The sequence below is a fragment of the Cinclus cinclus genome, chromosome 12 (genome assembly GCF_963662255.1).
Source record: "Cinclus cinclus chromosome 12, bCinCin1.1, whole genome shotgun sequence".
Taxonomy (NCBI): Eukaryota; Metazoa; Chordata; class Aves; order Passeriformes; family Cinclidae; genus Cinclus; species Cinclus cinclus.
This window is the reverse complement of record NC_085057.1, coordinates 4542727-4609710: the sequence shown is the minus strand read 5'-3', so window position 1 is coordinate 4609710 and position 66984 is coordinate 4542727. Positions and strand designations below refer to the sequence as shown.

At 43.3% G+C, this 66984-nt stretch overlaps 2 protein-coding genes across 3 annotated transcripts; one reads left to right on the top strand and one right to left on the bottom strand.

Moving 5' to 3' along the window:
• Positions 1–3332: 3332 nt before the first annotated feature.
• On the bottom strand, positions 3333–9996 carry LOC134048869 (2-epi-5-epi-valiolone synthase-like). The gene is made up of 5 exons (XM_062500923.1): positions 9824–9996; positions 6912–7545; positions 5041–5274; positions 4121–4373; positions 3333–3472 (listed from the first exon to the last, which is right to left on the bottom strand). The coding sequence occupies exons 1-5, from the start codon at positions 9994–9996 to the stop codon at positions 3333–3335; spliced, it is 1434 nt and encodes a 477-aa protein (XP_062356907.1).
• A 2459-nt stretch (positions 9997–12455) lies between these two features.
• On the top strand, positions 12456–46186 carry LOC134048696 (D-threitol dehydrogenase-like). Of its 2 annotated transcripts, XM_062500620.1 has the most exons (11): positions 12456–12555; positions 16192–16351; positions 18016–18111; positions 19105–19337; positions 26600–26836; positions 27448–27525; positions 28727–28943; positions 33635–33843; positions 34340–34412; positions 39478–39595; positions 45595–46186. In XM_062500620.1, the coding sequence occupies exons 3-11, from the start codon at positions 18105–18107 to the stop codon at positions 45788–45790; spliced, it is 1368 nt and encodes a 455-aa protein (XP_062356604.1). In that variant the 5' UTR covers positions 12456–12555; positions 16192–16351; positions 18016–18104; the 3' UTR covers positions 45791–46186. The 2 variants fall into 2 exon arrangements, with proteins under 2 accessions (XP_062356604.1, XP_062356605.1); XM_062500621.1 differs by lacking the exons at positions 12456–12555; positions 16192–16351; positions 45595–46186 and adding an exon at positions 41400–41534 and having other exon boundaries at positions 17707–18111.
• Positions 46187–66984: the final 20798 nt, after the last annotated feature.

Genomic DNA, 66984 nt, shown 5'->3' with positions numbered 1-66984 from the left:
AATCTTTTAATGTCTTCAAGACCTTTGGTGTGATTCTCATTTTACACTGAGTACACTGAATGCTACTGTTCACTGGGCATGAGTGATTGCTGCTTAGAGACTCGATGCATTCCAGAATCACAGAATCACAGACTGGTTTGGGTTGGGACTTCATTAATATTTCTCTTCTTTTTTCACTGCCATTTATAGAGCAGGTTGTTGCAAAAGAAATTACTTCAGCACTTGTAAATAATAAAATAATTTCTTATTCTCTGACCACTAAAGTAATTTTGTTCAAACAAATCCATAAGGAACTTACACTTCAAGGATCCAGCTGGGACTTTCTGCTTTTCTCTTTGGAGTAATGCATCATAAGAGAATAAGCTGAGATCTTAGGTCTAATATAATAGCTCTGTTTGAAAAAGCAGGAACTAAATCAAACCTGAATAAATGGAAAATAATTAAATTCATGCTAGACATTAAAAAAAATACTCCTCAAACAATGAGGGGTATTTTAAAAAGTCACTGTTTTATTAATAATACTTTCCACCCCTTTCCCTTGATCTTTTGATGACAAGCCTGGCAGAGGCACTTTTTATCAGACACTAAAGCAATTTTGCTGCTGTCATGTGCCTTTCTTGATACACACATATTAGTCACGCAGCCGTTTTATGTTCTTTAGCATATTTTAATATATAATTAAAAATGTGCCTGTCTGCTACCAAGCAACCAAGCGTCAGGGGCTGATTGTGTTCTGTCACCCACAGCAGAAGGGTGGGTAAAAAAATAATAATAATCATGTGTTCACTTTTCAGTCCTAATTGTGCTTCAGCTCCTTGGATGTGTTGTCACAGACACAACCACTGGCTTCTGAAGCTGAGGCAAAGTCTGCATGGGGGAATGGCTGGCAGGTGACCCACAGCCAGGTCGTTGTCACCAGTAATACATTGGTCCTGGGTCCTGGGCTTTTAATGTGCATGTGTGGTTTTGTGACTCTTTTTAGTTCAGTTCACCTCAACCCTGCTAAGCTGCACCTTGGCTTTCCCTGGAAATGGAGTGCCAAAGGCCTTTGGGCTCCTGAGAGTCCCTGGATATTTAAAGTAAGCAACTCAAGTTGATGTTTGTATTGTTCCTCCTCCATAGAGGTGGATGGGAGTAGGGCACTGTGCTGCAGGACATTGATGTGGGCAGGTGATAACCTAGAAATGAAAGAAGCACAGGATTATCTGGTGTGAAAAATGGCACACACAGCTGCTGGAGAGGAGGAGGACCATTTGTGAGTGTGCCCAGGTGATCACTGTAAGCACAACATTAAATGGCTCTCAGCACCTTTGCCCTTCAGACAGCTGTCCCTGGGGCTGTCATACTCCCAAAAAGTTGGGGTCACTGAATGTTTCAGGTTGGAAGAAACCACAGTGGGTCATCTGGTCCAACCTCCCTGCTCGTCAGGGTCATCCCAGAGCACAGGATTGTGTCCAGACAGTTCTGGAATATCCCCAGTGAGGGAGACTCCATACCCTCTCTGGACAATCTCTTCCAGTGCACAGTCACTGCACAGCAAAAAAGTTCTTCCTCAAGCCCAGGTGGAACTTTCTGTGCATCAGTTTTGCCTGTGTCCTCTTGTCCTGTTGCTGGGCACCACTGAGCAGAGCCTGGTCCATCCTTTGGGTCCTTCCTTCAGACACTCATGGGCCCTCAGCTGCTCTTCTGTTGCTCTGTCCCTGTCAGCTCTAGCAAAGCTGGTGGTGCTGGTGGATCCTGAGAGAAGCAGAGATGCTCTCCCCACACAGTGACTGCTGTCAGAACCCCACTGAATGAGCCTGTGTAGATGATCTGGAAAAAGGAGTCAAGTTCACTGACACCCTCAGCCCCGGGCTTATTTAACTCCAGGAATTATGGGTTTATTTCTAAGAAGTTGTGGCTCTGAGGATGTGCTCTAAAGCTCTTTGGTAAGATGGTACCATCTGTGTGAAGCCCTGTCCTGAAATGGAGGGATGAACTGCTCTGGAGAAGGCTGAACAGGGCTTTCCGTGTAGTTTTAAGCACCTCTTCTCCAGGCTCAAGAGGAAAGGGGATTTATTATGTCAGCTCTATGCCATACTTCTCCAGTCTCTGTCTCTCAAGCACATGCAAAGGTAGTCAGGCACACACACACTGTGGGCAGCAATGCAATCGTTAGTTCAACAATCTTTCAATTTTAGTAGCTTTTATTACTTTAGCAAAACAGAAGCCAGCACATCAGCACAAACTGGTGTGGGAAAAAAAAAACACCAGGGGAAAAAACAAATAATGTTGCAAGTAATTCAAAGGCTGTTTGTGGATTGCAATTCCTTTGATTGGACCTCCAGGGAGAAGGATGCCATTACTTTTATGTTTTTCACCATCAGCATCCATTATATAATCTGCTCTGAGTCTGCCAGGATCCTGAGACATGATGCTGAGGCTGCTTGAAGATGATCAACTTGCTTGGAATCCTCTAATTTCTCTTATTTTTCCCCAGCTGGCTTTATCTAACCCAGAAAGGCTGAGATGGGAAAGGAGTCAGGTACGAGGAGCCCTGTGGCAGTTGTGGGGACTCCAGGGGGTTCTTCAGTATTGCCCACCTTTGTTCCTAGGCAGCAGTGCTGCAAATTGTGCCCTGTTTGTCACACCGGTGGCTTGCAGAAGTTACAAAGTGGAACCACCACAAACATTTGGGCAGCAAGAGGAGGCTTTGCCAGCATGTCCCAAGTATCTTTGTCCAAAGACAAAGGGTTGCCATACTGCTCCGAGACAGCCCCCACGTGCTTCACAGCAGTGATATTTACTGATCTGTGGCTTGTGATGGTGCCTCTAATTAGTGTGTCATTCCCTTACACTGGGTGCAAAGGCTGGCAGATGAACTTCTTTGTTTTGCACTTTTGAATGAGAGAAAACAAGAACAGCAAGAAGAAAAGAATGACCAGTGAAGGCAGTAAGCTGCTTGAAATATTTTATATAGCATAGAAATTTTGCATGGTGCCATACCATGGTTGTGAATCATCTACACCTCCTCGTGTCAGGGGTCCAAGCATAAGCAGTAGTGGGAAACCAGTGGCAAGGGCCATGGCAGTTAGCAGCTTGGATTAACTAAATAAATGAAAAATCCTGCTCACTTTTCCAGAAAGAAGGCTGTTTGCTATGAAATACTTTACAGGCACTCGGTGGTTTCACATCTTCAGCAATAATGGATTCCCTTTCAAACAAAGCAATTGAAAAAAGGTAAATCACGTCAGATGCCAATAATGTGCTTGTTCCATGCAGCTCTGGGGTGGATGCAGTTTCATGGGTGCTTCTGGATTTATCTTGTTCAGAACTCAGTTCTGCCCCCTACCTTACAGTGGCAAACAGTTCAGGCCTGGGGCAGGACCATCACCTTGGGCTTGCAGCTCTTCCTCCAGCACTGTCTGGCAGTCCTTGACCCACAGCTTGTATGCTCTTTCCAGGGTCTCTTCACTAGTGTCATTGAATATGTCTGGAAAATAAGAGTTGTAGTTAATTTGACATCCATTGGAGCTTTTCCTGCCTGTACACGCTGACTGACTGTGGCAGAGTCACTCCAGTTTGTGAGAGCCTTTTGTCCTGTGTGGAGAGACTGAGCTTCATGGAAATGGTGTGAAGAGGAAAGAGATGCAGAGATCACAACCTGGTCACATGCATTGCTTCTGTGTTAGGGGTTGGTTGGCTTTTATTTTAAAATCTTTAAAATCTTTTAAATCTTATGAGTATTTCATCCCAGAAACTGAACAGATATTATTTAGTTTACAAGTGTTCCAGGCACAGTGAAAAACTAAATTCCTTTTGCCAAGGACTATTTAACAAATCTTTTCAAGTATAGTAGAGCAATTGTTTTTCTCTTTTCCCCTTGCAGGTTTGTCTTCCAGAGCACTGCATTTTCCTTTGCAAGGTCAATTGATTAGTCGCAGTGCAATTAATTAGAGACCTCAGTCCTTAACGCTATTCTGGGGCTTGTACACAGGAGGGATCCTGTCTCTCAATGGGTCTACTGAGATGTGAAAAAGAGCACAAGAAGTGCACAGCTGCAACCACAGAGAACATTTCCCAGGCTGTCACTGCCGACCAATGCCCCCTCGGGGGGTTCCCTGGGGTCCCTTGGTGGTACCTGCCACGCCGAGGCCAGTGGGCAGGGGCATCCGTGGCTGTCCCCCGCTGTGCTTGAGGCGTTCCTGGAGGGCTCTCTGGATGAGATCCCAGCTGCAGCCACTGTGCCAGACTGGCAGCTCCAGGCCCCGCATGCACTGCAGGATCTGCTCCTTCTCCTCGGCATCCAGGAGCCCGCGCACGTGAGCCACGTACGTCATGAACGCCATGTCGATGTTCACGGCTTCCCCGTGCATCAGCGATGGCAAAACGCTCTGCAACACAGCAAAGGTGGGTGGCACAAAAGGTTTGGGGTAGCAAATAGGAAACAAATGGGGTTTATTTCTGAAAGCGTCCCTGAAAACTGGCATTTGACTCACTGCGGTTGCTGGATGTTGGCATCTTGTGATTTATGGGTTGCTAGGATGATCCGTTTTACACGTGATTAATCGCAGCTAAAATCTCCCGTAGGGATCTAGGATCTAATTCTCCTCCTATCTAAATCACTGATAGAGCGCCATGAGATGGAGGGATGAGCTCTGAATATTGGATAGGTTGTAGGTGTCCCTTCTCATTCCTCAGTGGCAATTTCTCCCCAGCAGTATGGTCTATGCCCTCCATGCCTTTGTGCTGTTACAGTTCATGTTGGTGATTTGTAGTAGCTTCACTGGAATTTGGTTTTCTTTGAGCTTCAGTAAGTGCCCAGTAAGAAGGAACAACTGGAGTGAGGTCTGAATTGGAAATGGGTGGGAGCATGGAGGGGAAACAGGGCAGGAGAAGGAGTCCCTTTGACACGGCTGGTGTGCTGGGTGATCTGGGGTAGCATGTGCAAATCTGGAGTTTATCTCAGCTCCTTTTCACAAGGTTTTCATGCAGCCTATTGGGGTTTTTTTAATGTTCTATCTTTGAAGTGGATATTGTAATATAAGGTCTGTCACTCACCATTTCCAGCTCTGGGCTAATAAGGTGGCCAAAATCAACCAGTCTGTCCAGGTCATCCTCCCAGAGGTTGGGAGCCAGCTCTTCCAGCATGGTTTCAATGGCAATCCTGGTAGTCTGCAGTGCAGCATCCCTGTGGTCAGCAAAGCCATTGCAAGACTGGAATTTGGTGTCCAGTAGGTATTTACCATGGTTCTTGAGCAGGTCAAAGAGCCCTTTGTGTTTCATGAGGGCCATCTGGGACAAAGAAGAGATAATTAAGGTTTATTGTCTGATCTTTGTATGTGTTGTTGGAAACTTGAGTGTTTCGGTAGATCGGACTGCAATAATGTTATACACTAGCAAAGAAACACCTGCACATGTGGTGCATGGACAAGTTGTGCCTCTGTAACCTGAAAAGATGTTTCTGTAGGCATAGTTCCTGCTTAGCACAAATGTATTTAGGGTGAATTCAGCAGGTCTCTAGGGAATGTGACCCAGTGGTGTGTCACACATTGTCAGCTGTGCTGAGTGAAGGTGTGCACAAAAGACAGTGTGGAAATGCCCAGTGGGACTCTGGTAAAATGGCAGAGATGATGGGAGCTCTGGTTCCCCTGCTGCTGTGCAGCTCTGCCCATGTGAGGGGGGTTTGCTGTGTGCTCCCATAGCCCAACAAGTGGTTTGTAATGAGCTTTGGTTATTTGTGTGCCTGGAAGGAAACTCAGGACTGGATGGTGACCATCCCCAGGACAGGGACTGGGTGGTGGCAAATCCCAGGACAACTAATCTCATCCTTGGGATTGCTCTTTGGGCAATGGAAGGAGGGGAAACACTGCAGTATAGGGAATATGAGGGTTTCGAAGTGATATCCTTGTTAGAAGAACAGATTTTTCCCCTCTCTGACTCAGGCATTTGCCCCACCCTTGCAATGGGGAATGGTGACCTGAGGATTTCACAGTGCCTGCCAGAAACCTCCACATATCCTGGGGATTTCTCACTGTGCAAGCACTGAAAATTGCTGTTGATGAACTCATCTCTAATACACTTTAATAGCTTAAACTCTGCTTTATCAAAAGTTTCCAAAGCTCTCCAGACATAAAGCCATTTACTGTGCACTTTCCAGGTAATTTTAGAAGTAGAATTTGCCTCGGAGGAGATTGATTGACCACACTCGACATACCCACTGAGGTAGGTGCAAATGATCTTGCAGATTATTAATCCCCATCATAATGAGCCTCAGATTCTCTGCCAGGAGTTCATTACAGAGTGCTATGGATCAACCTCAGTGGAAAGATGAAGCTTTTCTTTCCTGTTTTTGCTGTGTCTCCTGTGAGTTTTTGCTGTGTCTGTCCATGAGTTTTGGAGTTTCCTCTGCAGGGTTAGCACTGGACACTGAGTGTAAGGGATGTCCTAACAAATTTAGCAGCTGTAAAAAATAGATGTAGACTCAATGAGAGTTAAATGCACCCTTGATGACTCACCTTGATTCCTCTAAGTTGTTTATGCAGTGCCATGGATGCTTCTAGGCATTTTACTTTTCAATACTTAAAAAGGGCAAGAAAGATGAGGACAGACTTTATAGTAGGGCCTGTTGTGACAGGACAAGGGATAGTAGTTTAAAGTGAAAGAAGATAGATTCAGGCTTATTGTGAGGAAGAAATTTTTTACAACAGGGGTAGTGAAACCCTGAAATGGGTTTTCCAGAGAACTGGTAGATGTCCCACTCCTGGAAATATTCAAGAATATGTTGCATGGAGCTTTAAACTACCATATCTAGTGAAAGATGTCCCTGCTTATCACAGGGGGATTGGATTTGGTAACCTCCAAAGCTCCCGTCCAACCCAAACCATTGTATGACTTCAGGTTTGAAAAACTGCAGTTGCAAAAGCTCGTACCTTTAAAATTTCCCCAAGGCCGTTGGAGATGTGTCGCCGAGGGATGCTCTGGATGAAGGATCTGTCCAGAAAACTCGCCACGGGAGGGGTGTAGCCCCCGAGCTTGTTCTTACACTGCAGAAAGTTCACCCCATTCTTTGCCCCCACACTGGCATCCACGTAGGAGAGGAGGGTGGTGGGGACCCGAATGTAAGGGGTGCGTCTTCGATAGAGCGACGCGGCGAGGCCGACGATGTCCAGGCACACGCCCCCACCGATGGCGATGATGGGCTCCGTCCGCCGGTCCAGGCTGAAGTTCTGGACCTCGTGCAAGATGTTCAACACCAAGTCCATGGATTTTGTTTCTTCGGTGGTCGGCAGGGAGAGGATTTTGTGCTGGACATTGTTCTCTTCAAAGTATTCTCTGACTTTGGAGCCATAAAGTTTGTCGACGACTTCGTCGATGACGATAAAGCGCCGCAGTTTCCTCTTGCTGGCGGTGGCGAACTCAATTTGCTGGGGGTCAGTGATGTGACCCCAGAGCAGAGTAGTGTTAGAGGGTTCCAGAATGTTGTATGTTTCTACCACTTTGTAGCAAAAATAGATGGGAGCTTCAATTATCCAGGAAATCCCACCTTCGGAGATGCACTCACCTCTGGCAAGGATCAGAAAACATGGTTTGAAATCACTGTATTCCTAGTTTGACCTTTGAATGTCTGAACTAGTTTAAGGATGTAGCTGGGAGATGAAGAACGTGGAGTCTCCTGCCCATGCACTGCAGAAATGTGGGACTGTGAGGGTGGGACACCACCCTGGGTGTCAGGGCTCAGCAGTTTTATTCATGGAGAAGCTCTCCAAGGTCTTAGTGAACAGTTAAATGTCTGAATTCCTACATAGCATTAAAAAGACACAGTCCAGAAGGGCTGGGACATGTTTTTCATGCTAGAAATTGAAAACCCATAAAGAATGAGCCTACCCAATCATTTCAGCTTCCAAAAAAGGGAGTGGGGTATAAAAGAGGTTGCCAAAAAATTTCCATATTTATGGAGGAAGCATCCTCTGGTGGTGTATCTGGGTGATAGGAGTTAATTTATACCTGTCTGTCTATAAACAACCACACATCTCCATTTAGACCAATGTTTCTACAATGCTTTAGTTGAACTAGTGGATCTCTATTGAAATAGGTGTGATAGAAATAGTAAGTACTCCTGGAAAGGAAAAGAAAATGATTTGGGGGTTGGGAAACATTTGCATACTGGGGTTTTCAAGGGTAAGTAAAAGCCAAAATTATTTATCTATCTAAAACCAGTGAAAAACACAACCCTTCAACCCCTTCCTTCTGTGGGATGGCCAAACCAGGGAAAAAAACAAGTTGGGAATCAAAAAGGGGGAGGTGGGGGGGGAAGACAGGCAGAAGGAAATAGTAAAATGTAGTTTATATAAGACTGTTTTTTGAGCTGCATTTCAGTAAAAAAACAGTTTCTGTGATATTCATTGGATAATCAGATTTCCCTACATTCCAAATTTCTTTTCACATGCCTGAACATTCATTTAGAGGTCGAAATAGATGCTTCTCTGCTTTCTTTACCAAATTGCCTCAAAGTTTTAAACTTCACAGCTGTTAAAGAAAACCAGTGAGGATTTATACCTTCCGAAAAATTTCTTCTAGGCTTTTCAAATGTGGTATCAGAAAAAGCATTGTTGTGTACATTGTAATGCACCATCTTATAGCAGTACTTGACTCCATGTGCGTTCATCCCTGGTGTGTGACCCTTCTAAGAGACAGGGTGGTTTGGAATATTATTTGGTGGAATCAGCTTTGGGTGTGGGATGGTATAACTGCAACCCATTGCAACCCCTCTGTATGAAAATCACAGTGAACTTGGGGCTGAATATGCCCTTGTGGGAGCATATGTCAGCTGAGGACTTTTCTGGGTGTTCTTGGGCCCTGGGTTAATCCTTCTATTGACTGAGGTCCAGCAGGCTGTTTTTGGGTCTGCCAAAGTCCTGCTCTACTTGCTGCAGCTCTGCCTGGGTGATGCTCGTGGTCCCTGCCAGCACTGGTGAAGGTCCCTCTGACCTGGCTGAGAAAAAAGTTTGACTTGTGCCATTAAAATCTCAATATGACAAAGGCTGGAAGACTCCTGACATGCAGAAGAGAGCTGTATTTAAAAAGATCTGTATCATGAATGGAGCTCCATGTGCACGTGAAAAGGAGTATGCTGTAATTAAAAGATAATTAACTGGAGAGATGTTCTATTAGCAAAGAGCTAGATGTATCCCTGGGGGAATTTTTTGTCTCTGCTCAGTCTGAAGCAACATTAGGTGACTTCTGCAGTTTGAGGGATGAGTTATGGGGCTTGCAGCTATCAGTGACAGTTCATTTTTCCCACCTACCCATTTAATTTGTCCGTGACCACCTCTATAAACCCATCTGTCTCCCATGCCTGAGTGTGAGATTTTGCACACACAGATTACAGTTTCACAGATGTGGAGAGAAAGAGCCTAAGTTCAGCACACAGATGTCCCTGTGTGAGCTTTTCAGAGGTTTAAACAAAATTCCTGTCTACAAAAATAGAGGCTGTTGATACAATTCTCTCTGTAATTCTGAGCTGTGTCAAGGAGCACTGCAACCACCTGTGCTGCCACACTGAACGTGTTCCCAAGGACATGTCCACAGATTTGTACACAGGTCAGGCTGGATGGGGCTTGGAGAACCCTGGTCTAGTGGACGGTGCCCCTCCCCATCACAGGGGTTTGGAATAGATGACCTTCAAAGATCCCTTCCAGTCTGAACTATTCTGTAATTCTGTAATTAATTCTGTCATTGTGGGTTGAAGCTGCCATGGCACCCAAGATGGCTTTTCCATCCCACCAAGAAGCTCGACCAAGTTTGGCCAGCCAGAGCAACACAGGCTCCTTCCTATACTCACATTTTTGCCTCAGAGTGAGTGATTTCATCCTCATTGTTGGAAAGGTCTTCTCCTTTCTTGATGCGACTCCATGTGCTCTTGACTCGCACCAGTTGGAAATCTGTCTGCTTGGGCTCCTGGGCCATGGTGGCTTCTGGGACTGCTGGAGCACATGCCTCTTCTGTCACCAGCATGCTTCCAGAAGGTGAAATCTCCCTGTCCAGAGATCTCCCATCACTGGGTGCCTTTGAAGTGCTTTTTAAAGGCTTCAGGGTGACCAGGCACTGGGAGGGGAGGTCTTGTCTCCATGTGAGAGACTAATTACAAAACTGAGATTATCTAATCTGGGATGCACGTTAGAGGTGGCAGGAATGTTAGAAGACACGTGCGAATACCAGGATGGGGTTGTGTAATCAGCTAGTTTTATAATGCTTAAAATGTACAATAGGAGTGCATACATTAACTTCCAACATGATGCCCTACAGCAAAATTAAAGTTATGAAAGGCAGTTTGTGTGATTCTTCACATCATTCAGGAACCACCTTTGCTGAGTAGAGCCTCTGATCTGGCTGCAGCTTTAAGCTGCTTTTATGGGATGAGACAGGAGCAGAAGCATGGGGATCAATACCAGATGGCTAAATCTCTTTTGAGCTCACATTCCTGGGATCTTCTTGAACTGAGGAACAAAACTCTATATATAGTATATGTTTTAGCTTTTAGGGTGGGTTTAAAAAAAAAATCAGAATTATCTCCTGGGCTGTATGGGGCATGAGCTGGGTTTTGATCCCCATGTGACTGGGGGATGCACAGTTCACTTTTCCATGTGATCATCCAGCTGGGGCTTTTGGAGGGCCCCAGGCTCAGGTTGCCACACGAAGTATTCCCTTGGCATAGAGCTCTGTGTGCTCAGCACAGGAAGATATTCCTTTGATTTCACCAGCAGTGCCTGAAGGCACAAACCTGTCTTTGCCACCTTCTCAGCTCTGTTTCTGAAAGCTGTCCTTGTTCAGAAACAAAGATCAAGAAGACCAAAATCAGATGTAAAAGCAGAGGCAGGAAAATATGGGTCTTAAAGAACCCATTAGACCTGTGTCATGGCTTTGAAGGCTTCTTTGCAGCCAAAATCACTTTGAAACCTTCATCTATCTCAAAATTAATATTGAGAAAGAGCTGCAAGAAAAATCTCCAAAGCCATGTAGCCCTGCTCCAGGAAGTGTCTAATTCCTGACTCCAGTCCTCACTGCTGGCTTCTTCTCCAGATGGCTAAGTGCTTTTTAAAGAGGACAGGCTGTTAACCCCATTTTGTAGAAGAAGAAAATACAGTCCCAGAAATGAAACAACTTGCCCAAAGTCACCTCAAAGCTAGTGTTTGTGGATGAGATGGCACACTAAATCTCATAGCTTGTTTATCAAATACTCGTCTGAAATTTTAACTCCCAATCTAAATACAATTTTTATTGCCTTCTGCAGGAACTCATTTCTAATGCAGTTTGTTGTTTACTAAATCATAAAATAGGATAATCTTAGGCACATGAGGAGGTCTGGTTTTTTTAATCTTGTTTATTTGTTTTAATTCATAACAGCACAGTCAGCATTGAGACTTTTATTTGCTTTTCTTTTACTCTTTCATAGTGTGCATTTCTTTATTTTCTATTTATACTTCCCTGTTCTATTCTGGGGACCCTGAAAGATCTTCTGTTACATTTGAGAAGTTGACAAATTAACTTTCCACAGTCCAGCTGCTTGCCAGCACCAATGACTGCCATGTCCCTGTACCTTCCATCCTGCAGAGGGGCTGCCAAGAGTCCTGTGTGAGCTCCCCCAGCCTGTTCACCTCCCCTGCCCAGCCCTGGGCTGTCTCTGCACACTTTGCAGGTATACTGAGTCAGTCCTTGAGTGAATGAGCCCAGGGTGATACATCCCAGAGGTGACAGATGCTGTTCTGCTTGTGGGGGAGTCCACATTTCCTCATTACCTTCAGTTTGTGTTTCATCAGAATGAAAAGGATATGGCCAGCCCACCTCAGCTCCATCATAAGCTCTTTAAGGGCTTTAATTTCTCACCAGCCCTTTCTGCCCAACCCTGTCACAGGCACCTCAGGCTTTGGGACACCTTGGATGCTCCCACTGCTTGCTCCTGATGCCTCCCTCAGCCAGTCCATTCCTGGGACCCTTTCTTGGGATGCAGATCAACTGGTACCCAAGTGACACAGCCTGTGCAGAGACCTGGCCCCCAGAGCAGGGGTTACTCCAATGTTCGGCTGTGTGGGGTGGTGTGGTGGGACCTTGTGGCTAAAGGCCACTTGTAGATAATCTGGGGTTCAGAGACCTTGAACATTTTTGGCCGCAGACCTGGTGGTTTAGCTGGGGCATGTCTGTGATATGTAACTAGAAGATTATGAAACTGCCAGCTACTTCCTTGAGAGCTAGCAGCTTCCCAAGGTCAGGATGTGAACTTACTCTTACATAAAACAAAGTCACTGAAAGTCGGCTCTTTTGTTGTGCTTTTTTTTGTGTCAGATGCTGTTGGATCTCACTTGCTGCCTGTGCTCTGGGTGGGACAGGTGGGTGCAGCCCCAGCCCGGGGCCATCCTCCCCACGCAGCCTCTCCCGTTCTGCCCTGGTGATTGAGGGAGGAGACTTTGTCTCCTCATCGGGCACCCAAGCATGGACCTCCTGCTCTGCAGAGCCAGCAAACCCACCACAGTATCCTCTGAGGCCAGGGGACAAGAAGGAACATGCATAACCCTTCAGGTAAACTCCCTGTGAGGGGTGGGGAGCTCCAGGAGAGTGGTGTGACAGGAGGGGACATAGCGTGATGCCCTGGTCCTGGGTCCCCACCTTCCCCATGGAAGATGGGACCTGCAGGCTCTGTGGCTTGGCAGCAAGGAGCAGAGGGTGGGTTTGTCAGGGAAAGGAGGGAGCTGAGCACAGGAGTTGGGTTTGCAGGAACCTGGAGTGGGGGGAGTGGGACAATCCCAGGAGAAAGGAATGGTGAGGTGGTGGATGCTTGCTATGTTAGGAAAGTTTTGGCTGTGACTAATTTCGGATAGATTGTGATGATTGTTTTAGGAATAATTTCTCTTCCTAATGGAGAACTGGGGAGATTCAGCTTTTCAACTTATTTTCTAGCAGTAGAACCTGTAGAAAATGCATCAGCTAGTGTATATTTTCCTAGCTTTCCCCTGAAGTTCAGTCAGAGTTTAGATCCCTGGTTCCTGCTATGAGCAGCAGTGTCTCCTCTCTGGTGCTTCCTCCCACTCTTTCTCCTAGTGCTCCCCATCCATCCCAAAGTTGCTACCTGTCCCCAGGCTATCACTGCTGCAGGCTCTGGCACTGTGGATGCTGAGGCTAAGGCTGAGCAGGCTGAGCTCTGCTCAGGACCCTCTGCAATGTTTGGTGGCCATGCCCTGGGGTTTTGGCCACACTGCCCACCCACCCCTGTTCCCACACGGGCCATGATGTGCTGGGACATGTATTTACACACTGAGGCAAAGAGGTGAGGGTTGAGATAAGCTGTTGTCAATGCTCGAGGTCCCTTGGTGAATATGATGGCTGGAACTGTTTGGGATGATTTTAGCAGGTTGGATTTGCAGTTCCTGCCAAAGTGTTTGGCACAGGAGCACCAAGGAGTCTGGCAGCAAAGTGTTCAGGTGGATCAGGTTCAGTGCTCTGCCCTGGCTGGGCAGGGGCGCTCTTTTGGAAGACATTGCTGGGGCTGCAAAACAGATCTATGAGCCTGGAAGGTGAAATGAGGATAGCCCTAAACCAGGAACCAAAGATTTGGTCTTTTCTGTCTCATGTCTCTGCTTTGCTTTTGCCAAATCCAGACTGTCTTCTTATCTCTGTGCCTTCCTCAGGTTCGACCCCTGCAAACAATAAAGTGTCCTCCTCTTTTCCCCACCTAAAAAGTGCCATCTGAGCACAAACTGCAAGTTTAATTGTGATTCTGGCCAGCAGGTCCCTCCATGGCACTGCACTGCCTGTCTGCTCAGGGGACACTGATGTCCTACACGTACAACCTTGCAATCCTGACTCCTGACTTTGGTGTGAATCAAAAGTTCCTGATTTCAGACAGAGTAGAAGCTGCAATTTATTATTCATCTTAGTTGTGAAACAGGGTGGCTGTGCTACCAGCAACTGCCCAGGAAGATGCTGGGAGCCATTCTGCTGTCAACAATGGCCTATTTTAAGAATTGCTACCTTATCTTTCTTCATGAAGCTGCTGGAAACTTAAAGCAGCCTTTTCCTGCTCTTTCATGATAGGGCTATTTTCAGCATTTTCTTCCTCTGAGTGAGCTGTTTTTCTCTTCTCCCATTGATGATAATGCACAACTAGATGGGAAATGGAAAGAGGTGTCTGTACATACATAGAGCAATAGGGACACAATCAGGAAATCCAATTTAGTGCTTAATATAGTCCAGAAATTCTATTGGGATTGTGTAAAACTATGGACTGAAATGAAGCACTTTTTCTTGGAATAACCTTGAAAAAAATAGTTATGTAAAGTTTAATTCACCTTAGTGCTCAGAGCATTGGGCCGGGCAGCCAGCCCTGAGCTCTGCTCTGACTTGTCCGGTGCTTGCATAAATGAGGGCAATTCTGACCTCTGCTGTTGGCCCAAAGCATCACCAGGCTGCAAAAAATGCAGCACTCCCTGCAAAGGTTGTGTAATCTTGAATGGAGGGTTGCCCCTGGCATGCCCTGCCTGCTCCCTCTCCCCGCAGCACCTCTTGGCTCTCACATCTGGTGTTATAACACAGGTTACAAAACAGCTGCACTTAAGTCTTGTTTCCTGCCCTTTGTGTGACAGGCAATCCCTGTTACTTATCCAGAAGCATAACATGATGATTACTAAAAGCCGACATGCATTATAAACATGTTTTTACCCCTAAATTAGCAAAAAAAGCCTCTGAGTGCTTGGCAGGGAGGATGAGCAGATCCCAGCCTCCAGCACTCTCCGGATGTGCAGTGGAAATACCGGGATGCTCCCTCATGTGGTGGTGAAAATGCTACAAGAAGAGTGTGTGTGCTCTTCACTCGAAGTGCAGCTGGGCTGAGGTCAGCAAACCAGCATGGTTTGGGAAAGGGGTGGTTATTCCTGCAATTGAAATTATTTATAAAACTTCTGGAAGAGATAAAAGCTGCCTCTGATGGTTAGAGTTTGGGATGAGATGTAAATCATGGCATCATATCACAGAATCACTGACTGGGCTGGTTTGAAAAGATCTTAAAGCCAATCTCATCTCATTCCCCTGCCATGGGCAGGGACACCTCCCACTGTCCCAGACTGCTCCAAGCCCTGTCCAACCTGGCCTTGGCACTTTCAGGGATCCAGGGGCAGCCACAGTTTCTCTGGGCAGCCTGTGCCAGGGTCTCATCACCCTCTCAGAGCAAAATTTCTTTCTAATAGCTGATCTTAACCTACCCCCTTTCTATCTGTAGCCATTCCTCCTTGTCCTGTCACTACATGCCTTGTAAATGGTCTCTCTTTATCCTTCTCATAGCTCCCTTCAGGTGCTGGAAAGCCACAGAAATAAGAGATGTCTTCTTTCCACTCACTCCACGTAGTTCTCTGCAGCTTTTCTATCACAGGCAATGAAACCCTGCCAGGGGCAATCTGCTCCACCCCAGTTACACTCACAGCCTCTTGGCCTGTGTCTCACGGGTGTTTTCATAACCCAGCACGTGCTCTTACAGTCGAGGAGTGGGGCAGTTTCTCTGAACCATGCCTCACCCTCTGGGGCCATGGCTCGCTGTCATTATGGATTGCTGCCATAAGGGTTTTCTGGGATCTCAGGGCAGGTTCAATGCCATGGGCAGCATTGCTTTGGCCCCACAACAAGATGTTCTGGGTCTTGGAGGTGTTTCCACAGCGTTTGAATGCTGACGTGTTGTGTGGTGCATAGCAGTCTCCCTGGCACAGACACAGCTGGGGCACACTTGTGCATCCCACTGACACACTGATCCTCCTTTTTACAAAGCTTCACCCACTGCCTGCATCTCCTGCCTGCTTTGGCATGAGCAGTTTTGGAAGCGTTCTGTTTCCTCCAAGGAAAATCATACCTGGAGGGGCAGGGCTTGTATGAAGTTGTTTGGTGTTTGATGTTTGTCTTGGAGCTTTAAAAGCAAAATTTTTGTGTTTAAAGCATTCTTCTTCTTGATCAGCTCTGAGGGGTAAAAGGGAGAATGCATGCAGCAAAAAAATCTACTAGAAATATAAGATTTTTTCAGCTTGAAAAGGTTTTCATGATTGTTTTTAAAGCCTTTCAAAACCCTCTATCTTTTATTTAAAAAAAAGGCACACTTGTGTTTATGTACTTTAAACTCCACTTCCACTGATTGCGCAGTTACGAAATCATTATTCTTCCCTTTAATTTCCATTTCAGGAACTCTGGCTGGGCACATTGCTGAGAACCTTCTCAAAGCCAAAGAATTAGCCCTCAATGACTCTCGTGTACCTGAACAGCTCAGAAATTACTTACAAAAAGCTCTTGATGTTGCTCTTGGGCTAGACCCTTACCTGGATGCAATGGCAGCTCCCAAGAGGTACAAATTCTCCTTTGTAACCTTGTGCTTTGGTCTGTGATTGGATGAGAGTGTTGTTAGATTTCTGTCCAAAACATTCCAGGAACATGGGGGACAGCAGCAGGAAGTGGGATGAGATTTAAGTGCGCCCAAACAAAGTGTGCATGGATGTGTGTGTGAGCCCACAGCCTAGAAGAAAGGAGGTGAGAACAAAACATTTTAAATTTTTGAAGATATTCTCCCAACTGACTGTTGAACTATGACAGTGTCTGAGCTGGAGCATATCCTGGGAAATGCCAACCTCCATACAGTGCTTGCTGGAAGGCTCGAAGAGTGAGCCTCTGGATCTAGCTGGTGCTGGGAGAAATAAAGAGTGAGGAAAACCTGCACCTCTGGATCCACCCTCTAATAACAGCCTTTATATGTGGCTTTTATCTCCAAGCACTCAACAAACATTAATTAATCTGCTAACCAAATTACTCTGGTAACTAAACTAATTAATTAAACTAATTTAAGGTATCATTAATTCAGAAGTCCAACTGATACCCTCATTATTCTTTTTTGAGCTACCGTATATTACCCAGCCATGTGGGGTCTGCTAAACAATTCCCATTTATCAGTGTACATTTTGATACGTGGAAAAAACCAGTTCTGTCTAAATTGACAATGTATAAACTGTTCCAGGCTGTGGATTGTGGGAACACTGAGCATTCACTCTGTTGCTGAAATAATAGCTGATAGTTGTTTGACTTACACTTGCTGTAGGATAATAGCTATACATTATCTTATTAAAGTTGTTAAAGCATTTGTGAGGGGCAGAAAGGAGGTTATATGAAATGTTCTACTCTTTAAGTCTTGGATTATCTGGCTGTGGCTGACACGGGTTATGAATTCTTTCTCATTTTACTGAGGAGTGGAGCAGAGGGAGCTGGAGGAAAAAAACCCACTGAAATGGCTCTAAATTCTGACCTGAAGAATGATCACCATCCATTTCTGGTGGTTACTTTCTTCAGATAGGGTAATCTAACCTGTCTGGAGGCTATGGACTTCTTCCAGTCCTCTATTGCCTTCCCTGTGTAATAGGTAACATCTCACTTCATCCGGAGACATTGTCACAGGCCTGACTTCTGTGAAATAGCATCTGGAGGCACCCTGCTTTTCTGAGCACTTTGTGAGGAAAAGGGGTTTTTTTCATGTCCTATAAAAAAATTTAGATTTTATATCTTTCCCCCTATTCTGCAAAGAAACCTAATTTTTGGCTGGAACAAAAATAATCATTGTAGAACTGAACAAAACCTGGCCAGGGTAAGTGGAGTAATTCATTCCAAACCAGCAGATATGTAGAGACCTGTCTGGGACCAGCTGAAAATGGGAAAGGTGTGGGGTTGAACAGTGGGGAATTCTTTCCTTTAGTCCCATGGCCGCTTCTTCCCATGCCCCTATGGCTGGGGTGGCTGCCAGCACGGAGATGTGCTTATTGCCAAAGTAGCTTCTCTTAGGACTGGAATTTAGGATACTTGTGATGCCTCTGGGCTAATTTTTCATGGTCATGCACAGATAGAGCTTTCCCAGGCATTCCCTCTTGGCTGCTGCTTTTTATGCCGGCTGCTCAGATTTTGGTTGCTATCATAATATTGAAATGTCTTTTTTTCTTTCTTTCTTTTTTTCTTTTTTTTCCCCTGCAGAAAAACTTCACCTGAGCACATCCCAGGGGATGCTGAAGGAGCTGAAAGTAGAGTCAGGCTGCAGGAAGCAAGTGCCTCTGGCTCACTGAATGGCAAGTTGGTAAAATTGCACCAGATTGGTGTAAAGGTTGTCACTGAAGTTGAAGTTATTATCCTCTACTTTGTCTTGAGTAAGGGGGGGATGAATGCCATGGAAATGCTCAGAAAATGTGGGAAATTACTTATAAAGAAAGAGATGAGCATCCTGTGGGCTTTGACCCTCCTCTGGCACGAGTTTTCCTGTACCCTGCCTCCTGTGCCCTTGGATTCACTCACACATGCCTTAATTCACAGTGCGAGCCCCATCCCTCAGTGAGCAGCAAGGAGATCATCACCCTTCCTGGAAGGGAAAGGGATGGAAAACATTGCTTCTGGTTTGGGTTTGGGATGTCTGATAGGGGTTTATGTGCTTTTTGTGGTGGAGGTGGCTGTGGCCAAGCACTGTACCTTTACAAGGAGCAATACCCAGGCTTGTATCCTCTTATAAAGCCTATTACACTAAATCTATTCCCAGATTCATTCTTGCCAGATGTTCCCATTTTTGGAGTAATATATCATCCCAGCGAAGTACTTTTATAATCTATTACACTAATACATTGTTCGAAGGACACCACTGATGATAAATTTCTTAAATGATGGTGCTGTCTAGGGATAATGACTCTAAGAGCAAATGCAAGGTAATGTAGTGATTTTTTTTTTCTTTTTAATGCTGGATTCCAGAAAGAATATGGAGCCATCTCAAAGCCATTTTCATATGGGGAGAATGTTAAAATATGCAATATTTCATGCACTATTTAACAAGCACTTGAACAATAGCAGCATTGATGATAAAGGTTCTACATTTAAAATCAGTCCTTTTATTCTGTTGTCTTTTAGCTGCATTTTAGATGAAATTTTGTCAGATTCTGTTGTTAAACCCTTATTTGAGAGTGTTTTAAGATTAGGGTTTTTTTAATGATCGCTTAAAAGGCACATCTAATTTTCATTGTGAACAAAGTATGGTCTTTCTCATGGTTTTATTTTCAAATTTTCATTCTTGTCTTTCCACAGGCCAAATTTTAAGGATGTTTGTCCATATGATCAGAGCCAGGAGGATTTTATTAATTGGCAATCCTAAAGGTTACAGTATCCCTGCTATTGCAAAGGAATTGCCGGGCAATGGTAAAATCTTTTTTTGTGCAGAAGTGCCTTATCTTGGAGTGAACAGCCAGGAAGAATTTGATTATTTCTCAGATGGCAAAAAGATAAGCATGAGAGTGGGACCAGTGGCAGACACCTTGAAGGTAAAGTCAGCTGGAAAGGGAGTTTGGGAATTCTAGTGAAGAGCACATTAAAGATTTTCAGGCAGGTCCTATTTCCTGCCCACACGATGCTGGATGGTGGCTCTGGTTTGCTCACAAATGTGTGAACACACTCTTGCACTGTGGTTATTTCTTATTTCCATTTATGATGGGGCAGCTCTGTCACACAAGACAGTTTTCATCCCTTTTAATCAAATCCTGCAGCTTTTTGATCAAAGGAATCACAGGCTCTCAATGTAGGTCAATAGGCTTCAATGGCAGTTTAACTCAACATGGGTTAGCTTTGTTTTGGATCCCTAATTCCAAGAATAATAAACAGGAAGAGTGTATCTGTACCCTGCTGAGCCAGCTTTTGAGGACAGCTTGGTCTCAATGCTCACAAGAGCTGGGAAACTCCTGGAGAAGTTTGTAATTCTGCCAAAACCTCTCACTGTTATTACCCACAGTAAACTCTTAGATGACTTAGACCCCACTTTCTCACTTCCAGAGCAATGTGATAAGCCTCAGACAAATAATGCCTTAGCTGAACTTGTTTCAGTCTGACTGGTGACTTTGTCCCAGGAAAGAGAAATCTTATGATTTCTGGTAGCTGACATTTAATTCCAGTTTATGGATCTCCAGGACATTGCTGCAGGTCCAGCATGAGACAGGTGGTGCCTATGCCAGGTTCATTAAAAAGCCTTTCTATTATTAATACAAATAAATTTGATCTGATTTCATTTTCAATCAGGATGTGTCAGTGTGAGCTTGGTTGTAACTTTATTTGCATTAGCAGGTGCCATATTTATTTCTAAAATAAAATGGCCAGGAGCTTTCTGACCTCTGGTTTTCATGACCTCCAAGTTTGATAAGAAAGAAACAAAGAGCTTTGCAAGTATATGAAAAAACGAAATGTTACAGATCACCTGCAATGTGCAGCATTTAAAATCCCAGCTCCCTGCAGTGAGTGTGAAATTAATTGAATTGCTGTTGCTCTCTAGTGCCCATTCTGTGCAACTGACTTACTGTGACTGAATTAAAATATCTAGAGGCAGGCAGAGTACATGCTGTGTAGAGATTAAAGAAGGGAGCAAAGACATGAAAATTAAATCCTTAAAACAGAATGTTGCAATTGATTTTATATCCTCCAATTGCAACATGAAGGCACGTCCTGACCCCAGTTCTCCAGGTGCTCAGAACTTCAAATACCTCTTGGAGCTGTTGGGAACAGAGATGCTTGTGTTTGGCAGGAGAGATCCCAGCATGGGGACACCTTTCTGTGCAGGATTTCTGCACTGGGCTCTGAACTTTCACTATTCAGTGTGGCAGGCGTTTTGTCATCAGTATCAGGACAACCAGCATTGTCCTGCAGGTTTAATGCACAACGGCTGTAAATGCTGAAGCAATGAATTTGGTGGGCTCTCTGGTGCATTTGCATTTTGGGCTTCTTGAGGTTTGCCCAGTTGGAGAGTGGCAGCTGTGTGGGATGCCTGGGTATGTGGAAGAGGCTCATCCTGTGGACAGCACACTGCCTTTTCCCTCCCGGATGACCAGTGTAGGTTGGAGACCAAGCAGGATTTCTTTGCTGCCTTGTGGGTAGCTGAAAGGCAGGAGCACAAGGCAATCACAGCCAGGAGATGGGTGAGGGATGGCACAGCAGGGATCTCACAGCTCGGCTTCACAGAAGAAGCGGAGAACATTTCTGTCCCTCGTGGCCTGTGGGGAGGCTGGTCTAGAGCAGAGCTGGCTAACATTTGTTGAAGAGTACAGTGAGGTTTAGAAGAGCTGGAACAAGCTCTGGCAAGGATTGTCCTTGTTGCCTACAGTGTCTGCAGCCCTAGGTGTCATTCTTGTCCCTTTGTAGAAACTCAAGGGCAGAGATGGTCACCAACCAATTGCCCTTTGGAGGTGTCTGATGCAGCTTTCGTGTTTGGTGGTGATGGCTGAATCTCATGTCTAAGCCCAGAACAGCAGGGAAGTATTTCTGCTCCTCTGCTGCTCCTCAAATTTTTGCAGTAATACAACTCCTGGAAACAGGATTTTCCTCACTGTTCTGACCCTTTCAAAGCAAGAAAATATCATATTATCTATAGATTAACCACCTGTCAGGGAATTCCTTCTCTGCTGCCTGAAGCTATGATTCAGCATATCCAAACTGTGAGAAGGAGTGTGATCTGTCCCTTCTGGTGTAAAACTAGTCTACCCAGGAGTTGCATCCCAGCCTCAGGTATCATCTAGGTGCTGCAGGATGTGTCCAGTGCTGCATCCACAACTGCTTCTGCCCTTTACAAGGAAGCTGTAGATCTTGCAGCAGTTGCCATAAGGATACAACACATCTGTGCCAGTGCACCTCAGACAGTGGGGCCATTATGCCCCCCCTGTAGCTTTTCTTTCACCTAAATCTATGGCTCATCAGGGCTGGGAGTGAGTGGAGAGCAGTGCAAAGGCAGCACACCAGTCCGTGGCAGTACCTTGGCCAGGCTCTCTGAAGCCTCTTGATGCTCCCTGGTGTTATCACACAGCACTGGTGAGGTTTCCCTCTCTCTTGTCCCAGATCACAGCCAGGAAAAAACATCTGGGATTTTGACCTGTCAAGGGATGCTAAGTGTCAGAGAGGAGCCAAATAGCTCCGAAGATCTCAAATACAGGGTAGGGTTCACTTGATACCTGAGGGCATGATGATAAAATTCCACCTTCCCAGCACATGAGGGAAAGACACTGCATGGGTGAGGTACCCATCAGAGCACACAGCTCACATAGACCGCAACACAACCCTCTGTGCACAAGGGCCTCAGGAATTTTACGTAGTATTTTAAAATGTGGACCGAGGGGAAGCCTTTCTTCAGGTTCAGTCTCAGGTACAGGTGTCTTCAGTGGGCATTAGCTACCTATTCAACCTGTCCTGGGCCAGTGTTTAAAAATATTTCCCAACAAATCTTTCCTTAAGTCTGAACTCTGTTGAGCCGTGTCTGGATAATGTGCCTTGCCATGGACAAGCAGGCTCTGCTGCCAGCAAGAGCCTGATCCTGCACCAAGAGCTTCCTTCAAGTCCCAGTGGACTTTTGATGAACTATGGATGCAGGATTGAGTCTGGAGAGAATGCAAACTATCAGGAAATTATTCACATCCATTATTTTGATCCCTCCGTTTTAAAATTGAAAATGCAACACAAAAATAACACAGTGTTTGCAGCTGATTCTACTGATTGCAGGGCATTGCGGAAGCATGTCAGGGTTTGCTTTCTTCTTTTTTCCCTCCTGTTAGCAGACAGAATAGGTGAAGAGGTTGAGCTGCAGATCTCATTTCTCCTGTTTTGCTGCTTGTGAAGTCTGCCAACAGAATCCACCTTGACAAAGTCAAGGACTCTGCGTTTAATGTTGAACTGAGTGAATAAATTATGCATGAAATTGTGTCGGAGTCTCTAGTGTGCTCTAGAATTGCTCCTTTTGATATGAAAGGTTAATTCAGAAAGGAGTCCAAAATAGCTGGAAATTGTGGGGATAAGTGGATAGTATTCACTGTTGTGAGCTGTTATTACTAGAAATTGCATTCCCTCTCTGGCTTCCCAAGAGATTTTGCTTTGCCGGTGAATATAAACTGTACTCAATAGAATAGCATTTAGGAGTAACAAGAGTGTATGTCCACACACAGTAAAATATTCTAATGGTGTTTTAAAAGGAAACTGTACTTTTTCATGTATTCTGTGCACCCCAAGGATGGATTGCTATTACATTTAGGTCAAGAACAAGGCACAGGGAAAGTAATAAGTTTTGAGTACATCTTTATTACAAATATGCTGACTGTATGATCCATATCAAAGGAAATGGGCAGTCATTTTTTTTCTGATTGAGTTTGTATGTGCCTTATGAGAGTGTTGTCTCCGATGAGGACTCCAGTCAGGTTTTTCTGAGCTTTGGCAGAAGATTCATTCATGTTCTTATTCAGGATGTCTTCTCCCTGGTCTTTTGCTGTATCCATCAGGAGCACTGCTGTGCCCTTTCTCATGGTCACTTTTGGTACATCTCCTCAATGGAACGCAGTGTTGCACTTTTTTTCTTTCTTTTCTTTTCTTTTTTTTTTTTAATTCAAGAGGAAGTTAATGACTCACTGTAAGCAAAAGCATTAGTTTTAGCCAAGTTTGCTCTGAATTAAAACTCTTCTTGCCATCTGTTACCATCTATGATGACTCTGTAGCAATGAGCAGGGATTGCACTGTAAATACTCAGGAAATTAGTTTCAGCAGGATATTTTGCAGGCAGATTATTTCCTTCTGGATCTCAGCTTTCCTCACAGTTGGAGGCATTTGGGCTCTGCCCCTCCAAGCAAAGGACAATGGCATCTCCAGAGTGCTGTGAGGTCCCAGATAGGGCCTGGCCCAGTTTGTGCTGGGAGGGCCAGGGTGGTCAATCCCTCATTTTAAACTTTCTCATCCATACTGAATGCATGGAGTTGTCCTCTGCACCCCTCATTCCAGGGTTTGGCTCTGCAGTTAGAGCAGATCTTTTGTTTTCTGGCTGTTTTTGTTCAGCAGTGGGTGCTGGCAGTGAGGAAACCCTCTCCAGTGTGGTGCCCTGGCCATGGTGACCACCTGCCTGGGTGACCTGTGTTTTGCTAGCCAAGGGGCTCCAGGAAACAGGGCACTCTCTCTCCTCTCCTCTCCTCTCCTCTCCTCTCCTCTCCTCTCCTCTCCTCTCCTCTCCTCTCCTCTCCTCTCCTCTCCTCTCCTCTCCTCTCCTCTCCTCTCCTCTCCTCTCCTCTCCTCTCCTCTCCTCTCCTCTCCTCTCCTCTCCTCTCCTCTCCTCTCCTCTCCTCTCCTCTCCTCTCCTCTCCTCTCCTCTCCTCTCCTCTCCTCTCCTCTCCTCATATCCTGCTCTGTGGAGGCTGCTCTTGAGATAAGGGTGGTTGAAGGAATGGATTTCTCTTATAGCCCTGGAGCTGTTCCTAGCTAAATATGGAAAACCCAGCAGCAATTTTGAAGCTGTGGAAACAAGAAGCTCAAAGGATAGCAGGTCCAAGGACAAACTCAGGCTATTCCTTCCATGTGTCAGGCACTGGGCACCTGGATGCCCAAGTGACCTTTCTGGTTATCCATTCAGGACTCAGTGAAGTGGCATGAAGAGGCACTGAGGTACTAAGAGGCACTTCACTGAGGCAGTGAAGAGAAATGCCTTAGAAACCATGGCCTGGCACACCCAGGCAGTGCAAGGACAAGCCAGGTGTGCACTGGCTACACATCCAACCCTGGCACCCTCCTGGGATGGATGCTGTGGTGTTAAAAGGTGGTTTATCTCTATCAGAAGACAGGTAAGAAAGATAAGCTGTCAGCAGGTAGGTGGTAGAGAGAGGGCTGAATGAGAAGTCCAGCTAATATCCAGAGAGCTGCACAACTCCATATGGACCTAATGAAGCCAATGCATAAAAGTGAGATTCTTTTTCATTAGGGAGCCATCCCATGGAGCAGGAGTAACATATGTTCAGTGATGGCCACATCTGTTTCTGAATGTCTGCCCCCCACCTCCTCCACCCAGGAAGGTTACAAGTCAGAAAGTAGTGATAAGTCATGATAATTACTTGAATTTGACTTTGGCTCTTCTCCCTGAGGAATGAGACCTCTAATCTCTCTTCATGATGGGCTCCTCCACCCAGCTTTCATCTTCTGACCCTTCCTGAAGTATCAACATTGGACAGACTGACTGAGGTGCAGCCTGCCATACGATTCTCTTTCACAGTAGCAAAAATGTTCCTTCTGCTTTCCACCAATGTGGCTCAAGAGGGAACCAGAGCAAGATATTCTTGCTGGTCATGAGATGAAAAAATGAATCCCAGGAATCCAGATGTCCCAGTTTCTACTACAATTGTAATAAGACAGTATATATTTGGCCTTAAGGTCTTCTTTCATTATAGTGTAATGTGTCCTAAATGTGGACTCAGGAATGCTATAGGCACAGTTTCTGTGCTATCAAGCATTCACAGTTAAATGTGACTATCCAAGCTTAATTCCCTCACTGCTAACAAGCTCACAATGACACCAGTTTGCACAAGAGAGGAGTTCAGAGCTTCAGTGATCTGTTTCCTCTGTTTCCTTGTCTGATCCACACACTCCCTGCCTCAGAAAGGCTCCTGAAATCTCTCTTTGGGAGCCATTAACCTTACTCCCAAACCCAAACCAGTTTTTCACATCCTGTTACCATTGTTGATGCTTTTGCTGGCACATCCCAAGGGATGGCTCATCACTCATTGTACACAATGTCTCTAAACACAAAAGGGAAATCTGGATGCAAGGAGTGCCATCAAAAGTCATGGTGGAGACAGTGAGTTCTGGAAAGCAGAACCATTTCTATTTTCCCTTGAAATGCAAAGACTTGAAAGCATTTCTGCTCTCTGAGATAGGTGGATGAGCTGTTGTTTCATTGCAACGCACACAGATGCAGTTAAATAGTCCCAGATGGAATCTGAAATATTCCATAGCAGCCTCTTGGGCAGCGAGTGCATTAACTGCCACAGGAGAAGGCTGTAAAGGCTCCCATCTGGTCATCCATCAACACTTTTATACATTATCATCAGCAGCCTGCTTGGAGGGAAGGTGTGCCACATTTCTGAAAATCCAATTAGATGATAGCAGCCAGTTCTCTTTTATCCTCTCTGTTGCTGAGCCATCCAAAGCATTTTTTTAGATTAAAGAAACATCATTTTCCTTCACAGGGGTTGTGCTGCTTTATCTCTATCGTGACCTGTTCTTTCACATGCTTTATAATTCTATTATTAATTGGGATTTCAACCCTTTTCCTGATACTGAAGTGGGACAAACTAGTTTGCAGTTCCCAGATCTGCCTTATGCCTCCTTTTTCCCCCAGACTGAAATAATTGCCACTCTTCAATTTGTTGATACTTGCTCTTTTGAGAAGAGAGAACTTATTGCAGCACCTCAGTGGCAGGGTTTGATGCCAGTCTTACCCTGACGGATCAATTTACTTTGACTCAAGGTATGCAGGTGTTTCAACTGTGACTCTCAACACCATAAGATGGGATGAGCCGTCCTCTTTTATACCCTGATTTTCCTTGGGAAATTCAGAGATTCACTGCTGAAGAATTGTTTGCAAATCACAGAAAACTCCCAAGATCTCCAGAAGTAGTTCTAGCAGTGTTACCTTAAAAGAGCAAGTTTCTGTCTGGTTTGGGGTTTTTATAAAGGATGAATTAATGGCAACATGCTAAACTTTCAAGTAAATAAATAGTGTTTTCTCCAATGTAATTTTTTTCCCCAGGCATTACATGCTGAGGACGAGCACTTTGATATAGTCTTTATTGATGCTGATCAAAGGAATGCTGTTCAGTACTACAGCTTTGTCATGGATAACCACTTGCTGAGCATGGATGCAGTGATCTGTGTAGAGAATACACTCATGAAAGGACAAGTCTACCTGGAGAATGTATCAGATGAAAATGTACTAGCTGTCAGAAAATTAAATTCAGTGATTAATTCAGATCCTCGTGTTGAGCAGGTTAGTGGAATGCCATTGGTTAAGGTGCCCACAGTGCTGTATCTATGGATTTTGCCAAGTATTCTTTAAAATGCTTCTTTTGTTGTTGCCATTATCCAAAGGACCTAAAATAAACTCAGATTTTATTATAATTCACCTCACTTGAGCTCTAGGTATGAGTTTCTATATTCAGGAGTGCTCCCTACTCTGTCTACATCTTATAGAGTGTTAAAAGCAAGATAAAAGGAGAGCACTTAAGAGTGAATAATCAGCTCTACAGCACAGCTAAAGAATCACCACTCTGCTTTAAAGGCTCTGGGGGCTGTAGGGCATCACCAGCACAATGAGAGTCAGCAAAGAGAATAAAAAGAAGTAATAGAATGCACAAACAATATGTTGTGATTTTAGAGCCTGGAGAGACAAGATTGTATTTTTTCCCCTGGCATTTGTGTAAGCTATGAGTTTGTAAGAGGAATGTGAGCAAATACAGATGCCTGACATGTTTGTGTTGTTCAGCTAAAGAACGGGAGTAGGGGAAAAACTACTGTGGCCTGAGGATTATTCTTCATCAGTGGAATTTGGGTGACAGAAAGCCAGGTACAAAGTAGATGAGAACTGTGTTGTATTTGCAGGTGATTTTGCCTGTGCAGAGTGGACTGAGCCTCATTCGAAGGAGCCCTGTGCCTCTAGATACAGTGGTTGAATCCAAGGTGGGTATTTCCTCTCTGTGAACATTTCTGGGAAAATTTTGACACGGCCAAGGACAAAGACAAAATAATTTTCAGGGGTTTGGTGACAAGAACCCAAACACGTGGTACTGTGATCATGGACTTTGCAGTTTAGAGCTTGGCACTTTTTAGCCTCACTAGTCCAGGGATGCACTAAAGCTGATAAATGCTGATTCCTTGCAAAGTCTTTCAGACCAGCTGGTCGTGTGATGAATCTCTACAGTGACTGGTGTACTGCTCACCAGGTGTCACTACCTGGTGCTCTCCCATCCTTCCCATGCAGAGGAGTGTGGGAAGATGGAGCTGAGGACCAGCTGTAATGAACCAAAGCAACATTTCTGAAGTAGTTAATTTTTTTGTTCAAAGGCAGAACAGGATGTTCTCCTGTGCTCTCTGAGCTGGATATTTTCAAGGCCTTACATTTTGCTTGTCCTAAGGAAAAAAAATGGTGCTTTTATCTTCCTCTGTTTTATGTAGTGGGCATCATCCAGCTGTAATGAAATTCCCATCTGGGTTCATAATGGTCTACCTCAGCAAACCCAGTCCCAAACATCCTGGTTGTTTTGCAGTTTCTGAGCACTCCCAAAGCTACACCCACTGGCAATTCCTGGCATTTCAAACTCAATATTTTAAACATCTTGTATTTTGCATTTTGATTCCAGTCAGGGGGAAATGATGTATGGCAGCTGATCAGATGACAGCTTGGTTTAAGTTATTGGCTGATATCTTTATTTGCGCACCAGCCTTTTGAAGATATTTTGATTGCACTCTACTTGACCCAAATCCTGCCTTTGGAACCTTGTTCTTAGACTCTTAGCTGAGCCTGAGGGCAGAATTGGGCCCTGGGGATGAAATAACTGGAAGGCTTAATCAATCAAGTTCTAAGAGTTTGAACCCAAGCCAGGCTAGGAAATGCCATACCCTACTCTCCTGAAAGTGGAATGGTTGTAACATCATCCCAAAGCACAGCCCCTCTGCTCCTTAGTTCTCTGTTTGAGATTCATACGTGTATGGATGAGGGAGCTTTCTGGCTGGAATTCGTGATACTTTTTGTATTAATTAATGGGCCAAGAAGACATGGATCCATGCTCATGCTTCCACCTCGTTCTCACCAGCAGAGTCCTGCACAGGTGTCAGTGAGCTCTGGCCCTTACTGTGCAATGTGTTTATGCTCTTGTTTCAGACAGAAGTGGTGAAGGATGATGTCTTCTGGGGCTGCAACCAGCAGCGCATCCTGGAGCGGCTGCGTCTGGATGGCAGGGTGGCCTATGTCACAGGAGGAGGGCAGGGAATTGGCAGAGCCTTTGCCCATGCTCTGGGGGAAGCTGGGGCTAAAGTAGCTGTGGTGGATCTGGTCCTTGCCAAGGCAGAAATGGTGGCGTGTGAGCTCAGCCTCAAAGGTAAGCACTGAGCATGATGGGCACTGTAATGGGTGGCTTTCCTTCTTCAAACCTGACGCTGCTCTGTATGCAATTCCCTCCAGTCCAGCCCTGGTGGGGAATTGGTTAGAGTAAGGGATTTTCACAAAGCTTCTCCTGTCTTGTCAGAGTTGTCCTAGTAGTCACTGATACCAAATGTGAGAGTTATTTATCGATATAAACTCTACTAGACAGGCAAAGTGATCCAAACAAAATTTCTTGCTAAAATTTTATGGCTAAAAATCCATGGCTAAAATCCATGGCTGACAGGAACAGAGAGGGGTCAGCTCATAGAAGTGAGATCTGTATAACCAGCACAGTACAGAGATGGTGATGCCCAAAGTAAATAATTCAGAACCTCAGGCTTCACTATGGGTGAAGGAAAGATGCAGCCTACAGATTCACCTACCCCTTCTTCCAGACCTTATGTCTATACCATGAGCCAAAACACCAAAATAAGGTAGTTGTATTGTCAGTCTGAATCTCTCTTTGTGCCCTTTAAATTGAAGACAAGCCATTTTTCAAGCCCTCTTTCAAACATGTATGCAAGGTCAGATATGGGAACAAAATACTAACAGACATAATAAGTAAAATCTCAAATAACAGGTAAAATCCTCTATGAGCCACTCCTGTTTTAGCAGTAAAAACAGAAAATGTAACATAAAATTGAATTTCCCCCTAGAGCTGTGCTAAACTGCAATTGTAAAGGGGAAAAAGAAAACTGGAAATATAATTTTAGTGATAAGAGAGGAAGTATTACTCATTTTATAATTCCTTCTGTGAGATTGCACCTGAGCTTTCTTCAAAGTTCAGTACTTCATTGTCTCTAAAGACGGCCATTTACGCAGTAAATTTTCACATTCCCACGTGGATAAGGTCACCAGTATTTGTTTCCATTCTGACTTCTGCAAGGGATTGGGCCATTAGAAACCATATTCTCCAGCAAACCAGCCCCTGCAGATGTATTTGTGTCACCCAGACTCAGGAAGAGACAAGGAATGGTGTCATTCTAGTTTGGATACTGTCCTGAGACTCCCCAGAGAACATTTAAAATAAAACATCCCTGTCTGCACAACCCCAGCTCCTCTAAGCAGGAGACACTTCACATGGAGTGCCAGTGCAATGGTTAAAGCTCTGATCCCAAGTAATGACCTAGAAGAAAGTGTCCAGCTCCTATTACAAATTCTTGAGTCATCCAGCCCCTCCTTCCCTGAAGCTTTTCATTCTCTTGTGCACCAGAGCCATACGGTTTTGGCACAAAGTTTCTGTGCCCTACACCTTAACTCTCATTTTGGACATTTTTTTCCCCTGTGACATCCTGCATATCAAGCAGAGCTATTCGGATAGAAATGGGCTACTTGATAGAGCCATGAGACTTTGGATGTCAACAGCCTATTGGAAAATGAACTTAACTCCTCTCCAGGGCATTTTCAGTAGGAGTTTGATCATTTACCCTTCAATGGCTGCCCTACATCTCTGCTCCTTCAGCAGCGGGCTGCCAGCCTGGAGGAGGTGGGGGGTTGTTCCAAAATACAGTCAGAGAGGTCATGAGGCATAGCAAATATTATTGCAGTCTAAAGTAAAGAAAATCTCACTTCTCACTCTTTACACATCTTTATCCTTTGAGGTCAAATATTATCTATCAATTTGACCAGTGCAGCTGGTCAGGGCACATCTCTTCCATCTCATGATGGGTTTTGAGGTTTCGAATTTATTGTCGTTCCCTGTTGGAACAACCCCCAAACTTTGTAAAGCTTTTGTGAAAGGGAATTATATCCAAATGCCAGTTTTTGGAAAGGATCTGAAAAGGTCAGGTTTTCAATCTCTTTCTCTCCAGAGGTAACTAGAGATTCTAGCCTGGACCTCAGAAGCTTTCCCTTGAAAACTTTTTGTTGAAATCAATGTTTCTATGAAACATTTTGGCTTCAAAGAAGTATCATGCTCTGTTGGAAATAAATTTTGACAAAAAGGTTCAGCTAGCTTTACTCTCAAAATATTCACATGAGTAAATTGAAGCAATCATAACATTAATACATATTTTTCCTGCTGTAATAAGGACAAAGGGGCTGTGATTTTTTTTCCCCTCCTCTGTGGCTGTAGATCTCTAACTCAAAGTTGGAAGCTCAGTGCCCCAAGTCATTCCCATACTGATACTTTTTCAAAACATTTTGCTTAGCTTGCTTAGAGCTGCTCTGCTTCTTATATCAAGGAGTCCTTTCCTGCCTTTTGGGATGGTGCCATCATTTCATGATGAGTTTTAAACACCAGAACGCCTGTGATCTCAGTTTTAGCTTTGTTAGACAGCTCGGGTGTACGTCCCTTGGCTGCAGGGCTCTTTGTTTTTAGATCCTGTGTGAATACCTTTTTCAACAGTTACTAATGGATCCTGACTGAAGAACCAAAAATGATGAAACATAACCAAAAAATCCTAAGGGTTACCTTCCACTACACACACCTCTGTCTTCAGGGGAAGTCACTGCCTGTACCCTAAGGGAAGAATTAGTCTGATGGGATTTTTAAAATGTGCATTTTCACTGTAAACTATGCAAATGCCTTGTGCAATGTCACTCCTGATCTCCTTGTCTATAATGCAACATGTTACTTCCATTTATAGCGAGAGACCAGAGATGAAGCCCGTGGCAGGGGGACGTGTGTGTGCACCTGCAGAAGGACACCTCAGCTTATCCAGCACAGTGATTGTCTCCAGCACGGAGCCCCTGGGCTCCTCTCCTGCCATTCTCATCACAAACCTGCCTCCATGAGCCCCACAAAGCTGAGCTGAGTGCTGTGGAGAGGCACTGGCCCCACCTTGCACCCAGCCTCTGGTTGTGTCTGTAGATTGGAAGCAGTTTTTCCATAGTTTGTTTTATTTATTATTTTTAACAGGTGGTTTGGGGACAGTGAAGAGACAGCAAGTGGTTTCCTCCCCCTCTCAGAGTGCAGGAATATCAGCTGAATTGATTAAGGTTGAGTGTGGGACTCTGGTTTGAAGTGAACGTGGTTTCACTGCTTCTTCACTAGGCACTCACATGTGGCACCTTTTGTCTCATTTTTATAAACTGACCTATAAGATGAAGCTCTAAATGGGGTGAGAATTGGAGGGCAGCTGAAGAGTCTTTCTGTTACCATTAGTAACACACTTGCACCCATTTTGTCTGTAAATTGAAAAAGAAAGATTGCAGCAAGTCCCTGTGTGTTACATGTCTTGATAACAATTAGGACGAGCGACAGGGGCTGTCTGGCTATTCTTACTCTTTCAGCATATTTAGCATAAAACCTGTGATAAAATGAGAGGTCTTGTTTTGTGGCAGAGCATGCATCCACTTTTTAGTTGTCTGTATTTTTTCTCTGCCGTGGAAATCAAGAGAATGGTGTCATCACTGAAGGGGACAGGAGCTCCCATGCCCTGGGACCCCAGAGCAGCATCACCTCGGACTGTGCACTCTGACAGCTCCTGAAGGCACTGGAGATGAGGAGGAGCTTTGCCATGCAAAAGCCTCTTTCCTGCCATTTTCTTCACACACACCACTGGGCAATTCCTGCTTTGTCTTGTTGTCCTGGGAGCCTCCATCTCAACTTCATCTTGGGAGAGTCTCCTCCTGAAATAGGCTTAATCCCTTCTTTTAAATGTTTCACCAGAATGATCTAAAAGAGGGACCAGTGTGGAACAAATTTGTTATTTATACAGAAGAAAAATATATTGCTTTAATAGCTGCGACTTCCTACCCAGGCTGGTGATCATGGTCCAACCCCAGTGTCTGCCTTCCTCCTTCCTTAATTAAGACTCATTTCACCACAGCCCTTACTGATGTAGCCTTGTTTGGCTTTGAGGATGGGTATAATCCCACTGGCATCAGGTGCCTCAGCAGGCTTCTTCTGTTGTTTAACCATAAGGGTATTTAAAGATGACTTTTATAATAAACTAAAAGAAGTTATTTACAGATCAGCAATGATGCAGAAGTCAATGGCTGGATTATTTTAAGGAAGAAAAGCAAAATTTCTGCATGTTTCAATTTTGGTAAACCATTTTGCAATGTTTGCATTACTCTGACAGTGTGATTTGCAATAAAAAAGGCACTGTGACTCAAGGCACTGTGCACCTGCAGGTATTCCCACCTTGGCTCCCACTTAAAACTGGTTTTCTCTCTGGATGCTGTAGTTCATCCAGAGAGCAGTCTGGGACAAATTAATTCGATTTCTGTAGCATCTTGGGGGGGACGTGGTATTAGAAAAGCCTCAGTAGAACGGCCGGGAGCAGGGGAAGCTGCAGTTGAGGGTTTGGACAGAAGATGGTGCAGTGTTCCAAGCTTCGTCCTGCCAGAGTGGCAGCCTTCACTCCCACACCTGCCCTCCGGCTTGGTCTCCAGCAACTTTATAATGGTATTGCAGCAACAAACACATGTTTTGCTGCTCTTTGTGGAGCAATGAATTATGGTGGAATATATATATATATATATATATATATATATAAACTATATCTAAATATTACATATTTATATTTATATTTACATTTATATTTATATTTATATTTATATTTATATTTATATTTATATTTATATCACACAGACATATATACATATATGTATATATGAATTAAAAATAATCATAAAATAGAATATTTTTTTCTCTCTATGAATTCCTGTGCTGACTCCATCACTCTTATTTCAACACAGGCATTAAAAGCCTTGCCCTGGCAGCAGATGTAAGCAAGCCTGAGGATGTGCAAAGGATGGTGGATGCAATTGTGGCTCGCTGGGGCACAGTCCACATTGCATGCAACAATGCAGGAATCAATCTGAACTCTGCAAGTGAAGAGACTACCCTGGAGGAATGGGACAAAACTTTTAATGTTAATTTGCGAGGATTGTTCTTGTGCTGCCAAGTAAGTGTGAAATACTGCACTGGTTAGTTTTGCAAATGGGTATTAATATTCTAAGAGTTTACTTTATCTCAAAATATTTATGCTTTATTAATAATTATCACAATAAAATTGGTCCTAGTTTTGGTATAGTTTAGGAGAGATTTGCTTTATATCAATTACAGATTTTGGTCAATACATTCAAAAGCAGCTGGTACTTGTTAAAGAACAGCCAAAAGTTTTTTGAAGGGTGGTTATTTGAAAACCAGAAGGCTTGGAGTGGGCAATTCCCAACATTAGTGATTTATTTTTAAAAAAATATTACCAACAGTGGAGAGGTGTGAAATGGCAATGGGATTTTTTCCTGCATCAGCCATTTTTATACCAAGTTTTTATATCAGGTGCTTAAAAAAAGAAGTGTTAGCACATCAACTCTTCTGAAAAGACTAATTTATTATCATGTCATTATTAGCACAATCACAGAAAGGGTCACTGGTCTTTCCTTTAATTTCTGTCACAGGCTGCAGGCCGCATTATGCTGAATCAAGGATATGGGAAGATAATTAACACAGCATCTATGGCAAGTTTAATAGGTGAGTGATGAGAGCTAACAGTTGTGCTTCAGAATCCATATTTTAATTACTACCGATGCTATTTGAATCAATTAAACCTGTATTGGGAAGGAGTAAATCACTGACATTTCATATTAGAGGAAATGTACTACAAAATTTTTATTGATATCATTTTTCAACATTTATCTGTCCTCAATGTTTTAGGGCACTTATTGCTTTTTATAGAAAAGGCGGAGTCACCTTCTCTGACTCTGGAGCACGGATACCACAGGAGAGGTGCTGTTCCCTCCATGTTCCAGGCAAACTCCTTGGCATGTAGGAAGCTGAGCCCACAAGATGCTTACAAGCCACCCGAAGGATTTTTTGCCAATATTTGCCCTGGTACCCGTGGGTTTTGTAACATTCTCATTGCCAACAGGTGCCTGCACCAACTCTGCTGAATCAGCAGTGTCATCAAAAGGGCCAATAAACCATTGTAACATATGGAATGAAATCCCTACTGCTGAGCTAATCTGGAAGGCTGCTGAGCTGAAGCCCATGTAACAAAAATTGATCAATTACACAAATTAAGCATAGCCCTTTAGGAATTTATTTTATTGGTCTGGACATCTGTTGCAGTATTGTCCAAATCCAAAAATCAAATGGTGCCTTGGGTTGCCAAGTTAGGCAAGAAAATCTAGTAGCTATAAAAGTACAACTGAAAACCCCTGTATTAATATCATGTCCATCTGCTGAATGTTACATAAATATGCAGTCTTTTTATTTTCCTTTGGAATAACGTTTATTTTTACTGTGCCCAGTTTGACATTCTATGTCATTCTATTCAGTTTATTGCATAGTAACTTTAAATGGTTCTTCAAAAATCCATTTATAATGTTGTTGTTAATATTTTTTTCAAGTGTCTTTACCAGCTGTTTTACTTATGCTTAAACACAGGCACTATCCCTCCATCCCAGCTTTGTAAAGTTATTAAACTCCCCAAGAAAAGTAGTTCTGAAAAGAGTGTGAGGCTTTAAATTTTAAAAACCTCCGGCTTTCCTGCTCTGCTCTGAGCAGTTGGGCTCTGGTCTGTGCTTGGGCTGCCACCATCCACATCATTGTCACAAAGCAAAATTTCCTGGGATGTCGTCCATCCTGGAAAAAGTTAGGAAGCTCTGGGAATTGGCACAAACTGGGGATCTGCTGGTTTGGCACACAGCTCCCAGCCTTGCTGCAGCCCAGCAGTGGTCTGCTCTGCTTAAGGAGAGGCATTTTCCAACTTTTCCATCGGAGCTTGGCACAGCTCTGCTGAGCTGGGTGGTGATGCCATTCCCACACAGCATCAATCCCAACCCCAGCTTGGGGCTGCACCTCCTTGGCTGGTGAGCCAAGGCCAGAGCTCCACCTGGGGATCACATTTGGAGGCAGTACCTGTCCTGAAACAGGAAGGAACACTGGAAAGCAGCCCTGAGAGAAGCCTGGAAGGGTCATCCCAAGATGCATTTAAATGTCAGTGAAAGTTAATGCATGCTAGGCCAGAAGTTAAGAGATGGAGATATGTGTTTACCTTCTGAACCTGTTTGAATCTTGGCATTGAAAAAATCTAGTAGTTATGAAACTACGACTGAAAACCACGATGTTCATATCATGTCCATCTGCTGAATGTTAAATAAATATGTTGGTTGGTTGGTTATTTAAGTACGTTGGCCAACTGGCATAGTATGAAATGTTTCTAGAAATAGTTAGGGGATATTTTTTTTGTTGTTGTTGTAGGTTGAGTCCTTCCTCAGAGATACAGGAAAATGAGGAGACACTTAGCAGGATAGGGAGGTTTTTGTTTGTGATTCTTCCAGATACATTGCTCAGAATCAGCTTTAATTAATCGGAGATAAGCTGCATACATTTTGCATATGTGCATTTTGATTCTGGTGTTCCAATGGAATTATTCCAGGCGTACGCTCCAGCAGTGGCAGCTCAGTGGTTCACACAGGTGTAACTCAGAGCTGTAATTTTTACAGTGAATATCTTTAGTGGGAAGTGGTCTGCTCTGCTCTGCTCTCTGTGTGCACCTCTCATTAACATTGTGTGGCTGCTTCAAGGTCAGGCTGGGCGCCTGATGCACCAAACAAAGGTGCAACACCAGAGTGTCAGGTTGTTGTGGAATAATCCCACAGCCCTTCCCTCCCTCCCCCCAAGGATTAGAGAGAGAATCTAGGAAGAGAGGTAAAACTTGTGGATTGAGATAAAGACAATTTATTAGGACAGAAAAGGAGAGGCAAATAATAAGGAAAAAAGTACATAAAAAACAAGTGGTGCACAGTGCAGTTTCTCACCACCTACTGACCAATGCCCAGTCAGTGTACCCAGCCAACTCACCCCAGTTTTGTTTTTCAGCACAATGCCATGTGATTTGAAATATCCCTCTGGCCAGGTAGAGTCACCTGTCCCGGCTGTGACCCCTCCCAGTTTCTTTTGCCTCCAGCCTCCTCACTAGCAGGGCAGCATGAGGCCCTGAAAAGTCCTTGATTTAGAGTGAGACCCATTCAGCAACTAAACCATCATTGTGTTAACATTATTCCTGTCCTAAATCCAAAACACGGCGCTGTATCAGCTCCTGGGGGAAAAAGAAAAAAAAAGAACTATCCCAGCCAAAGTCAGAACAAAGGTGTTTAAAACATAATGCAGCTAATGTTGGCAGAATTTTTATCTGCTTTCTCCTATCTGTCTTGAATAGGAGTGTGTCCTTGCTTTCTGGAAGCCTTAGCAACGCAGATTTTTGGGTGACACTGCTGGAGGCATAGCTTTGTTCACAAACCCCATTTTGTATGAGTTTGGAGGGTTACAGATTTGCTCTTCTCTGTTAGAGATCATTTTAGGTAAGGGAAAAGGAGGTGGCATGGGGTGCTTAGCTGCAGAAATCCCATCCAGTGCTAGAGATTCACAGCACCTGTTGGCTTCTCCTTGAGTTCTTCCACTTGAGAAGGGCTGAGTGTCTCAGCAGGGGAAAATTTCATGCTCCTATTTACCTTCTTTAGATATTCTTATAAAGACAAAAGTCCATGGAAAGACTTCAGATAACTGTGTCTCATCACCCACCTCAAGTCAGAAGCTGATTCTTGTGGCTTGCAGCAACTTGGTCTCACCCACATGCATTGTAGGTGCAGAGCCAGTGCCAGAACTCCTCTCCTCTTAGCAAGTGATCACCAAAATGATTTATCACAGACAGACATGTTTGGAAAGTTTAGCAAAGAACTGCTTTTGGGAGGTTACAAGGTTAACTACCAAAGTTGTATGTAACTTGGAGCTGATGCATGGCAATTAATCAAGAAATTACGTACCACATCTTTTTGAGAGCCCCCATGGCGCGCTGCGTCAGGGGGCAACAGGGACACGTTGAGGGCAAAGCAGTTCTGCTGGTCAAAATGCAAATTATTTCACACTGAACAAAAAAGAGCGCAGAATAAATGCTGGCAGAGGATGGCCATGGTATCAAAAGCTCCCTTTAGCAAGGAAAAGGCCTCTGAATTCTGAGCAAACCTGCAGCATGTGAAGAACAAAACCCCTCTAATTGTTGCTCCCATCGTGTGTACGTGCTTTAAATCTATTCACAAACATCTCTGTTCAATGCAAATGTCCTTGATCACTAATTTGCAGCAGGGCTTTTTGGCTCTTTCAGAGTTTAGGTAACTCAGTTATCACCTTCTTTCCACCCTTTACATTGACATATTCAAACCCAAGTCAATAAAATCAGTAGTGGGTGTGTTGGGATGCCATGAGTGGGAGTGATACAGAACTGATGCATCAGCTTAATTTATTGAGAATAGTTTAATGCCAGCCTACCAGTGCTGCTGGTGTGCTTTTATCAAAATGCTGGGAGTTGGGGTTTGGCTGCTGAACCTTGCACGAAACCAGTGATTCCCTTTCTTCCAGGGTCCAGTGTTACCCAACCCCACAGGCTGGAATTATCTGTCTTTGTGACTACTGACATTTGCCCCGATTTTCCCTTCTCTCCCTCCATCAGAGTCAGCAGCTCAGTGAAGCTCTGCGCTGATAGAGAGCTAATTACGGATGGATGCTTTGCACTGGATTTGTTTAATGAAGTCCTAGTGACAGCCAGAGAAGTCCAAGGAGAGATACTTTGTGGGTGTAAATCTCAACACCTGGACCGACTTGGATTGAATCCCATGGGTTTAAAGCACTTTACACCCACTGGGGATTTGTCCTTAAGTAGCTTTCACTGAGCTGGAGAGGGGCAGAGCCACCGAGCACACGGCACTAACAAGCTTGAACATTGTAATTAGCAAGCTGATCATTTTCTGTCTCTGACTGACATGTGACATCTCTGAAACATTTTCAAGAGCTTCAGGTTTTGAAAGTGGTGGGTGTTCTGAATTTTTGGGATGCACCTGTGTTCACATCCACACAAACATTAGTTAGATAATGTGTTTGCCTCAGACTATGGATAATTTAAAAATTAGGGAGAATAATTTGTTCTAAGAAGCTATATATAATATGTTATGTAAAATCTGTTATGCACTTATATTCTATCATATAATGTCATATCAAATAATTTGCTATTACATCCAGCTATCACATATTATCTACCACATATAATATTATAAATAATAATTTATTACATAGCATAGAAGATATAATGTATATTAGACATATTATTAATTATATCATATTTTGTTATTATATGATAATATATTTTATTAGTATTACAGTGTAAAAGTATGTAAAACATACCTATGTCTATAATATATGAATATGCATGTGTGTATATGATTATTTATCTTTCTTCAGAGCAGTGAAATATTGCATGTGTTGAATACATTGGTTTTGTCTTTGCCCAAATATGGTATCTTTAAATGTCTTTGTTTTTATTTTCAGCATTGTTTTCCAGTAGCCCATCTGCTGAGACAAAATTGTTAGATGGCAAAATACATATTTAGGGGTTTGTGTTTCCTGAATTCCTGCTGCTCCCTGCCTGGTACCTAGGAAAAGGGCAAATAGTTCATCTCTATACAGGGAGTTGTTTGTGTAGTGCCTAAGCTATTTTGATTTGGGAAGAATAAATAATTTTCTTCTTCTGAATCCCTTGTAGTCCCTCACCCACAGAAGCAGTTGGCGTACAACGCTTCCAAAGCCGGGGTCGTAAAATTAACACAGACATTGGGAACCGAGTGGATTGACAGAGGAGTAAAAGTCAACTGCATTTCCCCGTAAGTAAAATGTAGTCTCATTTTGAAACTACAGAGGGAATGAAATGTTCTACAAAGCTCGAATGAAACTATCTCAGCAAATAAAATTTCTAATTAGCAGGTGGATTGCATCCCTTTTTATGTTGTCTTTTCCTTAACAAAGGTTTAAATACTTTGGACCAAGCTTGCTCTGTTGCTGTGTATACCCAGGGATTTAAGGAGCGGTTTTAGCATTTGATAATAGGTTTTCCACTAATGTGAAGGGTAGTTTTTAGCATTTCCCTTCCAGATGAAATATTTCCTTAGTCTGTCCAAGCCTTCTGTGGGTAAAGAAAGGGTTTTTGACACTTAACAGACAATACTTCTTTTCCCTTTCTACTTGAGACAAATATAGAGGCACTTTAAAAACTACATTTTATTGCTGTTATTGAGTTACTGTTCAACTCCGACAGTCACAGGAGGCCAGGTGTAGTTTTGTAAATATATATATATATATATATATATTTATTACAACTTACATTTTCCTTATTTTTGGAGACTTCAAGCTCTATATTTTAGGGTATTTATTCACAAAGAAAAGTTTACCTACCAGATCCCCTTTGTCTCTCCCTGTTTCTCACACACATGCCCAGCCAGTCATTTTATTAAACAATTAGCAGTGCATGATAGTGCTGAGCAGAAACCCAAGTGGATAGCGTTAATTGGAAGCGGTCAAATCCTGGAGACCATTGAAGTCAATCAGAGTAACTAAAAAGGGCAGGATTTTAACCCAGGAGTTAAATTGTAATAATGAAGATAATAACGTAGATCAAATTAGGGAAAACAAATTATATATTTTAATCCACAAAGTGGAGGGGGGAAGAAAAATCACAGAGCTTAATGGTAAGTGCCTCTGTTTTTACCGCCGGTCTGCTCTCCCCTTGCTTGTGCTAGCTGTCTTCCTTATGATTATTTATTACTAATTATACCAGTGTCTCCAGCTGTCGCTCTAAGTGATCCACAGATTCTTTCAACAGCATCTTACTTCCTAATGGGATTTTCCCCATGCCCATGCTAGCAGCACTGTAATGGTGTTCCCACAACTAGCACTAGTGAATTTACACTGGCTTTTGGGAGCTGAGAGATGAAGGGAATTAGGGAAGCTCAGCAGGACTTGGCAGGAATTGTGTCTGAAAACATACGGGTAATCGGCACCAACAGAGGTGGGATAGTTGTGCCACATTCACAGCAATTACGGATGAGAAGGCTCTTACAGAAGGAATTACCTGTTTCCTGTGGGCTTACATAAATTTTAAAAGTAGGCACCAAATGATCAAAACTTATTCTTTTGTACAACTTGGAAGCAAGCACTCACTTCTAGAGAAGTTACGTTTCTGGAGAATTTTGCCAGAGCATGGAGGAAAAATAGACAGCATCTCTTCCTACTTTCCAAGGTAACACAGGGTTGCATGTTGGTCATCTCTACCTGTCTTTAGCTCTGAGCTCAAAATCCTGCAACAGGAAGGGTGACATCTTGCCTTATTGGAGGAGTAGCCAGGAAGGACGCATGAAGAACAAATACTTTGCTGTCTTTGAGGTCCCCTGTTGTGGACAGAGCAGTTTTCCCTAATGCAGGTGGGAACCTGGACTGAGCTGCTTTGAAGACCAGCAGAACTTCCCTCACAGCTCTGGCTGTGCCCCTCATGATGGGATTTCCCAGGGACCTCTGGGCAGGAGGAAGAAGCCTGCTGCAGTTCATGGAGCTCAGATCCCTTATCACATGAGCAGAAGCCACATCTGCTTCTGAGAGAATAACTATTCACGTTTATGTTTCTGTCTGTGTGAGATGTGAACCTGCATTTCAGTGCACGTTTGGACCCATCCTCAGAACTGTGGACCCCACTATTGTCACTGTCTCTTGATGTGACTCACCGAGGACCAGGGACACCTTCAACCCACTTGATCTGAGTACCCAGCACCAGCAGGAGCAGCAGTGTCATCTTATAACAGGATGGGATTTTAAGGAGTCTGAGGGGAACAGATGGGTGTGCTGGTACCCAAGATCAGCTCTGGATAAGTAAAATATCTGTGTCCTTAACTACTTTGTCCCTCCCAGTCGTGGTTGCATTAAAGCTTTAAGGCACTCTCAGTGTGCCTCTCTCTGAAGCTCCAAATGCTCTAGTCTGGCCTTAAACATTATTTCACCATGCAAACCTTTTGGCCTTTCCCCCCTCTTCCTATCTGGTCACTTTTTATCAACTTAATTTCTTAATGAGTGCATAAAACTTATGCAGAGCAATGCATAAAAGTTAGCAATGCATAAAATGTTATGACAGAGTCCTTAGGATGATTTATTGCATTTATAAAATTGAACATGCAGGCTTCTCTTGCTGGCCAGGCAAACCTGATGCCCAGGGAGAGAAGGTAGCTGAGATTCCCTGGATGCTTTGGCTGACTGATTCTGTTGCTATTGTGGAACCTGTGCTCAGTCCTTGCATCACCGTCCAGTGCCATCACCTCATAACCTTCTGCATAACACATACCAAAAAAAAAAATGAAGAAGGTCCTGTAGTCTTCCTGCAATGGATGTGGGGGTTGAACTGCAGAAAGTACCTGGGTGTAAATAGGGACCTTTACAGAGCATTGACTGGTGGCTGATGCCTGGCTGCCCACAGGGTTTAGTCTCTTTGTTAGTCCCAGGACATGGAAATGTGTTTGGTGTGATGGAAGAGGGAATTCTGGAAGCTGTCTGGTTTTTGGCATGTGCAGCATTAGAACACATCATTCTTGCAGCCATTACACTGAATCAATATCAAATTTTTTGGCTAATTACTGCTTTCTTCTTGATTAGCAAGACATGACGCGCCATTATGTGATGAACTTTGGGATGGGCAGCTGGAAGTTCATAGTAAGGTTAACTTGCAGCCAGGCCAGAAGCCCTGGGGGATGAACCATGTTCCCCACTGATGGGCTGCAGGGATTTGGGTTTGAACTGATGCCCAAAGAGCCTTTGGGTGCCCTTCAACCTGCCCTGCTTCTCTGAAGGCAGCCACCCTGTGCTGCACGAGGCTTGTAGCCCCAGAAAGCAGGCAGGGCAGGATCACTGCAGGTTTGGGGAACAGCCCGTAAGGAGAGGCAGAGCTGGCAGGAGAAGGAGCACCCCAGCATCACCTGAAGGCATCCCAATTAAGCAGCATTACTATCCCCATTAAGCAGCAGTCGTTGCTGGTAAGTATCTTTGGACTTAAATCTTAATTCCTTGGGAGATGTCCCAATTAAGTGGATCTTGTGATTAAACACTTCCTGATTAAGTGGAGTGTACTTAACTCATTCAAATTAATAACTCATCTGAAAGAAATCAAGTTACACACAGATGGAATCTTTTTTTGCTCTCATTTGGGGATTGAGTGCACGTAACAATTCCAGTTAAGTATCTGGTAAGTGATATTTTTCCTAATGTGTCTCTCAAAATGGAAATGTTTTAGGCAATTGTTTTTTTCTCCTTTTTTTTTCTTGCATTCTTATTTTTTCTCCCTCATGTCTCAAATTGTCCTGTGTATCAATAATGAAATATTGATGCTCATATCTAACATTAAGAAACCAGCAGTTTGATATTACATTGACATGCAACAGAAAGTACTGATAGGCTCAGCACTGCATACGAGATGAGGTAGGGAATTAATGCATTGGCAGTTGTCTTCGCTGGAACTGGTTGGGAGCCAACTAAAATCTGCCTAAAAGGGTTCGACAACGTTAAATTGCCCAACTTGGCACCAAAGCTTTCCCAGAAGATGTGTAGTATCAATGACATGCCTAATATTTATAGTGCCATCAGTATGTGTGTTTGCAACTTTTAAGTTTTGCGCTCTCTTTTTTTCTCATTTCTATAACAAAAATTTGTAGTGAAGTTTGGTTACACATCTAAATTTTTGCTACATGGAGTGAACCTAAAGAAAGGTCCAGCAAGAGGCACAGCGCAGTGATTTGCAGACTGCAGTGATCAGACCAAAGATCATTTTTCTGAACAGATTGAAAAACGTCCTCTTTTTAGCAAAATCTGTTCTGCTGGAGGACTGTGTGTTTTATTCCCTAATCTGCATTCCCTCGGGGTTAAAACATAACTGTAAATGAAAAAAATAAGAAAATCATATGGATCTTATTCTGGTCTCTGATAGTGTAAAGCCAGAATGGTGGTGATGGTTTTGTAAGCGCAGCGAGAGGCACGTAAGGGAGAGGAGTTCAAGACATTTAATGTCTGCTGCTCAGAGCATGTTTCTCTCTGAAGAAAACCAGTTCTTGAGGAGTTTGGGAAGGCAAGGAGGGAGACCAGGGGCTGTGCTTGAAAGAAATAAGTAAACCATTCTCAGTCCTATACTGGAATGTGTTTGACTTTGTTACATTGCCAGAACTTAAGTGAGCTGCATCGCTCAGTGTTTCTGGACTGCTCTGCTCTTTATTGACAATTACAATAAAATATAAAGATGATATTTAAATCCAGCCTGATTAGTGAGAACAGAAATGTTTGGGGGAAAATCTGAATTAGTTCCACTTCATAACAGAGTAAATAGTGGATTTCAGCCTTCATTTAAAACAAAAGGTAAATCTCATACCCAGAATCCAGTCTGTCTCAAAAAATTATTTCCTTGGAAGTCTAAATGGGGATGCCGATGAAGTTTCAGAACAAAACGGGTATTTTTATACTTTGTTCATTTCATATTTATCACTAGCTTGTTTGCTAATTTTCATTTGCAAGAGGCAATTCTTCCAGCTAACTGGCTGCCTCAATGGGCCACTGATTTCTTTGAAGTGACAGTCTGTAAATATGCATAAAAAAGAGATGCAATTAGCGTGTGTGTGGTTCAGTGCAGCCTGATTTCATTGGCAAGTTTACCCACAGTGTTGATAAGCTACATTATCTAGAAAATTGGCCGCTGAAAAACAGCACCTCTGATTGCCAGCAAAGGTTCCAGATAACAGGGTGCTGAAGAGAAATATAATTGAGGTTGAATATGTTAACCAAGGTGTCACATGCTCCTTAGAAGCGCTAATTTATCAGCATGTTGGAATTTTTATTAACATTTGGAATGCATTTCTACCACACTAATGAAGTGGAATTGGCAGTTCAGGTTTTAGTTATTGTCATTTCTGAGAAGTTAAATGTAATTTCTCGTTAGACACAGTTATGTAAATATATTTGTTCAGGGGCTGAAAAAATTATACATTTCACAAAATACAAATATGTTGTTAAGGAGGAGTATGACAAATCAGTTGCAGTTAAAGTCACAAAAGCCAGCCAAATCTTCGCCCTGCATTGTTGCTTCCTGCAGCATCATTTTTGGGGCACCTGAAAAAAACCCAAACTTAGCAGAGTTTTAGTAAATAGTGGAGTCAGTCATTAATGCAAAAGAGGCAAGACAGGTAAATCAGTGGGATTTGTTTGGTGTGGGTTTAAGGGGGATCACAGCGGGTGTGTTGTGCTTATCTCTGCCTCTCCTTTTTCTGTGTGGAAAGGGTCTGGTACCCAGAAGGGTGCTGGCTTTTGTTCCCGTCGTTTGACATATGGGGAGTTGGTCTCTTTTCAGTTTCTGGGCTGTACACAAGCATGCTGTGTGACATTAGTTGTAGAGTGATGAGAAATTTGTGGAAGGACAACAGTTCCTAAGAGCTGCAACAGACCCAATTCAAGGAACTTTCATTTCCAGTGTGCTTGTGTTCTAGAAAAAAAAAAATAAACTGGTGATCACGGGTAACCTAAAAGTAAGGGGGTTGTGCTATTATCTATGAAGATTGTGGGGGTGTATTTGTACTTGAAAGGAAACCACTGAGCTGCCCATCAGCAGCAAAAGGTGATGATAGGAAAGGACTGCTGTGGAAATTTGCACCATGACTTTCAGCAAGGTCAGGGTAGGCCAGATGTGCTCTTCTCCTTCGTGCTATTGCCCCACTTTCCCTCTGAACTAACACGTCAAACACCTCTAGGTGCTGCCTTTCCTTCTGGGCAGGACTCATTGCTAAACCCTTGGTCTGTGTGCTCACTGCAGGGGCATCGTGGACACACCGCTGATCCGCTCGCAGGAGCTGCGGCCGCTGGTGCGGCGCTGGCTGGCCACCATTCCAGCTGGGAGGCTGGCCCAGCCCACTGACCTGCAGGCTGCTGTTGTCTACCTGGCCTCCGAAGCCTCGGACTACATGACGGGCCACAACCTGGTCATCGAGGGTGGCCAGAGCCTGTGGTGAGAGTCCTGAAGTCTCCCCTCTCGTGAGCTTTGGAAAGTGCGTATTAGAGTCAAGCCTGGTCCCAGCTTTGGCTTGTGTGACGACGTGGCCAGCTAATACAACATTATTGTTGTCTTCTTTTGGGTGTTAATTTGGAGACTGGTATATTGCATAGGAAATATAAGGCAAGAAAAAGAGCGATCTTTCTATTTTCTAGTATTTTCGTGTTTTTCACTGCGTAGTCACATTTCTGTTAAATTAGTATTTAATGATATAAAAGTACATTTACTGCAGTGAGATTTGGCTATTATTTAAGTTTAACAGGGGGCATTTTTAAAGCAATCAATATTAGCTGGTCCGTGTAGTTTATTGTTCTTAAGCAATTTTTTTGTATTCAAGTTGTTCCAGTGACATCTGTGAGTGGTGAAAAAACAGTTGGATGTAGTGTTAAAAAAAATAAATTAGTTCATTACATTTGAACCTGAGTGTTGCCATTTTATATTTACTGGTGCTCTTTAGTTTTTGACAGTGTTTTTATACAAACACCCACATAAATGCCCCTGAAAGAACAGTGCTGCACTTAATAGAGATTCATGGTTGGTAATTATAATAGCTCTAATCCAAACCCATTGAGGTAAGTAGGGACTGCTCATATACTTTAAGTTAAATGTGTGTTTAAGTGTTGATACAACTGCGTCTTTGTTTTCCATGACAGAGAGAAGTAAGTAAAGGTTGTCTTCCAAATATTTTTTTCCCTCTTGTAAAATTCTGAAGACAACTCTAGGGTGTAAACCAAGGCCAGCTCAAGTGATATTGATAAAGTTCTGTTGGCTGAAGAGCTCATTTTGGTGATAGCATTGGGTTCATTGCTTATAGGCAGTAAAATGTGGCACTATAACCCCATGGTTCTGATATCGCTCTGGATAAAGACAGGATTCTATCCTGAGGGCCCTTAAGCATAACCTAAGTAGAATTTACGGGAAGAAATTCACTTGCAAATCCTCAGGTCATTTGTTTTGCATTTGGCAGCTCTTTGTTGCCATAACATAAATAATTGTGGATGGATGTCATTACTTTGATTAAGTGCTACAAGCCCATGCATTGGCTGGCCATTATTGTGGAGAATTGCTGTAATGGCTTCAGACTTGACATTCACTGCTACGTTGTAAGGTATGCGCCTCGCTGACGTACTATCATCGTTATCGTGGATAAAGTGCAAGAAGATACTTGTCTTCATTAAATTTTCTATTAGACCATTGATAATTAATACATATCTCATGTTTCATCTTGAGTCGTTTTTCTGGGGAGTGTTGCCGTTAAGCGACTCAGGGCTAGAGATTTTTGGCTTGAAATCCTTGCCTTGTGTGCATGATCTAATTTATTGACAATGCTCTGCAAACTCACAGGCTTAAGTAGAGCTTGATTTTGGATAAATCTTCAAGAAAAACAATTAAGGATTTAAATGTTTTATTATTTTTCTGGGCTCACAAAACCTTTTCTCTCTTAGCTCCCACACTTGCATCATTTTGTGTCATGCTCTGGAGGGCTCGACGGAGTTCTCACATCCCTCTAGCTGGCTTTTCACCCAGAGGTTGATGTGCAAACATTGGTGAACTCATCAGGAGCTCTTCCAAGGGATCCTAGAGGGGCTTGTATACTATCGCTCAGACTGCTGGTGAACAGTTTGTTGCAGCTTCTACCGAAAGTGTAAAATAATGAACTTTAGTTAATTTGAAACATGAACTGCAGCTGGCACTGGAATTATTAGCAGTGTTTTCACTTTCTCAGCAGAAGGACAAAAGACTGGATGGACTGCTGAGGCTGAACTCCTGTTCCTTGCCTGGGGATGGTTGCATTTCAGAACCAAAAGGTGCTGGCAGGACCCTGCAGGAAGCTGAACTTCACTGCCCTGGTTTTGGGAAGACTTTCAGCCAGCAAAGGTCATGCTGTGATTTTCACAAGTTTCAAGTTAAAAACAAAACCCAGACATAAAAAAAACCTCTCCTAGACTTAAAAAAAAAACATAAAAAAAAAAAGAAAAATCAGAATTATCTCTTAACTAAGCAGCCTCCAGTGTTTGGACTAGAGCTTGTCTCGCCTGCTCTGTTTTCCCCCCAGGCTCTGCCTTTGAAGGGCTGTGAGGGCAAAGCAGAGGAATGAGCTTACCTGCACAGGCTGATGTCGGGGCTTGGCTCCTGTTTGTGGACATCTCTTTGTGCCCATATGGGCCTTGGCCCTGCTCCATATTGGCCCACAGAGGCTGGTGGAAGGGGCTGTCTCTCACTCCATGACACAGGAAGGGCTCAAGACTAAGCAGCCCATGGGAACACAGCACTTGGTGCCAAGTCCCCAAGCTAATCGGCAAATACCTTCACAGCACTTTTGTTTTGTTTTTCATGGCATCCTCCCTTTGGCCAAAGAAACATCCTGGAGGAGACCATGTGTCGGAAGGGAAGTATCTTTTTGCCTGTAGGTATGAGCTGGCCTGTCTCTTCCTAATGCTTTCATTTCTCTCCTCCACAGGCCTGTTGAGTCATCAAATAGTTTGGGTTGGAAGGGACCTTAAAGATCTTCTACCCACCCCCCCTCCCGCCCGCCATGGCCAGACACACCTTGCCCTAGACCAGGTTTTTCAAAACTCCATCCATCCTGGTCTTGAACCCAGGGCTTCATCCATTTGGGAGCTCTTGTAATGGCACTGGGGCTCCTTACCCTCTCCCACAGAATTTCCTGAGGGAAACGACTGATTTCCACTCAAAGGCAGGGCTGTGACCATGCTGCTTCTGTCTGGTAGCACCAAACTTGGCATTTGTGTTGGGAGCCGTGGGGTGGCTGTTCCTTGGGCATGGGGCTCCCCACAGTCTGCCTCATGCTGTGGGGGAGGCTCATTGCTACAGCCATGGGATCTCTTCTGGAGACACAGCCCTAAAGTCAAGTGGAAGCTACAATTCCCACTTTAAAGGGAAAAAACAAAGGATGAGAGGTTTATACCAACGTCTAGAAGTATCCAAAAGGAAGGCGTCAAGAAGATGGTGGTGATGACAAGGCAAGGGGCAATGGACACAAAATGGTTCCCAGGAAGTTCCACCTGATCACGGGGAAGAACTTTTCTGCGCAGTGGCAGACCACAGGAACAGATTGCCCAGAGAGGGTGTGGAGTATCCCTCACTGGGGATACCCCAGAACTATCTGGCTGCAAGACCGTGCTATGTGTTCTGGGATAACCCTGTCTGAGCATGGAGATGGAATCGGGAGACACACTGCGGTCCCTTCCAGCCAGAACCACTCTGGGATTCGGTGAAGAATGTGAGAAAAGCCTTTTCCCCTCCTAGCAGGGGAAGACCTCCGGTGCAGGGGATGTGGTGTGGGGGCATGCGGAGCAGGGGGGATGCAGAGCAGGGGGGATGCGGTGCGGGGGATGCTGAGAGAGGGATGCGGTGCGGGGGATGCGATGCTGTGCAGGCGGAGGCGCCGTTCCCGGCGGTACCTCTAGGAGGAAACCTCAACCTGTGTTGTGTCTGCGGGAGCCGGGCTTCCCGGCTCTGCTATTCAACTTTTATATTGCAGCTAAGTTAGTACTTTTGATATTTCTAAGTTTTTTTTTTTTTTTTAAACATTTATGTAGAACACCACATAATTGCAGAAAAGATAATAGTCACATACCCTAGGGCTTGGTGTACACTTATGTTAAAAGTACAGCTTTTATTGGCAACTAAAGTAATAACCTTTCCATGTCAAATTGCTTTAAATTAAACTTAAAAAAAACGCTGGCTGATACCCACACTTAGTAATTGTCAAACATTAGCATAATGTGGAATACTAAAGCTGCTTAAATCTTGGGTTTAAAAATAATTATTTACTTAGGTAAATTCTCTATTCAAAAGCATAATATTAGATGTTTTTTTACTTAGTCTCCTCAATGTATATATTAAAATGGAGACCTGAGCTTGAGGTGGAAGTAAGGCCGAAGGTAACTGTGGTCTCTGAGAAAGAAGGGGGGATTTTATACCTTTAGCTTGTCCATCCATCATTGCTCACCTGGAAAGAAATGTTTTAAGGTTGTACCTCTGATGGCAGAGGTGCTGTGGGTGACATCTGGTGACCCAAGGACAGTGACCTGCAGTACCTGCTGATCATACTCCCTGCCGCAATCCCGGAGTGCAGTGTAACATTTCTGGTGCTGTACAACATCTGGGAGATGGATGTCTCAAGCATCTGGGTGTGGAAAGCCAAGGGCAGCAGGTCAGTAAAGTGTTTCATCCAGGTGCATTTCAAATTTCTGCTCCAGCACAGAACTGGAACACGTGGTGGGAACCACTCAAATGTGCAGTGTGAAACAGGAGAGGAGACATTTCACTGTGAGATGTGGCTCTCAGGGCTCGCTGCTGTGTATGAAGGAAGCTGGACCTACCAGGTGCTGCGAGGACACAAGTCCTTATGGTTTTCTGCTTTTGGGAGGCACAGGCTCTGGCATGCCCACCTTGTGGAGTCCATCCCATTGCCAGCACTTCCCTGTGAAGTCCACCACAACACTACAGGTCTACAGCTTCTTCCTCAGAAACATGCCAGTGTTTTACTGGAAATTCAGCAACACTTATTTTTCTAAAAGAAATCATCAGTGCCCTTATTAGGGCAAAAGGTTTTTCGGCAAATCCCCACAGCTTTGACTAGCAAGTTAGAAAGGGTTCCCTTCCCACTGCTTTAGAGAGCAGGAAGCTCTGGGAGGCTCTTGCTGCCTTTCCAGCAACTTTTCAGAGGAACAAAATGGAGCAGTAGTACCCAGTTACAAGGAAGTTATGAATTTCAGGAGAGTTAAACAGTTGTTGGGAGGAGAAGCACAAGGACCTGAGGACTGAAAATTAGATAACTTTCCCAGCCTTGCCTAATATCATAAGTGCTTTACACTGTAATTATAAATCTGATTATATATTAATTTCCACAGTTTCAGTTCTTTAAAGCAGGGAAGGAAAGTACACACTCTTCCTTGGAGAACCCTCATGCAGTCCTACAGCATGTGCCTCCTCATCACAATAGATTGGAATTCTTCAAAACTCCTGAATAACAGCAAATGTTTGCTGCTAGATTCTCACCTACCTGGTGTATTTTCCACATTCACACCTCTTTGCTCATTTTCTAGAGCTCTCCTTTCCCCACCTGTCCTACCTGACCTCTTTCCCCTGCTCTGCTGTCAGTGCCCCGTTCTGCCAGGCAAAAGAGCCCTGGAGAAGGACCAAGCAGAGTGCAGGCTGCCCAGAAATGCCTCTCAATGCCCAGGCCTGGATTTAACCTTCATTTACTTTCCCCTCTAAACCACTCCATCACAATCCATATTGCTTCTGGTACCAGGACTCCTTCATTGGTAGCAAAAGCAGGAAGGCTTTTGTTGATGGGTGAGTACAAGTAAATCCCACCTCAGTTCCTTCCTGTTTGAAAACATGAAGGTTTTTTTGAATATATGCTGGGTGTGGTGATGATATTCCCTCCCCTGGGAGATGTCCTCTGGGACAAAGCTCCACACTGCAGCTGCAAGTGATCTCTGCCATGCTCTATTTACTCCCCTCTCTCCAGCATAACAAGCTGAGTGCAAACACACTTTGTGTCTTTAGGAAGCCTCATTAATTCACAGGATATATATATTTTTTCCTCAACAGTTTGTAATAGCTTTTTAAATGTGTAAACTTGCTTTTTCAGATTTATATTAAAATACTGAGAAAAAGATTTATGTTTCCATAGGTTACTTCCTATGTCCAGATGGACTTCTGACACTACCTTACATGTACAGTTGTTGCATAAATTATATGTTAACACATGAGAGAAGCCGTTCACTTGAAACTGTTCAGAATGATTAAGGGCTTTAATTATAGCCCTGATTGAAACAAGGCTTTTGGTAAATAGCAAAATGGCAAAATTACGCTGTTTCATTACAAGCCTCCCTTGATGACAGTGTGGTTTGTCACTGTTACTCCTCTTATTGTCATTTCACTAATCCAATTCTGATGTTCAAATCCCACCTAAGAAATGGTAAGAGGATCTACTTCAATGCTTACCTGTGAATAAGGTGTTGGAAGTGTTGGTTTACTTTTGGCACGCTGCAGAGTGCCTAAGCTGTAACAGAGGAATTAGATGTGGGGCTTGGCTCACCACTATATATTACGTTTTCCAGACCTCAGGTAGATATACTCAGCATGTTGCATGAAACCACATCAATGCCTTTCAGCAGGAATTCTCAGGGCAGTGTAATGATCATCTGGGAGACCACTTTTCTCCTCCTTTGCAGGGGACTGTTGCCTCTGGTGGCAGAAACATTAGTTATATTTAGATCCTCCAAGCAGCACCACGCAGCACACAAGCTTCAATGAACTTCAGCATCTTTCTGTCCAAGCATTTCACATGCTCTTGAATCGTCTACATAGACTTTTTTTTTTTAAAATTTCTAATTTTAAACAGCTCCTTCACTGCAGAAATGTTGGAAAGTCTCTTATCAGTGCTAGAAATGGCTTGAGTGGGTCGCAGATGCTCGGGAGTCATCCTCCCTCCTTCTTTCCTCCCGTACTTTCTGGAGTTAGTCTAAGTAGTTCTGAATGAAGAAGCGAATCTTCTCTCTTCCGAAGCTCCTCATAAATGTGCTTGCAGTTAATATGAGTCCTTTTATATTCTCTTCCTTCAAATTCTTTGGATTAAAACAAATACCGTCTGGTTCTTTTAGCTCTTTTGATTATATATTCAGAACTATTGTGTATCCTGGAAAAGGAATTCTTTTCAGTTTTCACTTTTCTTGACAACAAGCTGAAAAATTTCCCCAAATGAAAATTTCCTGCAAAAGTCTTGGTTTGTTCCAAGACCCATTTTTCAAATAAGTAACGTTTTGATGAAAAAATGCCAACCTGTTCTACTTAACAACTGTTCGTAGAACTGACGAGAGAAAAACAAGGAATTGGAGAAAAAAAATTACCGAGTCTTTTATGTAGAGTTAATCTTTGAATATTCCTGTTGTTTCGGTAACAGACAAGATGTTGGTACAAGTAGATGAATATTTAAACATTAGCGTTGACACTGACTTATCTTCTCGATAACATATTGATCGTGTTCTTTCTATAGAGATTATTCCGGACTTCCCATGGAGTCAGGGAGCAGCTTAATGAAGTCACAGGCTGGATGTTTATGGAGATATTTCCTTAGAGGTTGGTTACACAATCTGTGCACAGAATAAACCCCCACAGATACACCTCAAATGCAAAATCAGTCCATGATTCTGCCTTTTTATCACCGGTAGCATGTGTGATTAGGTGGAGATGTTGGTGTTGCAATGCAGTCTTGACTTAATATCTGTTATTCATTGCATTTGAAATGACCGAGAGCTTTTCTTTTTTACCAAGGCATCTGGAAGCTGATTCAGGCTCCCCTTCCTATGGAAATTGATGTTTTTCAGGCGTCAAAATGATGCATGAGAAGAAAAAGCCACCACAGCCCTTCGCCCAGACACCTGTAAATCTGTGACCATGCTTTTGGGAAACCTCTGAAGGGTGCTGTGCCCGGAAGGGTGTCCCAGTGCAGGAGCTGTTACCAGGTGAGAGGATGACTGCCAGGCAGCCATCACGGCTACAAAACCTAATGGTGATAGAAGTATCCTGCTTGGATTAATACAGGATCTGTGTTGTATTAATGGCACCAAATGAATTTTGCAGTGGACAGAGATGTATGGAAAAAGAGGTTCTAAAATGAAAAACATATTTATTGCAGTAGAATATATGCTAGTGTCTTTCAAGAGAACTTTTTTTTGAAGAAATGAACAGTGCTAGGAAGGAGAAAACATAAGTACACAATAAATCATGACTCAGAGCAAAACTCTCATTGACTTTCAGAGCAAGGCAGGATTTAATTTTCACTGTAGTTATTAAGAAATGCTTCTTACTTATGTGAAGATGAGAGGCAGTGAACCCTGATCTGTGGGACAATGAAGAGTTGTTAATGCCATTAATATTTGAAATGGGCAATACGTTTGGGGTTCTTCTTATAAATAGCTGCTTTTTTTAAGCTCTGCAAAGTCATGCTAGTGTTCCAAAAGCCTAAAAATCTTCAAAGGATTATTTGTCAGGCTTGCCATTCTCAGCCTCTTTCAGTCCTTGATGTCGAGTGGGAGGGTTTCTTCCAAAGGGTGTTCAGGGCAGTTGCTGTTTTGGGCTGATGAAATTATTTCCACATGCTCCTGGTGAGGTTGGAGATGCCACTTCTTGGTGGGGCAGATGTCTCCTCTCTCCATTAGTGCTCTGGGGGACAAGCAGGCAAGTTTGTGAAGCTGGGGAGTGTGGCCTTCCTCAGCGTGCAGAAATGCTTGAATGCTATCTCAAAGTGATAATGGAAACCACCCATTCCCCAGGACATTTTTGTTCTTCTCTGAACGTCAGCATAGGGCAATAGGGGAGACTTTATGTCACAGGATTGCTCTAAATATAGTTTACCGAATTGTCTTCCTTGTCTAGCTTCCATAGAGACATTTTTATGTTTCAGTCCAATTAGGTTTACCCCTAATTTGAGATCCAGCCTTGAATGAACCCTATATTTGGAGCCAAACTCAAGATGTATGATACAATTTTTGATAATACAAGGATCTGGAATTTGGACAGTGCCAGAAAAAATGCATATATTGATCCAGGGTTGTTTTAAATTAAACTGGGTTCCCTTAAAATATTCATGAACTGGAAAGGGTCAGTTAAAAGCTTCAAGCTAAGAGATTTATAGCAGACTTATCAAAGCAGATGCGTTTTGCATCATTTCTAACTTTTGACTGGTGAGAAGTTTAGATTTTTTTATAAATACATATACATTTTCTCTAGCAAATGTGTGTGTATATTTATATAGATATAATTTTTTTTCAAATACATCCCCATATGCACCCTCACTCTCAGAACATTTTGCTTTTACTCTCCCGGCGTTTCAGTTACTTGCCTCAGCTGTGCGCCGTGTTGCCTTCCAAATGCAATTCATCATAAATTCATGATGGCTTGCCAAGTAAAGGAGGGCATTGAGCTTCTTTATGAAGAGGATATTTTCACAAACTGGACCTCATCTCTATCCCAGTGGAATTTTCTGATGCTTCCCTATTACTTCCGTACAAAACTTTTAGGGAGTTATAGATCAGGCATCAAAACCAGTAATTAAAGTCCAACTTACTCCACTTCAATATCTGTCTATCCTTTTCATTAGGGAGCAGAGACATACCCTTCCTCTCCTATAACAGTCAGTTTAATGACCAGCCATCAGCTCTTCTTCTTCTCAGATTTCTAAGCCTTTCAGGTTGAAGGATATTTCTTGTGCTGTTGTGTGTCCTGTTAGGTGTGTGTCGTGTTAGTTCCCATACACAAAGCAGGGTGTTCCAAAATATTAGCACACATACAATTAAGGGCAAAACAGTAGTTACCAGGTGACCAGTTTGGTTTTGTGCTTGGAGTCTGGATGGATGTGGGCATTGAAGCAGAACTGGTACCTGCTTGCTGGGAGGAGTCACAGGGGACTGGGAAAATCTGAAATGTCTGAAGTAGGCCTGGGGTCTTTTAGGAATGTATTTTTTAATTCAAGCATATTTTGTAACCTTCCGGTGTGAAATAATCCTGAAGAGGCCTGTGCGTAGCACTGACCATCAAGCCAAGTTTGATGCTGATGGTCATGGCATGGCTGCAGTTTGTACCAGTTTACCCTACACTAATGCTCCTATGTAGTTTTCTCTCCTCTGCTCATACCACCCCAGATCACCATCTGAAAACCTACTGCAAACAAATAAGCACAAGAACACAATTTTCCTGGAAAACACATCTTGGATTTTTGGTTGATGTTGTTTTGTAGGCAGAACTTCACTGCAATGTCTCCAGATGCTCCAGCTAATTTTGAGTTAGAGGAAATTTCAAAGAAAACTGGAGAGAGGAGAAACCTGTCCACAGCAAGGTGTGGATCTTATTCCTAGAACTGCTTCAGTGCCTTATGGAAGAAAAACAACGCTGGGAAAGCAATGCAGGTTTGGTAGACCTGACCTCACACGTAGGCAGGGTTCAGCTGTGTAAAGGTCTAATGGACCTCGATAAATTCCTCTCTAGTTTGGGAATGGGGCTGAGAAAACCCTGTGCAAATCAACACTGCAGTGGTATCAGCACTTGTCTCAGAAGGAGGCACATGATGCTTTATGGAGGTCCTGGATCTCTCTGCTTCAGGAGACAAGGGAGCTTTTAGCACTGGCAGATGAGAACTCACACAGAGTACAGCAGAGGAGTTTTTATTAGTCTGTGACCTCTGCTTTAATGACCTCTGATTTAATGTCCTCAGGAGCAGAGGAACTCCTGAAGCTCTTGCTGGGGTGATGGGCCCTCGCAAAGATCTGGCTCTTCACTGCTATTCAAGCCTTGGAGGGGTAATTATGCTACAAGTGATTCACAAGCAAGAGAAAGCTTGTAGGCTTTCAGCTGTCTTTAATTTTACATTAGACAAAAAGTGATGAAGAACTTGTTTTCTGTAATCTATGGATTTAACTTTGAATAGCAGGTGGTAAATGTTCCAACAAATATGTATATATATCAAATCAGTGAGTGCCCAAATATTTACATCTTCAGCCAAACAAAGGCTGGAGACTCACGTTGCCTGAGGGGAAGATTGTTTTAGAGAAACAGGTTGAAAGGAAATCAAGAATGGGAATTACAAATCCTCTTTCAGAGATGAGGGGTTGTGGTAGGGAGGAATCCCTGGTAGATCACTGGCTTAGGGAGATAAGTCGGCTTGCAGAAAGGGGTGTCCCCTTTCCTTTTGGGCTGTGGCCTTGTTTCTCTGAGCACTGTGCACATTTGAATCGAAGTCTGCACAATGAGCACGCCAACAGTAGTCAAGTTTGTACCAGGTTTCCCAGCATGGGCTGTCAATCTGGTTGTATGGCAAGTGGATGTGATCTGTAGCTGATGGATGGATCTGTGTTGGATGGCAAGACTAACAAGTCTTACAGTTCTCCACTGCCAGGGTGGAAATCCACAGGGACATCATTGGTTTTATGGTGGTCCATGAGTCCCAGAAGTCTGGGAACTCTCACATTTGAATTTTAAAGCCTAGCAATAGGGAGACTGCTCTGCCATTTATATTTTTCACACCGATCTGCTGTTTAAAATCTAAGAATGGCTAAAATGATGATGTGTTGTATTTACCAGAGGGCTTCTAAGCAGAGCTGGAACTTCTCTGGATAGTGAAGTTTGTCCAGATGTCCAGTCCCTTTTTGAATCTCACAAGGTTATAGGCTTCAAGGGCTTTCTGTTGCACTTGAAGAAACTGGGAATATACAAATAGCCATCAGTTTTTAATTTCCCATTTTTAATGTTCCCTTTGTGTTTTGACTCAGGGAGACCAAAAGTCCTAGCTGACCTCTATTACCTGCTTCTTTTTGTATGTCCTTCCCTTTAAGGTAAATAATCCAACTCATTTCCAGTTCTTCCCATAAAGATTTTTGCAGAGGTTTGATTAATCTGTCACTAATCTATAAATTACTTTTGAGTAATACTGATGTGTTAGCCCACAACACAGGTTCTGATCCATACAGTGGAAAAATTCATCAAATTTTGTGGTTTTTTATGGCAAAGTTGTGCATCATTTGCATATGCAAAACTTCAGCTGGACTTACAGAAGTTAATGGCATATTTTCCCACTGAAAAAGCTCCCTGATTTTGTTCAAAAGGTGTTACAGGTCTCTGTTGCCAGATTATCGTTGTAGAGGACAAAATGTTATATGTATCTGTGCGCTAGTGAGAATTCTTAATCTTCAAGAAGCTCTTCTAGAGCATCAAGAAAAAAACCATTAGTATAAGGCACAAGATTAAAGTCTGCCTTTGACCTCTGCTTGCGGGCTTCTTACAAGAAGTTGGAACCAGACTCACACAGCACTGCCTGAGCAGTGCAAAAATAAGGCAAGTGCAGAATAAACACCAGGATGAACAGGTACACTTTGCTATGCTTTGGATGTGTTCAGTGACAGATGCTGCAGCCTGGAGGTTTTCATGGGTATGTGTCACCTGTCATGAGCTGCAGATAGATCCAGGCCCTTTTTAGAGTCAGGGAAATGCAGGCAGTGCTCAAGGCAGAAGGAGGAAAACAGTGAAGAAAGTAATCTCTCCTCCCCTCATGGCTGATGCAGACTTTCCTGTACATCAACACAAGCTAAATCTCTCTTGTCCAGCTTCCATCACCTTTTCATTTCTTCTGTTGTTTCCACTTATAGTGTAAGACACAAGCTGCTCTTTTCCTATTCCAGGCTCTTATTTGTCTCTCTTGACCTATGTGTTCACCAGTGGAATTCCACCATTCCACCAGTAGATAGAGATGGGGCTTTTTGCTGACTTAAAATAATGTTACAGAGGCTTCCTTGTCTGTTGGTTAAATACTGCAATAATGTACAAGCCTCCTTTTCCTCCTCCAGCTCCTTCTCTTGCTTGCATGCTTGAAAAAAAAACAGTTATAGCTGGATTAAAGGGTTACCCACACATTTCCAGCCAGGAATAATTGACAGAACCCTTATAGGACTGGTACCTGGTTCTTCAGACCAGGATAACTGAGGTAATAAGAAATGTATCAGTCATCCAGCCATAAAAGTAGGAGCTTGCATCATATAAAAAGTTTACTTGGACATCCTTTACTGGCCATCTCACATGGCCAGGATTCTGAATAGCTTGGGAGAAGAGGAGGATCAGATTGAAAAATGAAATGATTGAAAAATGAAATGATTAATTGTTGTACATCTCTGAAGCACAACAAGTAGGAAAAAACCCTGTGAAGTTGGAGGGACGTTGAATTTTTTCTTGAATTAGATTTCAATGTATCTGTTACTTCATGAAAGGAAAGATAAAAACATTCTGGAATTCAGCTTTTCAGTTTGCTATATTTTACCATATGATTGAGTTTAAATGTATTGGTGTATTGGATATGTTTTTTCCATTTAAAAAGCTCTTGTAAATGAGCTATTTATTTACATGAAAGAAAAGGATTTCCAGTGCAGCCCACAATACCTCTCCCTCCAAGCCTGTCTTGAAAGAAGGTTGCCTTTTCATATTTGGCTTCAGTTTTCAAAGTTCTCAAAATGTAAAAAATAGTATTCTTAAAACTAAATAAAACATATATATTAGTATTTCTGGCAGAATGAAAGAACGCTTCTCCTGAATAGACCTATTTGAATGGCTACTCAATATTTTGTAAGAAAAGTATATTAAAAAGTTGAAAAAGCCTGCTGAATGAAGGTGGGGGAGAGAAACAAAATATAAAATGTGTCATGTGAAAAAAAAAGAAAAAAGAGACCCTTTATCCAAGAAGATCTTGGTAAAACTTTAAATGGAAAAGTGACACTCATCAAACGATTTCTATATCATCTGCACTGAATAATTTACTTTTGGGTGAGATTCACTAACATCATTGCAGAGGAAGTGTAATTGAAAATTATGAAAGCTATATCTTTATTGTGTATTACAGCACATGCCTTTGATATGGCGTTATGTCTGCCACAGCGGGAAGTGTTTTTCAGAAAAAGTCAAATCTCTGGGACAGATTCTCAGTGGTGTAAATCAGTGTTACTGCACTGACAGCATCATATGTGAGCAAGTCTCTGCCTGTTTCTTACATGAGTAGAGTTAGGGAACAGCTCTGCTATTTTGTTTATTATGGACAGCTCCAATATGATTTTAAAATTTCAGGGTCTTCTGCTCAAAGTTTACATAAATATCTATTTTCTCCCAGTGCAGTTTAAGCCAGCCTGGCTAATGATCACTACCCAATGTCACAGGTCCCTGTGGTACATCCTGGATCTAAGCAGCCTGTTATTCGAGGTCTTGACCGTGCATTGGCTTTGATAGCACAGACACTTCAGCTTCAAAAGGTGCTTCAGAAGTAGAGTCTGAGTAGGAGCTGGTCTGAATACAGAACTGGTGTCTAAATCGATGAAGATGTGCTGGCTAAGGACTTGCAAATGTCTTTTACAGCGTACATGGCAAGTCCAATGTATTTTTTTAATTCCTCCAAGAGTATCTGAATGGCTCAGGCCCCATTCCCAGGTGAGTTAGAGAAACTAACCCCCTTGCCAAGGGCTGGCAAAAAGGGGCAGTGCTGGCTTAAGGCACTTGTTTGAGCAAAGTGTTTTAGCCTGGCCACGAGTGCTGGGGTGAGCTCTGGCTGGGCAGAGCCCCAGTGCCCCAGGAGAAGGGCCACCAGCTCCTCTAAGCTCAGCTGCTTCCCAAATGACTTGTGCTGGTGGAGAAAGTCTGCCCAAAGTAGAACACCATGAGTGACATTAGCATTCGGAGAGCATCTGTTCACCCATCCCCAGTTAGCGTATGACTGTCAAACTGAGACACACGTCTATTCCCAATCCAACTCCTTAACCCCTGCTTTGCCTAACCCACTGCCACGTCTCCCAGGGCTGTTTCTCATGGGAGAGGCAGGCCAGAGCTGTGCTCATCCATAGGCACACGAATTAATGGTGAAGGCCTGGATACCTCATTAGCAAACATCCCTCTGGGCAGTGCAAGCAGAGTGCCTGACCCCCCTATGGGCAGCTCTCAGATGTCCCATATATCTGCCTCTCTTGGCCACACACCCTCCCCTGCTCAGGGATGTGGGTTTGCTGTTCTGGAGGAGAGGTGGGAATTTTGGCAGCCTTGGCAGCTAGGAGGTGTTCACCATCATGAGTGAAAATCTGTGAGGGTGGTGTAGGGACCTGGACTCAGTGAGGTGGAGATTCTTCTGACTTCAGGTGGGCCTTAGCTAAACAAAGGCTAGCAACTCCTCTTGTAGTCCATGAGAAACAGTGCCAGAGAAAGCCCAAGAAGCAGAATTCCACACCAGAATTTCCAGGAGTTATTGGTACATATTCACAAAGGGCAATGACATAAAGCATTTTTATTATAATGCAGGTTTCCATGTCTCCTTTGTGCAACTTCCATTTAGTGCAATTTCTATCCATGGCTGACAGAAACCTTACTCTGTTCTGCTCTCCTGAAGAGTGTATGTGTGTGTGTGTGTGTGCGCGTAGATGAGTAGAATCTGAGTGTTAATTAACATTTGAATAATACTTTAGAGCACCTTGTGTAGCAACTGCTGTTTTTTGAGGTATTTTTGTTACTTTTAAGTAGAGGTCTTACTGTCTCTGTGTTGGAGATAACTCCAGAGCTGACACCATTAAACTGTTGGCATTTGCCAAGAGACACCACTCAGTAACCACAGGTTTTGCTGTGCTACCCACCATGGAGTGCTGGCTTCTCCAGAGCTCAGGATCAGGATTTGTGGTATTGATGCAGAGAGGGTTTTGGTTTTCAATATCCTTTCAATGCCAGTCATTGACAGTCCTGTGAGAAATGCATCACAGGCTTCATCCCTAGGCCGGCAAGGGCGTTCAGTCAGCAGCTGGCCTCGTGGTGGAGTATTGGAGTGAAACCCTCAGGGATGCAGGTTTCACTGTCCAAAGGCCTCCTTGTGTGACCTTGGGCAAACACCTGGATCCCTCTGCTCATGTGGCCATCTGACCCCTGCCCAGATGTTTGGCGCTCCTTTGTCCCTAATCTTGTTTTCAGCTCTCACAGTGCAACTATGATGTGAATATCAGTACTAAAAAAGAGTGCATTGCTCGCTTTGCTTCTCTTTTCAAGAGATTTTTAACTTTGTATGAGTTCATTTATTTCCTAGCACAGAATGATTTTTAATCAAGTTTGCTGCTTAAAACTTTGCAAGCTGTTAAGAGGATTTGCTCAGCAATGGCAAAATATTATTTTCCAAGACTAGTGAAAAATTCCAGTGTACTCATATTCCAGTCCCTGAACTGTTAAAAAAAACCATTCTCATTGGTGTTTTAAATGTAATGCATTTTCAGATACCATTTATAAATGTCCGGTGGATAGAATTTTATTATTTTTTAAAATTTCCTTCATCTGATCTAGGTCTTTGATAAATACTACAGACAAACTGAGTGCTGTAGGATCAATCTTGACAGTTCTTCAATAAAAGGCTGTGTGGTTCTTCGTCAGTGTCTTCCTTTCAGTGACAGCTGCTTTGTTCTTTTTCAGTCAGATTTTCTAGTTAACACATCAAAAGTGTATCTGTGTACATGAAGTACTGAGAAAACAGTTCAAAGAGGCAGGAGATTCACTTTTAACTCTTCACTGCATCTCCCTGCACTTGTCACAGAAGATAGCTTATACTGAAAGCTTCAGAGCAAGGTGAGTAGTTCACCAAGGAGCACTGTGAAGTACAGCACATGTGGATTAGTCTTAAAACACAAACTGGTCAGTCAATCCACTTACCATCCCAAATCAGCTTTCTTTTGAGCCAGGCCATTAAGTGATAAGAAGTTTTCAGGTTTAGGTGGCAAAAGCTTCACATTGGACACAGATAAAGCCATATGTTTGATCCAGCACTGAAGTTTTGTCTGATGGTTCTTGCTGTAGTGTCAATACCTTAAAACTAATTAAACTGAGTTCAGTGTTCAGTTTAAACTTATTTCTTTGAAGGATTGCCATCAGCTTCTAAACCAAGGCAAGTAGTAAGGACAAGCAACTGCTTTGCATAAAATTTATCTTATCTATTGTGACTGAAAACTTATTTCTAGCTGCATTTTTAATTGCTCACACTTCACCCACCAGTTCAGCAGTGCAGCACAAAACTTGGGACACTCTCTGCTGCTTCACGGCTATTAAGCACTGCTCAGGTAAGGAGCCAGATCAGAAGAGAATGTGCTGACTCAGGAGAGCATATTCCAGGCATCCTGTCCTAGTCTGAGCAAGCTTTCAAACTTTGCTAAAATCTGGTAATGGCAAACCCTACAGGAAGGTCTGGTTTTGAGTTCTTGTGAGCTGTCTCCTGAATAAGACCAGGGAAAGCAGTTGGGATTAGCAGGGATGTAAGCTTCCTCCAGGATTTCTATCAACCCTGTGGCACTACAACCGTCACAGTTGCAAACTCTTAATTGCTCCTATTTCTCTCATTCATCCTTATTTTTGTTGTGCATCAGTTCGGAGCATCCTTGTGCCTCTGTACCCACAAGCTATTCTTTGTATCTTAAGCAAGATGATGTGTCACACGTTGGTGGGAAGCAAGAGGAGAGCTCAGCAGTGCCAGGAGGCAGGAGGTGAGCAGTGACCCCATCCTTCCTTTCCTCCCTCTGTTCTTCCCCTGGTGCTGCTCTGCTCCCCTGTGTGGTCTGTGATGCAGGTAGGGGCTACAGCATCTGGTGGGGAAATTTCCTGTCTTAGCCAGACCTTGCCTGTGAAGTGTAAGCTGTTAAAGGCACACAGGAGCTGTGTTTGTTCAGAGGCAGCTGTGTTCTCCCTAGCTCAGCACTCCCCAGCAGCTTGCTCTGACATGTCCTCTGTTTGACTCCTGCAGATAATGGAGACCAGAAACACGAATCTTCCTGGAATGAGCCCCACCAGACAAGCTCTCCTCAGGCTGCCCTTGTTGTACCCTCCTGCGGGACAAACAGCCTCAGACACGAGGCGACAGAGTGTGTGGGAAGACAACATCAAAGCCAGGGCTTGTTACAGACCCTTCCTCGAGTCCTGTCATCTCAGGAGTGGGCTGGACACCCCGGTGGCAAAACCACCACATTTCCACAGGATGGGATTTATGCAGTCTGGGGATTTGTGTAGCAGTTCTGGAAGAAACCATCAAAGGAAGGACAGCTGGTTACAGGAACAGATAAGGAGGTATGTACCCACAGAATAAGGATTCTTCTTGGAAAACAAGGGGGAGCTGGTGATTTATGTGCAGTGGAAATTAGTCATCATTAAACCAGATGGGTTGGAAGAATGAGAGGGTGGAGTCCTGGGAGGAGGGGAGTGAGTCCAGCAGACACATCCTCCAGGAGACACAAAAAACTGTTGTGGGTTCCTCTCAGGCATAAAGGAAGCAGAAATATATTCAGGAGATGTTCTCTGGACCTCAGATCCTGTGTACATCCATTTGCTCTGCAAACATCAGTGAGTGAAGCACCACTGCCCAGAAAGAGTTTATTCCAAATTCTGATGAGACACGATGCTGTACATGAGGAGACAGTGCTTAAATGACTGAAAGATAAAGATGGTCACATCTGAAATTTTATGTGGACATGTTTTGGTTACAAAGGAAGAGTCAACACAGAGAAACGAGATATAATTAAAAACAAGAGGTGGATAGAACACTAATGAATGGTACAGTGCTTCTGTTACAGAGGATATGTTTTATATCAAAGATGTAATTTCAGGCTCAATGTTTCTGAAATATGTTCTAGTATGTGACTAGTAATCATTATTTCTGGAAACTAGGCTTCTCCCTCTCATCTATACTGTATTATCAAATATTGCATGAAATTTGCCTAAACACAACAAAATAAATACTACTGTAGATATGATTTAGGGTATAAAATTAGGCACTGAATGGATTATATAATTGATTTTGAAATTTAAAAATGCCCAACAGAAGACTCCCTTGGGGTAGTTGGATATGTGTTTAAATATATTTGTTTTACACAAAGATGACTTTGCACATAGCTGAAGGAGATACCCAAGGAGTAGCTGAAGAAGACAGAGCACAGGGCAGCTGCCTTGGGTGCAAGAAAGAGGTGCTGGAGCAACCATGTCTGTCACTTTGTCCTCCCTTCATAATTTCTCTGTGCTTACATTGGATGTTGTCCACCAATTTTGCAACTCCTTTGTTGGTTCCTTGAACATCCACCCCCATTTTGCCTCCACAATCAGTACTTTTTTTTCTCACTACATTGGCTGGGATATAAAATCTGCAGTGCTGGACCCTTTTTAACCAAACTCCTGAATCCTTTTCCCATCCTGAAAAACATCAGTTGGAATAGCATCATTAATTTCAGTGGTCCTCTGCCATCAGCTGGCATTATTAACAGTAGTGAGTGAAGGATCTGGAAAAATGTTTTTTATACACTGTCAGCCAGGTAGAAAGGTGGCAAAAGGAGTGCATTAAAAATCAGCATTTATTTGTCAATATCAGAGTGTGCACTGTCAGTAACCTCTGGCTACACTGTTTTATCATGTCAATATTTCATAGCATCATAATGCTATTATACGGCTGACTAATGGGAATGGCTATTAGCAGTGTTGATGTAGTTTGAAAATAGCAATCCATATTTTATGGACCAGAAAGAGACCAAGCCTTTACCTTAGACCTTAGCAAGCATAAAAAGGGAGATAATGTAAATGAAATTTACCTTCTCATTTCCATCTTCCCCCAATTAGTTCATAATTCACATATTGTCCGTCTGCTTTCATGCTTTGAATGCACTTACACAAATTAAAATATCTTGAGGAGGTCTGTTGAAAACTCATCCTTTTCTAGGTTGAGGTAACACAGACAGCTCTGCTGCCTTACTAAATCAAGAGCTGTCCTTTATGTTGTGGGCTAGGCAGTATTTTGAATGATTTGCTGAAGTTGCCAGCTGAGGATATGGACTATCACTGCAGGGTGTCTTAGCAGGCAAGAGCATGGGACTGTGACTCCCCAGGGTCTCAGCTGCTGACCATAAAGCCTGTGACCACAGTCAGGCTTGGGGCAGATGGAATAGTTCAACTGTGAATGTGCAGACCTTACACATTGTGCATTTGATTGGATGTAGAGTCTTCTCTCAGGCACTGGCCATGTTTACCTGCCTAAACATGCAAAAATATGAAATGCTTTGATGCCCAGCAGAGAAACACACAGCTCTGTCCAAAATCCCAGTTCCTCCTACCTAAAACTGCAGCTCCCCCTTAGCTTGGATGTCCAGGAGGAGATAGATGTATTTCTGCTCTGAATCTGTGCAGGTTTCTAATACACTCTCTGGAAGGGCCAAGGAATAAACCTATTAGGCTGTAATTGTCCGTCTTGTGCACTAACCTGCACTAGACCTTCATGAAGTTAAATCTATGACATTAAAGAGAAGAGAAATGAACATTGCAAATGGTCTGTGAATAGCCTGACTCTGAGAAGCTGCCATAATGTGGTTTTACACAGGCCAACTAAATATACTTTAATAGTAACCTAATGGTGGAGCTAGAAATTAAATAGATGGTGTGTTAATTAGGTATTGGTTAATGCTATTATTTCACTTCATTATTCCATATTCCACCACTGAAAACTGGAATGCGCCCTGGTGCTGAGAGGATGAAGTTGTCCCAGACAGTGCAGAGCTGCAGAGAATCCCAGACATGTAACTCTTACACCCTCCTGAATCTTTTGGTGTGTGACAAAAACACATTTGCTCAGTGAGAAAAGATGGAATAATACATCTGAACTTAGCTACCTCAACAATTAACAGTGTATTATTAGTACATGATTGACTTTCTCCTAAGGAAAAAAAATCTCCCCAAGCTAGAAGATCATTAGTAAAGTATTTAGAGAAGGTGATGGGAAGATTTCAAGACATCCCATTAAAATGTTTTACATTTTTTACCTTGGCCTTTATTGTCCTCATTACACAGTATGCGTTATTTATTAAAAATTCTGGCCACACAGTAGTGGGCAGCAAATTGCCCTTTAAGCCAAGTATTAATGAACAAGTGTTGAAACTTCTCAAGAAGAGGAGGATTTGGAAACGCAGCCTGCTGTGTCCCAGAGAGAGAGATGAATTGTCAAAATTCATTTTACGTGATGGCCACACTCCATGCAAATGCAGTGGGTGATCAGGGCTGAGGTAAACTTGGTGGGAAGAGTGGTAATGTAACTTAATGAAACTGAATTTATCCCAAGGCTTCTTTAAACTCCTTCATCGTGAGTATTTCCCTTTGGATCAAGGCACTAACTGTACACTGAATTTTCTTTGGTACAGTCATTGGTTCAGTAATGGGCAAGAGTTACACTGCATTGTCAGAACAGTCAGTTCTAGAAAGAAAAGGAGGGGAATGTAAAAGATAATGATGTTTTCCAAGAGGGAAAAAAGTCTTACCTATTTGAGTCAGCATTGTGGATGCTCAAATACTGTATGGCTTTCTAGTCAGCTTTTGCAGAACAGAAAAAAACCCCCTTATTTTCTTTTTATCCCCTTGAAATCAGATGTTTTAATGTTCTAGTTATGATAAAAAACTAGTTTGTTTTTTTTTTCTCTTTTTTCCTGGATTTTTTTTTTTGTTTGTTTTGTTTTTTGTATTTTGGTAGTCATGTCTTGTTTAAAAGCCTATGCTTTCAAAAACAATTGGCACGTCTTCACTTGTCCTTTGGGACATTTTATTAGCTCCCGA

Excerpts from the sequence above, each read along its gene's own strand:
- LOC134048869 (XM_062500923.1), bottom strand. The coding sequence starts at position 9,996 with ATGCTGGTGACAGAAGAGGCATGTGCTCCAGCAGTCCCAGAAGCCACC. Across the intron at positions 7,546-9,823 it reads ACTCACTCTGAGGCAAAAAT|AGGTGAGTGCATCTCCGAAG; the intron begins GTGAGTATAGGA and ends GATCCTTGCCAG. Across the intron at positions 4,374-5,040 it reads TTAGCCCAGAGCTGGAAATG|AGCGTTTTGCCATCGCTGAT; the intron begins GTGAGTGACAGA and ends GCTGTGTTGCAG.
- LOC134048696 (XM_062500620.1), top strand. Across the intron at positions 33,844-34,339 it reads GATTGTTCTTGTGCTGCCAA|GCTGCAGGCCGCATTATGCT; the intron begins GTAAGTGTGAAA and ends TTTCTGTCACAG. Across the intron at positions 39,596-45,594 it reads AAAGTCAACTGCATTTCCCC|GGGCATCGTGGACACACCGC; the intron begins GTAAGTAAAATG and ends TGCTCACTGCAG.